This window comes from Pseudophryne corroboree, unplaced genomic scaffold, assembly GCF_028390025.1.
Source record: "Pseudophryne corroboree isolate aPseCor3 unplaced genomic scaffold, aPseCor3.hap2 scaffold_947, whole genome shotgun sequence".
Classification (NCBI taxonomy): Eukaryota; Metazoa; Chordata; class Amphibia; order Anura; family Myobatrachidae; genus Pseudophryne; species Pseudophryne corroboree.
In genome coordinates this window covers 44,729-105,676 of record NW_026970527.1, presented here as the reverse complement: position 1 = coordinate 105,676, position 60,948 = coordinate 44,729, and the positions used below count along the sequence as shown (strand labels likewise).

The 60,948-nt window shown below is 39.7% G+C and overlaps 5 non-coding genes and 1 pseudogene across 5 annotated transcripts; 1 reads left to right on the top strand and 5 right to left on the bottom strand.

Moving 5' to 3' along the window:
- The first annotated feature begins 18,368 nt into the window (after positions 1-18,368).
- On the top strand, positions 18,369-18,531 carry LOC135048334 (U1 spliceosomal RNA). The gene has a single exon (XR_010240249.1). It is a non-coding gene; the product is annotated as a U1 spliceosomal RNA (small nuclear RNA).
- Positions 18,532-20,614: 2,083 nt separating this feature from the next.
- LOC135048290 (U1 spliceosomal RNA) lies at positions 20,615-20,793 on the bottom strand (annotated as a pseudogene).
- A 13,649-nt stretch (positions 20,794-34,442) lies between these two features.
- LOC135048300 (U5 spliceosomal RNA) lies at positions 34,443-34,558 on the bottom strand. Its single transcript, XR_010240215.1, has one exon. It is a non-coding gene; the product is annotated as a U5 spliceosomal RNA (small nuclear RNA).
- A 275-nt stretch (positions 34,559-34,833) lies between these two features.
- On the bottom strand, positions 34,834-34,949 carry LOC135048297 (U5 spliceosomal RNA). Its single transcript, XR_010240212.1, has one exon. It is a non-coding gene; the product is annotated as a U5 spliceosomal RNA (small nuclear RNA).
- Positions 34,950-35,223: 274 nt separating this feature from the next.
- LOC135048303 (U5 spliceosomal RNA) lies at positions 35,224-35,340 on the bottom strand. Its single transcript, XR_010240218.1, has one exon. It is a non-coding gene; the product is annotated as a U5 spliceosomal RNA (small nuclear RNA).
- Positions 35,341-35,399: 59 nt separating this feature from the next.
- Positions 35,400-35,563, bottom strand: LOC135048323 (U1 spliceosomal RNA). The gene has a single exon (XR_010240238.1). It is a non-coding gene; the product is annotated as a U1 spliceosomal RNA (small nuclear RNA).
- Between the last annotated feature and the right edge of the window lie 25,385 nt (positions 35,564-60,948).

Sequence of the window (60,948 nt, the reverse complement as noted above, 5' to 3'; positions counted from 1 at the left end):
TGTATTGTACCTTTGCATTTTTCTCCCAAACGAAAGACACTAGAATGAAAATTTTAAAGCCTCCTGTTAGTGCTTCATCTACACGTTATAGCCCTGAATTTTCCAATGCCTATCTCTTTGCAAAAGAGAGATATCGGCAAGGAAAAACTGTATTGTACCTTTGCATTTTTCTCCCAAACGAAAGACACTAAAATGAAAATTTTAAAGCCTCCTGTTAGTGCTTCATCTACACGTTATAGCCCTGAATTTTCCAATGCCTATCTCTTTGCAAAAGAGAGATATCGGCAAGGAAAAGCTGTATTGTACCTTTGCATTTTTCTCCCAAACGAAGGACACTAGAATGAAAATTTAAAAGCCTCCTGTTAGTGCTTCATCTACACGGTATAGCCCTGAATTTTCCAATGCCTATCTCTTTGCAAAAGAGAGATATCGGCAAGGAAAAGCTGTATTGTACCTTTGCATTTTTCTCCCAAACGAAAGACACTAGAATGAAAATTTTAAAGCCTCCTGTTAGTGCTTCATCTACACGTTATAGCCCTGAATTTTCCAATGCCTAGCTCTTTGCAAAAGAGAGATATTGGCAAGGAAAAGCTGTATTGTACCTTTGCATTTTTCTCCCAAACGAAAGACACTAGAATGAAAATTTTAAAGCCTCCTGTTAGTGCTTCATCTACACGTTATAGCCCTGAATTTTCCAATGCCTATCTCTTTGCAAAAGAGAGATATCGGCAAGGAAAAACTGTATTGTACCTTTGCATTTTTCTCCCAAACGAAAGACACTAAAATGAAAATGTTAAAGCCTCCTGTTAGTGCTTCATCTACACGTTATTGCCCTGAATTTTCCAATGCCTAGCTCTTTGCAAAAGAGAGATATTGGCAAGGAAAAGCTGTATTGTACCTTTGCATTTTTCTCCCAAACGAAAGACACTAGAATGAAAATTTTAAAGCCTCCTGTTAGTGCTTCATCTACACGTTATAGCCCTGAATTTTCCAATGCCTATCTCTTTGCAAAAGAGAGATATCGGCAAGGAAAAGCTGTATTGTACCTTTGCTTTTTTCTCCCAAACGAAAGACACTAGAATGAAAATTTTAAAGCCTTCTATTAGTGCTTCATCTACACGTTATAGCCCTGAATTTTCCAATGCCTATCTCTTTGCAAAAGAGAGATATCGGCAAGGAAAAGCTGCATTGTACTTTTGCATTTTTCTCCCAAACGAAAGACACTAGAATGAAAATTTTAAAGCCTCCTGTTAGTGCTTCATCTACACGTTATAGCCCTGAATTTTCCAATGCCTAGCTCTTTGCAAAAGAGAGATATTGGCAAGGAAAAGCTGTATTGTACCTTTGCATTTTTCTCCCAAACGAAAGACACTAGAATGAAAATTTAAAAGCCTCCTGTTAGTGCTTCATCTACACGGTATAGCCCTGAATTTTCCAATGCCTAGCTCTTTGCAAAAGAGAGATATCGGCAAGGAAAAGCTGTATTGTACCTTTGCATTTTTCTCCCAAACGAAAGACACTAGAATGAAAATTTTAAAGCCTCCTGTTAGTGCTTCATCTACACGTTATAGCCCTGAATTTTCCAATGCCTATCTCTTTGCAAAAGAGAGATATCGGCAAGGAAATGCTGTATTGTACCTTTGCATTTTTCTCCCAAACGAAAGACACTAGAATGAAAATTTTAAAGCCTCCTGTTAGTGCTTCATCTACACGTTATAGCCCTGCATTTTCCAATGCCTATCTCTTTGCAAAAGAGAGATATCGGCAAGGAAAAGCTGCATTGTACTTTTGCATTTTTCTCCCAAACGAAAGACACTAGAATGAAAATTTTAAAGCCTCCTGTTAGTGCTTCATCTACACGTTATTGCCCTGAATTTTCCAATGCCTAGCTCTTTGCAAAAGAGAGATATTGGCAAGGAAAAGCTGTATTGTACCTTTGCATTTTTCTCCCAAACGAAAGACACTAGAATGAAAATTTTAAAGCCTCCTGTTAGTGCTTCATCTACACGTTATAGCCCTGAATTTTCCAATGCCTATCTCTTTGCAAAAGAGAGATATCGGCAAGGAAAAACTGTATTGTACCTTTGCATTTTTCTCCCAAACGAAAGACACTAAAATGAAAATTTTAAAGCCTCCTGTTAGTGCTTCATCTACACGTTATAGCCCTGAATTTTCCAATGCCTATCTCTTTGCAAAAGAGAGATATCGGCAAGGAAAAGCTGTATTGTACCTTTGCATTTTTCTCCCAAACGAAGGACACTAGAATGAAAATTTAAAAGCCTCCTGTTAGTGCTTCATCTACACGGTATAGCCCTGAATTTTCCAATGCCTATCTCTTTGCAAAAGAGAGATATCGGCAAGGAAAAGCTGTATTGTACCTTTGCATTTTTCTCCCAAACGAAAGACACTAGAATGAAAATTTTAAAGCCTCCTGTTAGTGCTTCATCTACACGTTATAGCCCTGAATTTTCCAATGCCTAGCTCTTTGCAAAAGAGAGATATTGTGCTTCCTAGCTGTTTTTTATAAAATCACTTAATTAAATCTAACTCTGATTACGTCAGAGAAGGCCAGGTACCCTACACCATAAGAGGGGGTTTGAAATTTTGACTTGTCTACTTAAAGATCACCAAAATCTGATGACAAGGTCAATTACATCCCTGGGTGGGATTGAACCTCCAACCTTTTGGTTAATAGCCCATGTAAGTGCAAGAAATCCTGAAGCACTCACTCATCATGGGAAAGTACCAATGTGTATCTTGATTATTGACTTTTTAAAGTTTTTCTAGGAAACGTTCTAGATGAATGATTATTAGCCTTTGTCAGTATTGACTTTTGCAAGGTGTCTCTGTGGCGCAATCAGTTAGTGTGTAAGGCTATTAACCAAAAGGTTGGTGGTTCAATCCCACCCAGGGACTTAATTGACCTTGTTATCAGATTTTGGTGATCTTTAAGTAGACAAGTCAAAATTTCAAACCCACTGTTATGGTGTAGGGTACCTGGCCTTCTCTGATGTTTAGATTTGATTCAGTGATTTTATAAAAACAGCTAGGAAGCACAATTTAGCAGTGGGTTGCAGAGAAAAAGAAATATGCTGGCAGAAAAATCCAATTGAGTGATTAAACAGCTCTTCATTTTCTGGCTTTATTTTTATACTAACAAATTTGTTCTCTGAAAAGTGTCCACAAAGCCAAGTCTCTGATTAACACCTTTGTAGGGATGGTTTTTCACCTATTACTAAATTAAACTTGCTTCATTGGAAAGGCAGCAAGATGCATCCTCATTTCAATGTCTACTGAAATAATACAGGTTGACACCAGGAAACATTAACGCCACTGCATCCTTGCTGCTTTCGCATGTGGAAGTCTGTTTAATGTGAAAACAAGGTGATATCTAATTAGCACACAGGTAAGGAATTAAGAAAATCTTTATTTAAGGGTGAAGATGTTTCTCACAAAATCGTTGCCCCAATGCATCATTGAAATTCAAGCTGGAAAGATGATTTTAATATATCACTTGTACATTTTGCATTGCTCTTCTGGTGACAATGTAGTTTGTTTTGTCAATTACCATTTTAATAATCGGGTAAAGAAAATTAATTGGATTTTTGAAAGAAAACAATACTGTCAATATACTATTAAAACAAATTAAAATGGTAAAAGTTATTGTACTTTAAGTAAAAATAAAAGAGCAAAAATATCAATCCCAGTTTTTGATTACTTTAATTAACAAAAAAAAAAATGCACATAGCAGAGGATAGTTTCGATCAATCAACCTCTGGGTTATGGGCCCAGCATGCTTCCATTGCACTACTCTGCTGCTCATGGAAGTGTAAGAGATCCTGAAGACTAAATTGATTAAAGGCCTAAAAGTACTGGACTATAAGGAAAGACTTACTAGGCTGAATATTTATACACTAGAAAAGAGGTGCCTAAGAGGAGATATTATTAATATCTTCAAATATGTAAAGATACATAACAAAGAGTTATCAGAGGAATTATTTATTAAACGAACACGTGGTCACTCGCTGCGACTGGAGGAAAGTTCAGAACGCAATGGAGGAAAGGTTTCTTCACTGTTAGGGCAATCAGGATGTGGAATTCCCTGCCAGGGAAGGTGGTAATGGCGGACTCTGTAATTGGATTTAAAAAAGGAATGGATACATTTCTGAATGAAAAAGCTATCCAAGGTTATAATACTTAAAATATCAACATGGTTAATCCGGGGGTAACATGAGTTATAGTAGCTAACTAGTCATAAAACATTATTCAGCAAGTATGTAGAATCATCACAACTTAAAACAGGTTGAACACGATGGGCAATTTGCCTCTATTCAACCTCAAAAACTATGTTACTATATTACTATGTTATTGTAGTATACAGAACACCACAATGCAATGAGCAGTGATAGTGAGCACTGATGAGGATACTAGAACTGACACTGAGCAGCAAGATGCAGCACTGGACTATTAGTAATGTACTGAGTCTCGGCATTGCAACTTTGCCGAGCAGCTATTTAGTAAACACTTTTGCTAAGTTTTACAAGTTTGATACCTTGGCTGATGATAACCTCAAGTTGGGTCATTCGGTGCTGCAGAGTCGTACGCACTCTCCCACCCGTTCAAGAGCTTTGGTATAACCCCATGGTTCTTAATGTGACCCCAGCATCCTCTAGGTCGTATGAGAAAATAGGATTTTAATACCTACCGGTAAATCCTTTTCTCTTAGTACGTAGAGGATGCTGGGCACCCGTCCCAGTCCATACTGTGTCTGCAGTTATTACTTGTGGTTATACACATGTTGTGTTACGGTTCTGGTCAGCTTTTTGCTGCAATTGTTCATGCCGTTGGCTTGTGTTCTGTTGAATGCCACGTTCTGCGGCATGCTTAAGGTGTGAGCTGGTAAGATGCTCACCTTAGTTTAACAATAAATCCTTTCCTCGAAATGTCCGTCTCCCTGGGCACAGTTCCTATAACTGGAGTCTGGAGGAGGGGCATAGAGGGAGGAGCCAGTTCACACCCTTTGAAAGTCTTAAAGTGCCCATGTCTCTTGCGGATCCCGTCTATACCCCATGGTTCTTAATGTGACCCCAGCATCCTCTACGGACTAAGAGAAAAGGATGCCCTTGTGTACTATCCTGACTTCTCCTCCCGTCTGCTTACTTTGTGCCTTCCAACGCACAATGCGAACTACAGGTGGTGCTGCAGGGCCCACACCCTTTTACTTGCCTTACAGAGCAGCTCTGGAGCTGTTACAGTGCCCAGCTGCTGCAAGAAATCAGCATGAATGCTTCAGGGGATGGGGCATGGCCAACATGAGCCCCACACCAAAGGAGGGTGGGGGTGTTTAATGCGAACTAGGGGTCATCCAAGCACTGCAAAAGGCCGCCATGCCCTGCATGCCCCTTTTCTCTTTTTATATGCAGATGAGGGTTCCAGCCAACTTTGGCCCACTGCTTGGATGACATCACCGTATGCAAATCCGTCTGCTGCAGACCTTCCCCCAGGAATGCTGTTACTAGTTGTTGGATATGGTTTGATATTTGATGGTGCTTCAGTATTAGGCAGCCTTCCGCCATCCCATGTTCATCTGAAAAGATGTGGTCTCCCTGCAGTTGTTGTCCCCAGACGAGAGTTCCCTTGTGCTTCCTCAGTTGAATCTCCTTAACTTGACGGGGGAGGGGCTGCCCGAGCTGCCACCCTCCCCAGCCCTATCCCAACTCATACTTATTTTACATATTAGATCTCTTGATCATGAAGATTGTTCTCACAGGGTGAGGTTCATCCATTATATTTTAAAATAGGAAGGTACAAATTACATATTTGAATTGCATCTATGTGCTGGATTCAAATGTCCCCCCCCCTTCCTTTCTCAATTGTGCCCGTCAGCAGCTATTCTAAGGTTGCTGCCAATGGGTGTGACACATTAATTTCTTCTGTGGGGTACACTGGACTCCACAAGGATTCACATTGGGGTGTAGAGTAGGATCTTGATCTGAGGCACCAACCGGCTCAAAGCTTTTGACTGTTCCCAAGAAGCTCAGTGCATTCTCCTCTATAACCCCGCTTCCATGAACAGGGAGCTCAGTTTGTAGTTGGTGCCTTCAGTAGCAGGCCAATTAACAGGGGCCTGCCTCAGGCAGCCTATTCTTAGCTATTAATTTTGACAAGAAAAGAAGAACTTGTTTTATGAGAATCTACAAGGGCTGCAGCAGGCTAGGTCTAATAGACATCTTTACTGCAGCTTCATCACTCCCAGCGGCGCTATATACTCCCGTGCCCTGGTTGCTGGGTCACTGCAGCGGAGGCTCCGGTTTCATCCTAAGGTCAGTCACACACACACCACCCTTCCGGATCACGAGGCCGCTGATGAAGGGGAGCGAGGCCGTAGGGGGTGGGCCGTGTGCGCACTGCGGTGGACACTGATTACTGGGCAGCCGCTCCACTAGCCACCAGGTACAGTTAAGGAGCACAGGTCTGGGGGTTTTTCTCCTATATTAACCCAATTTTGTACTGCCCGCAGCGCATTGTGATAGGTAATAGGGCCTGATTCAGGTTGGATTGCAATCACAATAAGCGATCCAACTGCAAAAATTGCTAAGAGCATACGCATGTGCCTGCATTTTCTGCGGCACCCCGCAGAGAATGTGATCGCCTCTGCCTGTCAATCGGGGTGGGGAAGGGGGGGAGAGGTGGGTCAGCAACACTCCATTTCCAAGTCAGGGATGGAGCGGTGCGGGGGCAAGGCTTCAAAATGGGGTCTGCAACGGAGGAGACACAGGGGGCGTGGTCACAGCGGCTGTATGACATCACATTCAGCCGCTGTGATCACAAAAATGGTGGCGGCTTCCTGCGCGCACATACAGTCTGCACCAGCAGGAGCCTACACCATTTTTTATGATCACGCTGAACTGCAGTGCGACTGCAATTACAGCATGGTCAAGAAGGGAGGCGTCATGCTGGGTGGCCATGCCCTGTCACTGTGCAGGAGCCAGCACCGCTCACACACTAGTCCCCGGGTGCAGCCCCCAACCCCCGGGACACCCGGAGCAACAAAATGTAGATTCAGGCCACCAGGCCACGCCCCTACCTATGAAACCATGCCTCCTTTTTACCATTGCGCTGCTTATCTGCGCGCACTGCATTACAATCTCCCTCGCCACCTCTCTGTGTGTCACCAGTGATAGTGACACCTCTGCCATGCTTGTAGCAGCTGGTCCTAAGATCTACGCCTCAAACCCTGAGTGTTTGCCCTTGTGACTTGTTGATCATCATAGCGAAGCAGATGCTTACAGAAAACTGCAGGGGCTTAGATTGAAAATAAAAAAATTGATGGGTATAAGGTAGAGAGGAGCGGGTTCGGTTCTCCGAGAACCGAATTCCCCACGAACTCCACGTGGTTTACACTGGTCCGAGGCAGGCTCGGTTGTTCCCGCCTGACTCGGAAAACCTGAACAAGGGAAAATGTCATCATCCCGCTGTCGGATTCTCGCGAGATTCGGATTCCATATAAAGAGCTGCGCGTTGCTGCCATTTTTACTCGTGCATTGAAGAGAGAGCGGAGAGGACGTGGCTATGTTCTCTCAGTGGAAATCTCAATATCAGTGCTCAGTATCAGTGGTTACTTATTGCTGCTCAGTAATACTAGTAGTGTGTCTCTCCTGCTCAGTGTCAGTTCTCAGTAGTATCCTCATCAGTGCTCAGTATCACTGCTCATTGTCTTGTGCTGCATTGTGGTGCTCAGCATACTACAGTACATTACTAATAGTCCAGTGCTGCATCTTGCTGCTCAGTGTCAGTTCTAGTATCCTCATCAGTGCTCACTATCACTGCTCATTGCATTGTGGTGTTCTGTATACTACAATAACATAGTAATATAGTAACATAGTTTTTGAGGTTGAATAGAGGCAAATTGCCCATCGTGTTCAACCTGTTTTAAGTTGTGATGATTCTACATACTTGCTGAATAATGTTTTATGACTAGTTAGCTACTATAACTCATGTTACCCCCGGATTAACCATGTTGATATTTTAAGTATTATAACCTTGGATAGCTTTTTCATTCAGAAATGTATCCATTCCTTTTTTAAATCCAATTACAGAGTCCGCCATTACCACCTTCCCTGGCAGGGAATTCCACATCCTGATTGCCCTAACAGTGAAGAAACCTTTCCTCCATTGCGTTCTGAACTTTCCTCCAGTCGCAGCGAGTGACCACGTGTTCTTTTAATAAATAATTCCTCTGATAACTCTTTGTTATGTATCTTTACATATTTGAAGATATTAATAATATCTCCTCTTAGGCACCTCTTTTCTAGTGTATAAATATTCAGCCTAGTAAGTCTTTCCTTATAGTCCAGTACTTTTAGGCCTTTAATCAATTTAGTCTTCAGGATCTCTTACACTTCCATGAGCAGCAGAGTAGTGCAATGGAAGCATGCTGGGCCCATAACCCAGAGGTCGATTGATCGAAACTATCCTCTGCTATGTGCATTTTTTTTTTATAATTAAAGTAATCAAAAACTGGGATTGATATTTTGGCTCTTTTATTTTTACTTAAAGTACAATAACTTTTATCATTTTAATTTGTTTTAATAGTATATTGACAGCATTGTTTTCTTTAAAAAATCCACTTAATTTTCTTTACCCTATTACTGAAATGGTAATTGACAAAAACAAACTACATTGTCACCAGAAGAGCAATGCAAAATGTACAAGTGATATATGAAAATCATCTTCCATCTTGAATTTCAATGATGCATTGGGACAACAATTTGTGAGAAACATCTTCACCCACAAAGAAAGATTTTCTTAATTCCTTACCTGTGTGCTGATTAGATATCACCTTGTTTTCACATTAAACAGACTTCCCCGTGAGGAAGCAGCAAGGATGCAGTGACGTTTCCTGGTGTCAACCTGTATTATTTCAGTAGACATTGAAATGAGGATGCATCTTTGATGCCTTTCCAATGAAGCAAGTTTATTTCAGTAATAGGTGAAAAACCATTCCTACAAAGGTGTTAATCAGAGACTTGGCTTTGTGGACACTTTTCAGAGAGCAAATTTGTTAGCATAAACATAAAATCAGAAAATGAAGAGCTGTTTAATCACTCAATTGGACTTTTCTGCCAGCATATTTTTTTTCTCTGCAACCCACTGCTAAATTGTGCTTCCTAGCTGTTTTTTTATAAAATCACTTAATCAAATCTAACTCTGATTACATCAGAGAAGGCCAGGTACCCTACACCATAAGGGGGGTTTTTGAAATTTTGACTTGTCTACTTAAAGATCACCAAAATCTGATTACAAGGTCAATTACATCCCTGGGTGGGATTGAACCACCAACCTTTTGGTTAATAGCCAAACATGCTAACCGATTGCGCCACAGAGACACCTTGCAAAAGTCAATACTGACAAAGGCTAATAATCATTCATCTAGAACGTTTCCTAGAAAAACTTTAAAAAGTCAATAATCTGGAGAATTTTTGTAAGAAACACATTGGTACTTTCCCATGATGAGTGAGTGCTTCAGGATTTCTTGCACTTACATGGGCTATTAACCAAAAGGTTGGTGGTTCAATCCCACCCAGGGATGTAATTGACCTTGTCATCAGATTTTGGTGATCTTTAAGTAGACAAGTCAAAATTTCAAACCCCCTCTTATGGTGTAGGGTACCTGGCCTTCTCTGACGTAATCAGAGTTAGATTTAATTAAGTGATTTTATAAAAAACAGCTAGGAAGCACAATTTAGCAGTGGGTTGCAGAGAAAAAAATAACATTTTAAACCTACCGGTAATTTTTTTTTCTCGTAGTCCGTAGAGGATGATGGGGACTCCGTAAGGACCATGGGGGATAGACGGGCTCCGCAGCAGACATGGGCACTTTAAGAAAGACTTTAGATCTGGGTGTGCACTGGCTCCTCCCTCTATGCCCCTCCTCCATACCTCAGTTAGAGAAACTGTGCCCAGAGGAGACAGACAGTTCGAGGAAAGGATTTTTGTTAATCCAAGGTCAAGATTCATACCAGCCACACCAATCACACCGTATAACTTGTGATATACTACCCAGTTAACAGTATGAATCAAATCTAACTCTGATTACATCAGAGAAGGCCAGGTACCCTACACCATAACAGGGGTTTTCGAAATTTTGACTTGTCTACTTAAAGATCAACAAAATCTGATTACAAGTTCAATTACGTCCCTGGGTGGGATTGAACCACCAACCTTTTGGTTAATAGCCGTACACACTAACTGATTGCGCCACAGCGAAACTTTGCAAAAGTACATACTGACAAAGGCTAATAAGCATTCATCTAGAACGATTCCTAGAAAAACTTTAAAAAGTCAATAATCTGGAGAGTTTTTGTAAGATGTTTCTTCCAGCAACCAATGAAGAAACACATTGGTACTTTCGCATGATGAGTGAGTGCTTCAGGATCTCTTGCACTTACATGTGCAGCAGAGTACTGTAATGGAAGCATGCTGGGTCCATAACCCAGAGATAGGCAGATTGAAACTATCCTCTGCTATATGACTTGTCTACTTAAATATTACCAAAATTTGATGACAAGGTCAATTACGTCCCTGGATGGGATTGAACCACCAACCTTTTGATTAATAGCTGAACACACTAACCGATTGCGCCACAGAGACACTTTGCAAAAAGTACATACTGACAAAGACTAATAAGCATTCATCTAGAACGTTTCCTAGAAAAACTTTAAAAAGTCAATAATCTGGAGAGTTTTTGTAAGATGTTTCTTCCAGCAACCAATGAAGAAACACATTGGTACTTTCCCATGATGAGTGAGTGCTTCAGGATCTCTTGCACTTACATGTGCAGCAGAGTACTGCAATGGAAGCATGCTGGGCCCATAACCCAGAGGTAGGCAGATTGAAACTATCCTTTGCTATATGCATTTTTTTTTTGTTCATTAAAGTAATCCAAAACTGGGATTGATATTTTAGCTTTTATTTTTACTTAAAGTACAATAACTTTTACCATTTTAATTTGTTTTAATAGTATATTGACAGTGTTGTTTTCTTTCAAAAATCCAATTAATTTTCTTTACCCGATTATTAAAATGGTAATTGACAAAAACAAACTACATTGTCACCAGAAGAGCAATACAAAATGTACAAGTGATATATTAAAATCATCTTTCCAGCTTGAATTTCAATGATGCATTGGGGCAACGATTTTGTGAGAAACATCTTCACCCTTAAATAAAGATTTTCTTTATTCCTTACCTGTGTGCTAATTAGATATCACCTTGTTTTCACATTAAACAGACTTCCACATGAGAAAGCAGCAAGGATGCAGTGGCGTTAATGTTTCCTGGTGTCAACCTGTATTATTTCAGTAGATATTGAAATGAGGATGCATCTTGCTGCCTTTCCAATGAAGCAAGTTTAATTTAGTAATAGGTGAAAAACCATCCCTACAAATATGTTAATCAGATACTTGGCTTTGTGGACACTTTTCAGAGAACAAATTTGTAATCATAAAAATAAAGCCAGAAAATGAAGAGCTGTTTAATAACTCAATTGGATTTTTCTGCCAGCATTTTTCTTTTTCTCTGCAACCCACTGCTAAATTGTGCTTCCTAGCTGTTTTTTTATAAAATCACTTAAATCTAACTCTGATTACATCAGAGAAGGCCAGGTACCCTATACCATAAGAGGGGGTTTGCAATTTTGACTTGTCTACTTAAATATCACCAAAATCTGATAACAAGGTCAATTAAGTCCCTGGGTGGGATTGAACCACCAACCTTTTGGTTAACAGCCTTACACACTAACTGATTGCGCCACAGCGACACTTTGCAAAAAGCACATACTGACAAAGACTAATAAGCATTCATCTAGAACGTTTCCTAGAAAAACTTTAAAAAGTCAATAATCTGGAGAGTTTTTGTAAGATGTTTCTTCCAGCAACCAATGAAGAAACACATTGGTACTTTCGCATGATGAGTGAGTGCTTCAGGATCTCTTGCACTTACATGTGCAGCAGAGTACTGCAATGGAAGCATGCTGGGCCCATAACCCAGAGGTAGGCAGATTGAAACTATCCTTTGCTATATGAATTTTTTTTTTTGTTCATTAAAGTAATCCAAAACTGGGATTGATATTTTAGCTTTTATTTTTACTTAAAGTACAATAACTTTTACCATTTTAATTTGTTTTAATAGTATATTGACAGTATTGTTTTCTTTCAAAAATCCACTTAATTTTCTTTACCCGATTATTAAAATGGTAATTGACAAAAACAAACTACATTGTCACCATAAGAGCAATACAAAATGTACAAGTGATATATTAAAATCATCTTTCCAGCTTGAATTTCAATGATGCATTGGGGCAACGATTTTGTGAGAAACATCTTCACCCTTAAATAAAGATTTTCTTAATTCCTTACCTGTGTGCTAATTAGATATCACCTTGTTTTCACATTAAACAGACTTCCACATGAGAAAGCAGCAAGGATGCAGTGGCGTTAATGTTTCCTGGTATCAACCTGTATTATTTCAGTAGATATTGAAATGAGGATGCATCTTGCTGCCTTTCCAATGAAGCAAGTTTAATTTAGTAATAGGTGAAAAACCATCCCTACAAATATGTTAATCAGATACTTGGCTTTGTGGACACTTTTCAGAGAACAAATTAGTTAGTATAAAAATAAAGCCAGAAAATGAAGAGCTGTTTAATCACTCAATTGGATTTTTCTGCCAGCATATTTCTTTTTCTCTGCAACCCACTGCCAAATTGTGCTTCCTAGCTGTTTTTATAAAATCACTGAATCAAATCTAACTCTGATTACATCAGAGAAGGCCAGGTACCCTACACCATAACAGGGGGTTTGAAATTTTGACTTGTCTACTTAAAGATCACCAAAATCTGATAACAAGGTCAATTAAGTCCCTGGGTGGGATTGAACAACCAACCTTTTGGTTAATAGCCTTACACACTAACTGATTGCGCCACAGCTACACTTTGCAAAAGTACATACTGACAAAGGCTAATAAGCATTCATCTAGAACGATTCCTAGAAACATTTTAAAAAGTCAATAATGTGGAGAGTTTTTGTAAGATGTTTCTTCCATCAACCAATGAAGAAACACATTGGTACTTTCCCATGATAAGTGAGTGCTTCAGGACCTCTTGCACTTACATGTGCAGCAGAGTACTGTAATGGAAGCATGCTGGGTCCATAACCCAGAGGTAGGCAGATTGAAACTATCCTCTGCTATATGCATTTTTTTTTGTTAATTAAAGTAATCCAAAACTGGGATTGATATTTTTGCTCTTTTATTTTTACTTAAAGTACAATAACTTTTACCATTTTAATTTGTTTTAAGAGTATATTGACAGTATTGTTTTCTTTCAAAAATCCACTTAATTTTCTTTACCCGATTATTAAAATGGTAATTGACAAAAACAAACTACATTGTCACCAGAAGAGCAATACAAAATGTACAAGTGATATATTAAAATCATCTTTCCAGCTTGAATTTCAATGATGCATTGGGGCAACGATTTTGTGAGAAACATCTTCACCCTTAAATAAAGATTTTCTTAATTCCTTACCTGTGTGCTAATTAGATATCACCTTGTTTTCACATTAAACAGACTTCCACATGAGAAAACAGCAAAGATGCAGTGGCGTTAATGTTTCCTGGTGTCAACCTGTATTATTTCCGTAGATATTGAAATGAGGATGCATCTTGCTGCCTTTCCAATGAAGCAAGTTTAATTTAGTAATAGGTGAAAAACCATCCCTACAAAGATGTTAATCAGATACTTGGCTTTGTGGACACTTTTCAGAGAACAAATTTGTAATCATAAAAATAAAGCCAGAAAATGAAGAGCTGTTTAATCACTTAATTGGATTTTTCTGCCAGCATTTTTCTTTTTCTCTGCAACCCACTGCTAAATTGTGCTTCCTAGCTGTTTTTTTATAAAATCACTTAATCAAATCTAACTCTGATTACATCAGAGAAGGCCAGGTACCCTACACCATAAGAGGGGGTTTGCAATTTTGACTTGTCTACTTAAATATTACCAAAATCTGATCACAAGGTCAATTACGTCCCTGGATGGGATTGAACCACCAACCTTTTGATTAATAGCTGAACACACTAACCGATTGCGCCACAGAGACACTTTGCGAAAAGTACATACTGACAAAGACTAATAAGCATTCATCTAGAACGTTTCCTAGAAAAACTTTAAAAAGTCAATAATCTGGAGAGTTTTTGTAAGATGTTTCTTCCAGCAACCAATGAAGAAACACATTGGTACTTTCGCATGATGAGTGAGTGCTTCAGGATCTCTTGCACTTACATGTGCAGCAGAGTACTGCAATGGAAGCATGCTGGGCCCATAACCCAGAGGTAGGCAGATTGAAACTATCCTTTGCTATATGCATTTTTTTTTTGTTCATTAAAGTAATCCAAAACTGGGATTGATATTTTAGCTTTTATTTTTACTTAAAGTACAATAACTTTTACCATTTTAATTTGTTTTAATAGTATATTGACAGTATTGTTTTCTTTCAAAAATCCTATTAATTTTCTTTACCCGATTATTAAAATGGTAATTGACAAAAACAAACTACATTGTCACCAGAAGAGCAATACAAAATGTACAAGTGATATATTAAAATCATCTTTCCAGCTTGAATTTCAATGATGCATTGGGGCAACGATTTTGTTAGAAACATCTTCACCCTTAAATAAAGATTTTCTTAATTCCTTACCTGTGTGCTAATTAGATATCACCTTGTTTTCAAATTAAACAGACTTCCACATGAGAAAGCAGCAAGGATGCAGTGGCGTTAATGTTTCCTGGTGTCAACCTGTATTATTTCAGTAGATATTGAAATGAGGATGCATCTTGCTGCCTTTCCAATGAAGCAAGTTTAATTTAGTAATAGGTGAAAAACCATCCCTACAAATATGTTAATCAGATACTTGGCTTTGTGGACACTTTTCAGAGAACAAATTCGTTAGCATAAAAATAAAGCCAGAAAATGAAGAGCTGTTTAATCACTCAATTGGATTTTTCTGCCAGCATATTTCTTTTTCTCTGCAACCCACTGCTAAATTGTGCTTCCTAGCTGTTTTTTTTATAAAATCACTGATTCAAATCTAACTCTGATTACATCAGAGTAGGCCAGGTACCCTACACCATAAGAAGGGGGTTTGAAATTTTGACTTGTCTACTTAAAGATCACCAAAATCTGATAACAAGGTCAATTACATCCCTGCGTGGGATTGAACCACCAACCCTGTGATTAATAACCAAACACACCAACAGATTGCGCCACAGAGACACTTTACAAACGTACATACTGACAAAGGCTAATAAGCATTCATCTAGAACGTTTCCTAGAAAAACTTTAAAAAGTCAATAATCTGGAGAGTTTTTGTAAGATGTTTCTTCCATCAACCAACGAAGAAACACATTGGTACTTTCCCATGATGAGTGAGTGCTTCAGGATCTCTTGCACTTACATGTGCAGCAGAGTACTGCAATGGAAAAATGCTGGGCCCATAACCCAGAGGTAGGCAGATTGAAACTATCCTCTGCTATATGCATTTTTTTTTGTTAATTAAAGTAATCCAAAACTGGGATTGATATTTTTGCTCTTTTATTTTTACTTAAAGTGCAATAACTTTTACCTTTTTAATTTGTTTTAATAGTATATTGACAGTATTGTTTTCTTTCAAAAATCCACTTAATTTTCTTTACCCTATTATTAAAATGGTAATTGACAAAAACAAACTACATTGTCACCAGAAGAGCAATACAAAATGTACAAGTGATATATTAAAATCATCTTTCCAGCTTGAATTTCAATGATGCATTGGGGTAACGATTTTGTGAGAAACACCTTCACCCTTGAATAAAGATTTTCTTAATTCCTTACCTGTGTGCTAATTAGATATCACCTTGTTTTCACATTAAACAGACTTCAACATGCGAAAGCAGCAAGGATGCAGTGGCGTTAATGTTTCCTGGTGTCAACCTGTATTATTTCAGTAGACATTGAAATGAGGATGCATCTTGCTGCCTTTCCAATGAAGCAAGTTTAATTTAGTAATAGGTGAAAAACCATCCCTACAAAGGTGTTAATCAGAGACTTGGCTTTGTGGACACTTTTCAGAGAACAAATTTGTTAGCATAAAAATAAAGCCAGAAAATGAAGAGCTGTTTAATCACTCAATTGGATTTTTTTGCCAGCATATTTCTTTTTCTCTGCAACCCACTGCTAAATTGTGCTTCCTAGCTGTTTTTATAAAATCACTGAATCAAATCTAACTCTGATTACATCAGAGAAGGCCAGGTACCCTACACCATAACAGGGGGTTTGAAATTTTGACTTGTCTACTTAAAGATCACCAAAATCTGATAACAAGGTCAATTACGTCCCTGGGTGGGATTGAACCACCAACCTTTTGGTTAATAACCATACACACTAACTGATTGCGCCACAGCGACACTTTGCAAAAGTACATACTGACAAAGGCTAATAAGCATTCATCTAGAACGCTTCCTAGAAACATTTTAAAAAGTCAATAATGTGGAGAGTTTTTGTAAGATGTTTCTTCCATCAACCAATGAAGAAACACATTGGTACTTTCCCATGATAAGTGAGTGCTTCAGGACCTCTTGCACTTACATGTGCAGCAGAGTACTGTAATGGAAGCATGCTGGGTCCATAACCCAGGGGTAGGCAGATTGAAACTATCCTCTGCTATATGCATTTTTTTTTGTTAATTAAAGTAATCCAAAACTGGGATTGATATTTTTGCTCTTTTATTTTTACTTAAAGTACAATAACTTTTACCATTTTAATTTGTTTTAATAGTATATTGACAGTATTGTTTTCTTTCAAAAATCCAATTAATTTTCTTTACCCGATTATTAAAATGGTAATTGACAAAAACAAACTACATTGTCACCAGAAGAGCAATACAAAATGTACAAGTGATATATTAAAATCATCTTTCCAGCTTGAATTTCAATGATGCATTGGGGCAACGATTTTGTGAGAAACATCTTCACCCTTAAATAAAGATTTTCTTAATTCCTTACCTGTGTGCTAATTAGATATCACCTTGTTTTCACATTAAACAGACTTCCACATGAGAAAGCAGCAAGTTTGCAGTGGCGTTAATGTTTCCTGGTGTCAACCTGTATTATTTCTGTAGATATTGAAATGAGGATGCATCTTGCTGCCTTTCCAATGAAGCAAGTTTAATTTAGTAATAGGTGAAAAACCATCCCTACAAAGGTGTTAATCAGAGACTTGGCTTTGTGGACACTTTTCACAGAACAAATTTGTTAGCATAAAAATAAAGCCAGAAAATGAAGAGCTGTTTAATCACTCAATTGGATTTTTTTGCCAGCATATTTCTTTTTCTCTGCAACCCACTGCTAAATTGTGCTTCCTAGCTGTTTTTTATAAAATCACTGAATCAAATCTAACTCTGATTACATCAGAGAAGGCCAGGTACCCTACACCATAAGAGGGGGTTTGAAATTTTTACTTGTCTACATAAAGATCACCAAAATCTGATAACAAGGTCAATTACGTCCCTGGGTGGGATTGAACCACCAACTTTTTGGTTAATAGCCTTACACACTAACTGATTGCGCCACAGCGACACTTTGCAAAAGCATATACTGAAAAAGGCTAATAAGCATTCATCTAGAACGTTTCCTAGAAACATTTTAAAAAGTCAATAATGTGGAGAGTTTTTGTAAGATGTTTCTTCCATCAACCAATGAAGAAACACATTGGTACTTTCCCATGATGAGTGAGTGCTTCAGGATCTCTTGCACTTACATGTGCAGCAGAGTACTGTAATGGAAGCATGCTGGGTCCATAACCCAGAGGTAGGCAGATTGAAACTATCCTCTGCTATATGCATTTTTTTTGTTAATTAAAGTAATCCAAAACTGGGATTGACATTTTTGCTCTTTTATTTTTACTTAAAGTACAATAACTTTTACCATTTTAATTTGTTTTAATAGTATATTGACAGTATTGTTTTCTTTCAAAAATTCACTTAATTTTCTTTTCTGTGTGCTAATTAGATAGCACCTTGTTTTCACATTAAATAGACTTCCACATGAGAAAGCAGCAAGGATGCAGTGGCGTTAATGTTTCCTGGTGGTAGTGGGGGACTGTGTTTGTGCTTTCCTCTGGTCAGCTCTGGTAAAAGTCAGATTTCTTTGTCTCAGATCTTCCTCTAGCCTTGTTGTTCTTTCGAGAGTTCCCTTGTGCTGCCTCAGTTGGATCTCCTTCACTTGACAGGGGCGTACCCGAGCAGCGACCCTCCCCAGCACTAGCCCAACTCCTACTTACCTGCCAGGTGAGATACTATGATCATGAAGGTGCTTCTCCCAGGGCAAGGCTCACCCATTGCACTCTGGGTGTGCTGCTCCTGCGATTTCCCCAAATGTGGGAAACTTGACTGCATAATTTGTGTTTCCCCTGGTCGGCTCTCGTATAATTCAGATCTCTTTGTCTCAGGTCTCTCTCCAGCCTAGTTTGCTGTCTGTTTCCACTTCTCTTTTCTTAAACCGCTCCCTTCTATGTCCTTGCGCACCTTAATTAAATCTAACTCTGATTACGTCAGAGAAGGCCAGGTACCCTACACCATAAGAGGGGGTTTGAAATTTTGACTTGTCTACTTAAAGATCACCAAAATCTGATCACAAGGTCAATTACATCACTGGGTGGGAACCTTTTGGTTAATAGCCCATGTAAGTGCAAGAGATCCTGAAGCACTCACTCATCATGGGAAAGTACCAATGTGTTTCTTACAAAAATTCTCCAGATTATTGACTTTTTAAAGTTTTTCTAGGAAACGTTCTAGATGAATGCTTATTAGCCTTTGTCAGTATGTACTTTTGCAAAGTGTCGCTGTGGCGCAATCAGTCAGTGTGTATGGCTATTAACCTAAAGGTTGGTGATTCAATCCCACCCAGGGACGTAATTGACCTTGTTATCAGATTTTGGTGATCTTTAAGTAGACAAGTCAAAATTTCAAACCCCCTCTTATGGTGTAGGGTACCCGGCCTTCTCTGATGTAATCAGAGTTAGATTTGATTAAGTGATTTTATAAAAAACAGCTAGGAAGCACAATTTAGCAGTGGGTTGCAGAGAAAAAAAATTATGCTGGCAGAAAAGTCCAATTGAGTGATTAAACAGCTCTTCATTTTCTGATTTTATGTTTATGCTAACAAATTTGCTCTCTGAAAAGTGTCCACAAAGCCAAGTCTCTGATTAACACCTTTGTAGGAATGATTATCCACCTATTACTGAATTAAACTTGCTTCATTGGAAAGGAAGCAAGATGCATCCTCATTTCAATGTCTACTGAAATAATACAGGTTGACACCAGGAAACATAAACGTCACTGCATCCTTGCTGCTTCCTCATGGGGAAGTCTGTTTAATGTGAAAACAAGGTGATATCTAATCAGCACACAGGTAAGGAATTAAGAAAATCTTTCTTTATGGGTGAAGATGTTTCTCACAAAATTGTTGCACCAAGGCATCATTGAAATTAAAGCTGGAAAGATGATTTTAATATATCACTTGTATATTTTGTACTGCTCTTCTGGTGACAATGTAGTTTGTTTTTGTCAATTACCATTTTAATAATAGGGTAAAGAAAATTAAGTGGATTTTTGAAAGAAAACAATACTGTCAATATACTATTAAAACAAATTAAAATGGTAAAAGTTATTGTACTTTAAGTAAAAATAAAAGAGCAAAAATATCAATCCCAGTTTTGGATTACTTTAATTAACAAAAAACAATGCATATAGCAGAGGATAGTTTCAATCTGCCTACCTCTGGGTTATGGACCCAGCATGCTTCCATTACAGTACTCTGCTGCACATGTAAGTGCAAGAGATCCTGAAGCACTCACTCATCATGGGAAAGTACCAATGTGTTTCTTCATTGGTTGATGGAAGAAACATCTTACAAAAACTCTCCAGATTATTGACTTTTTAAAGTTTTTCTAGGAAACGTTCTAGATGAATGCTTATTAGCCTTTGTCAGTATGTACTTTCGCAAAGTGTCTCTGAGGCACAAACAGTTAGCGTGTTCAGTTGTTAACCAAAAGGTTGGTGGTTCAATCCCACCTAGGGACGTAATTGACCTTGTTATCAGATTTTGGTGATCTTTAAGTAGACAAGTCAAAATTTCGAAAACCCCTGTTATGGTGTAGGGTACCTGGCCTTCTCTGATGTAATCAGAGTTAGATTTGATTAAGTGATTTTATAAAAAAAACAGCCACGAAGCACAATTTAGCAGTGGGTTGCAGAGAAAAAGAAATATGCTGGCAGAAAAATCCAATTGAGTGATTAAACAGCTCTTCATTTTCTGGCTTTATTTTTATGCTAACAAATTTGTGCTCTGAAAAGTGTCCACAAAGCCAAGTATCTTATTAACACCTTTGTAGGGATGGTTTTTCACCTATTATTAAATTAAACTTGCTTCATTGGAAAGGCAGCAAGTGATGTCATCCAAGCAGTGGGTCAAGGTTGGCTTCAAACCTCGTCTGCTTATGAAAAGAGAAAAGGGGTATGCAGGGCATGGCGGCCTTTTGCGGTGCTTGGATGACCCCTAGTTCGCATTAAATAATGCAGTCGAGTTTCCCACATTTGGGGAAATCACAGGGGTCAGCATACCCAGAATGCAATGAATGAACCGCACCCTGGGAGAACAGTCTTCATGACCATGGTATCTCCTATGCAAAATAAGTATGATTTGGGATAGGGCTGGGGAGGGCCGCTGCTCAGGCACATCTCTGTCAAGTAAAGGAGATTCAACTGAGGCAGCACAAGGGAACTCTCATCTGGGGACAACAACTGCAGGGAGAACACATATTTTCAGATGAACATGGGAGGGCAGAAGGCTGCCTAATACTGAAGCACCCCCAAACAACAAACCAAATGCAACAACTAGTGCAAGCATTCCTGGGGGAAGGCCTGCAGCAGATGGATTTGCATATGGCGATGTCATCCAAGCAGTGGGTCAAAGTTGGCTTCAACCCTCGTCTGCATATGAAAAGAGAAAAGGGGCGTGCAGGGCATGGCGGCCTTTTGCGGCACTTGGATGACCCCTAGTTCGCATTAAACACCTCCACCCTCTGTCGGTGTGGGGCTCATGTTGGCTATGCCCCAGCCCCTGAAGGATTCAAGCTGATTTCTTGCAGCAGCTGGGCACTGTAACAGCTCCAGAGCTGCTCTGTAAGGCAAGTAAAAGGGTGTGGGCCCTGCAGCACTACCTGTAGTTCGCATTGTGCAAGACCCCTAGTTCGCATTAAACACCCCCACCCTCCTTCGGTGTGGGGCTCATGTTGGCCATGCCCCAGCCCCTGAAGCATTCACGCTGATTTCTTGCAGCAGCTGGGCACTGTAACAGCTCAAGAGCTGCTCTGTAAGGCAAGTAAAAGGGTGTGGGCCCTGCAGCACTACCTGTAGTTTGCATTGTGCATTGGAAGGCACAAAGTAAGCAGACGGGAGGAGAAGTCAGGATAGTGCACAAGGGTATAGACGGGAGGGGATCAAGAAAAAAGAAGTGGAAACAGACAGCAAACTAGGCTTCCAATGCACAATGCAAACTACAGGTAGTGCTGCAGGGCCCACACCCTTTTACTTGCCTTACAGAGCAGCTCTGGAGCTGTTTAATCACTCAATTGGATTTTTCTGCCAGCATAATTTTTATCTTACGTCCTAGAGGATGCTGGGGACTCCGTAAGGACCATGGGGGATAGACGGGCTCCGCAGGAGACATGGGCACTTTAAGAAAGACTTTAGATCTGGGTGTGCACTGGCTCCTCCCTCTATGCCCCTCCTCCAGACCTCAGTTTACTACTGTGCCCAGAGGAGACTGGGTGCTTTTCAGGGAGCTCTCCTGAGTTTCCTGACAGAAAGTATATTTGTTAGATTTTTTTATTTTCAGGGAGCCTGCTGGCAACAGACTCCCTGCATCGAGGGGCGGAGGGGAGAGATGCACACCTACTTCTGTGAGTTGATAGGCTCTGCTTCTTAGGCTACTGTACAGCATTAGCTCCAGAGGGATCGGTACGCAGGTCTCACCCTCGCCGTCCGTCCCAGAGCCGCGCCGCCGTCCCCCTCGCAGAGCCGGAAGATAGAAGCCGGGTGAGTATGAGAAGAAAAGAAGACTTCAGAGGCGGCGGAAGACTTCATGATCTTCACTGAGGTAACGCACAGCAGTAAAGCTGTGCTCCATTGCTCCCATACACCTCACACACGGCAGTCAGTGTAAGGGTGAAGGGCGCAGGGGGGACGCCCTGGGCAGCAATATAGACCTCTCTTTGGCAAAATAAATATATATGCAGCTAGGCACTGTATATATATATAAGAGCCCCCGCCATTTTTTTATGGGGGGGGCTATTTGAGCGGGACAGAAGCCCGTCGCTGAGGGGGTGGGGCTTCTCCCTCAGCACTCCCCAGCGCCATTTTCTCCACAGCACCGCTGAGGGGAAGCTCCATGGACTCTCCCCTGCTTATACCACGGTAGAAAGAGGGTCTTAAAGAAGAGGGGGCACATAATTAGGCGCATATATATATGGAAATACAGCGCTACTGGGTAAACATAAAATGATTGTGTTTTTTTCCTGGGTCATATAGCGCTGGGGTGTGTGCTGGCATACTTTCTCTCTCTGTCTCTCCAAAGGGCCTTGTTGGGGAACTGTCCTCAGATAAGAGGATTCCCTGAGTGTATGGTGTGTCGGTACACGTGTGTCGACATGTCTGAGGTAGAAGGCTCTCCTAGAGAGGAGCAGGAGCAAATTAATGTGGTGTCTCCGTCGACAACGCCGACACCTGACTGGATGGATATGTGGAATGTTTTAAGTGCTAATGTAAACTTATTACACAAGAGATTAGACAAAGCTGAAGCTAGGGAACAGTCAGGGAGTCAACCCATGCCTGTCCCTATGTCGCAGGGACCTTCGGGGTCTCAAAAGCGCCCACTATCCCAAATAGTTGACACAGATACCGACACAGATTCTGACTCCAGTGTCGACTACGATGATGCAAAGTTACAACCAAAATTGGCTAAATGTATTCGATATATGATTATTGCAATAAAAGATGTTTTGCACATCACAGAGTCCCCTGTCCCTGACACGAGGGTACACATGTATAAGGGAAAGAAACCTGAGATAACCTTTCCCCCCTCACATGAGTTGAACGAATTATGTGAAAAAGCTTGGGAATCTCCAGACAAAAAGCTGCAGATTCCCAAAAGGATTCTTATGGCGTATCCTTTCCCGCCAATGGACAGGATACGGTGGGAATCCTCCCCTAGGGTGGATAAAGCATTGACACGCTTATCCAAAAAGGTAGCGCTGCCATCCCAGGATACGGCTACCATCAGGGACCCTGCTGACCGCAAGCAGGAGGTTACCCTAAAGTCCATTTACACACATTCTGGTACCTTACTCAGACCGGCAATTGCGTCGGCCGAGGTTGTAGCGCGGTGGCAGCATGGACAGATACCTTATCAGCAGAGATTGAGACCCTAGATAAGGATGCTATGTTATTGACCATAGGGCATATAAAAGATGCTGTCCTATATATGAGAGATGCTCAAAGTGACATTAGTCTACTGGGTTCTAGAATAAACGCTATGTCGATTTCTGCTAGACGAGTCCTATGGACCCGGCAATGGACAGGTGATGCCGACTCAAAAAGGCATATGGAGGTTTTACCTTACAGGTGTGAGGAATTGTTTGGGGAAGGTCTCTCGGACCTTGTCTCCACAGCTACAGCTGGTAAATCAAATTTTTTGCCTTATATTCCCTCACAGCCTAAGAAAGCACCACATTATCAAATGCAGTCCTTTCGATCACAGAGAAACAAGAAAGTACGAGGTGCGTCCTTTCTTGCCAGAGGTAAGGGCAGAGGGAAGAAGCTGCACAACACAGCTAGTTCCCAGGAACAGAAGTCCTCCCCGGCCTCTACAAAATCCACCGCATGACGCTGGGGCTCCGCTAAAGGAGTCCGCCCAGTTGGGGGCACGTCTTCGTGTTTTCAGCCACATCTGGGTTCATTCGCAGGTGGATCCCTAGGCAATAGAAATTGTTTCTCAGGGTTACAAGCTGAAATTCGAAGAGGTGCCTCCTCGCCGGTTTTTCAAATCGGCCCTACCATCTTCTCCCCAGGAAAGGGAGATAGTGTTAAATGCAATTCACAAATTGTATCTTCAACAGGTGGTGGTCAAGGTTCCCCTGCTTCAACAAGGAAAGGGAAATTATTCGACCCTGTTTGTAGTCCCAAAACCGGACGGTTTGGTCAGACCCATATTAAATTTAAAATCCCTGAACCTATACTTGAAAAGGTTCAAGTTCAAGATGGAATCGCTAAGAGCGGTCATCGCCAGCCTAGAAGGGGGGGATTTTATGATATCTCTGGACATAAAGGATGCATACCTTCATGTACTCATTTATCCACCTCATCAGGCGTACCTAAGATTTGCGGTACAGTATTGTCATTACCAATTTCAGACGTTGCCGTTTGGTCTCTCCAGAATTTTCTCCGAGAATTTTCACCAAGGTAATGACGGAAATTATGGTGCTCCTGCGAAAGCAAGGTGTCACAATTATCCCGTACTTGAACGATCTCCTCATAAAAGCGAGATCAAGAGAGCAGTTGCTGAACAGCGTATAACTTTCATTGAAGGTGTTACAGCAAAACGGCTGGATTCTCAATATCCCGAAGTCGCAGTTGGTTCCTACGACTCGTCTGACTTTGCTTGGGCATTATTCTGGATACGGACCAGAAAAGGGTTTATCTTCCGATAGAAAAGGCCCAGGAACTCATGACTCTGGTCAGGAACCTATTGAAACCAAAACAGGTGTCAGTGCATCACTGCACTCGAGTCCTGGGAATGATGGTGGCATCATACGAGGCCATTCCCTTCGGCAGGTTCCATGCGAGGATCTTGCAATGGGACCTACTGGACAAGTGGTCCGGGTCACATCTACAGATTCATCAGTTGATCACCCTGTCCCCTAGGGCCAGGGTATCTCTCCTGTGGTGGCTGCAGAGTGCTCACCTTCTAGAGGGCCGCAGGTTCGGCATTCAGGACTGGATCCTGGTGACCACGAACGCGAGCCTCCGAGGTTGGGGAGCAGCCACACAGGGAAGAAATTTCCAAGGTCTTTGGTCAAGTCAGGAGACTTGTCTTCACATCAACATCCTGGAGCTAAGGGCCATATACAACGCCCTATGTCAAGCGGAGACCTTACTTCGCGACCAACCAGTTCTGATCCAGTCAGACAACGTCACCGCAGTAGTTCATGTAAACCGCCAAGGCGGCACAAGGAGCAGAGTGGCGATGGCGGAAGCCACCAGAATTCTTCGCTGGGCGGAGAATCATGTAAGCGCACTGTCAGCAGTGTTCATTCCGGGAGTGGACAACTGGGAAGCAGACTTCCTCAGCAGACACGACCTACATCCAGGAGAGTGGGGACTCCATCAGGAAGTCTTCGCACAGATTGCAAGTCGGTGGGGACTGTTCCAGATAGACATGATGGCGTCCCGCCTCAACAAAAAGCTACAGAGGTATTGCACCAGGTCAAGAGACCCTCAGGCAGTAGCTGTTTAAACAGCTCTTCATTTTCTGATTTTATGTTTATGCTAACAAATTTGCTCTCTGAAAAGTGTCCACAAAGCCAAGTCTCTGATTAACACCTTTGTAGGAATGGTTTTTCACCTATTACTGAATTAAACTTGCTTCATTGGAAAGGCAGCAAGATGCATCCTCATTTCAATGTCTACTGAAATAATACAGGTTGACACCAGGAAACATAAACGCCACTGCATCCTTGCTGCTTTCGCATGTGGAAGTCTGTTTAATGTGAAAACAAGGTGATATCTAATTAGCACACAGGTAAGGAATTAAGAAAATCTTTATTTAAGGGTGAAGGTGTTTCTCACAAAATCGTTGCCCCAATGCATCATTGAAATTCAAGCTGGAAAGATGATTTTAATATATCACTTGTACATTTTGTATTGCTCTTCTGGTGACAATGTAGTTTGTTTTTGTCAATTACCATTTTAATAATAGGGTAAAGAAAATTAAGTGGATTTTTGAAAGAAAACAATACTGTCAATATACTATTAAAACAAATTAAAATGGTAAAAGTTATTGTACTTTAAGTAAAAATAAAAGAGCAAAAATATCAATCCCAGTTTTGGATTACTTTAATTAACAAAAAAAAATGCATATAGCAGAGGATAGTTTCAATCTGCCTACCTCTGGGTTATGGGCCCAGCATGTTTCCATTGCAGTACTCTGCTGCACATGTAAGTGCAAGAGATCCTGAAGCACTCACTCATCATGGGAAAGTACCAATGTGTTTCTTCGTTGGTTGATGGAAGAAACATCTTACAAAAACTCTCCAGATTATTGACTTTTTAAAGTTTTTCTAGGAAACGTTCTAGATGAATGCTTATTAGCCTTTGTCAGTATGTATGTTTGTAAAGTGTCTCTGTGGCGCAATCGGTTAGTGTGTTTGGTTATTAATCAAAGGGTTGGTGGTTCAATCCCACCCAACGATGTAATTGACCTTGTTATCAGATTTTGGTGATCTTTAAGTAGACAAGTCAAAATTTCAAACCCCCTTCTTATGGTGTAGGGTACCTGGCCTACTCTGATGTAATCAGAGTTAGATTTGAATCAGTGATTTTATAAAAAAACAGCTAGGAAGCACAATTTAGCAGTGGGTTGCAGAGAAAAAGAAATATGCTGGCAGAAAAATCCAATTGAGTGATTAAACAGCTCTTCATTTTCTGGCTTTATTTTTATGCTAACTAATTTGTTCTCTGAAAAGTGTCCACAAAGCCAAGTATCTGATTAACATATTTGTAGGGATGGTTTTTCACCTATTACTAAATTAAACTTGCTTCATTGGAAAGGCAGCAAGATGCATCCTCATTTCAATATCTACTGAAATAATACAGGTTGACACCAGGAAACATTAACGCCACTGCATCCTTGCTGCTTTCTCATGTGGAAGTCTGTTTAATGTGAAAACAAGGTGATATCTAATTAGCACACAGGTAAGGAATAAAGAAAATCTTTATTTAAGGGTGAAGATGTTTCTCACAAAATCGTTGCCCCAATGCATCATTGAAATTCAAGCTGGAAAGATGATTTTAATATATCACTTGTACATTTTGTATTGCTCTTCTGGTGACAATGTAGTTTGTTTTTGTCAATTACCATTTTAATAATCGGGTAAAGAAAATTAATTGGATTTTTGAAAGAAAACAACACTGTCAATATACTATTAAAACAAATTAAAATGGTAAAAGTTATTGTACTTTAAGTAAAAATAAAAGCTAAAATATCAATCCCAGTTTTGGATTACTTTAATGAACAAAAAAAAAATGCATATAGCAAAGGATAGTTTCAATCTGCCTACCTCTGGGTTATGGGCCCAGCATGCTTCCATTGCAGTACTCTGCTGCACATGTAAGTGCAAGAGATCCTGAAGCACTCACTCATCATGGGAAAGTACCAATGTGTTTCTTCATTGGTTGCTGGAAGAAACATCTTACAAAAACTCTCCAGATTATTGACTTTTTAAAGTTTTTCTAGGAAACGTTCTAGATGAATGCTTATTAGTCTTTGTCAGTATGTACTTTTTGCAAAGTGTCTCTGTGGCGCAATCGGTTAGTGTGTTCAGCTATTAATCAAAAGGTTGGTGGTTCAATCCCATCCAGGGACGTAATTGACCTTGTCATCAAATTTTGGTAATATTTAAGTAGACAAGTCATATAGCAGAGGATAGTTTCAATCTGCCTACCTCTGGGTTATGGACCCAGCATGCTTCCATTACAGTACTCTGCTGCACATGTAAGTGCAAGAGATCCTGAAGCACTCACTCATCATGCGAAAGTACCAATGTGTTTCTTCATTGGTTGCTGGAAGAAACATCTTACAAAAACTCTCCTTATTATTGACTTTTTAAAGTTTTTCTAGGAATCGTTCTAGATGAATGCTTATTAGCCTTTGTCAGTATGTACTTTTGCAAAGTTTCGCTGTGGCGCAATCAGTTAGTGTGTACGGCTATTAACCAAAAGGTTGGTGGTTCAATCCCACCCAGGGATGTAATTGAACTTGTAATCAGATTTTGTTGATCTTTAAGTAGACAAGTCAAAATTTCGAAAACCCCTGTTATGGTGTAGGGTACCTGGCCTTCTCTGATGTAATCAGAGTTAGATTTGATTCATACTGTTAACTGGGTAGTATATCACAAGTTATACGGTGTGATTGGTGTGGCTGGTATGAATCTTGACCTTGGATTAACAAAAATCCTTTCCTCGAACTGTCTGTCTCCTCTGGGCACAGTTTCTCTAACTGAGGTATGGAGGAGGGGCATAGAGGGAGGAGCCAGTGCACACCCAGATCTAAAGTCTTTCTTAAAGTGCCCATGTCTGCTGCGGAGCCCGTCTATCCCCCATGGTCCTTACGGAGTCCCCATCATCCTCTACGGACTACGAGAAAAAAAAATTACCGGTAGGTTTAAAATGTTATTTTTTTCTCTGCAACCCACTGCTAAATTGTGCTTCCTAGCTGTTTTTTATAAAATCACTTAATTAAATCTAACTCTGATTACGTCAGAGAAGGCCAGGTACCCTACACCATAAGAGGGGGTTTGAAATTTTGACTTGTCTACTTAAAGATCACCAAAATCTGATGACAAGGTCAATTACATCCCTGGGTGGGATTGAACCACCAACCTTTTGGTTAATAGCCCATGTAAGTGCAAGAAATCCTGAAGCACTCACTCATCATGGGAAAGTACCAATGTGTTTCTTACAAAAATTCTCCAGATTATTGACTTTTTAAAGTTTTTCTAGGAAACGTTCTAGATGAATGATTATTAGCCTTTGTCAGTATTGACTTTTGCAAGGTGTCTCTGTGGCGCAATCGGTTAGCATGTTTGGCTATTAACCAAAAGGTTGGTGGTTCAATCCCACCCAGGGATGTAATTGACCTTGTAATCAGATTTTGGTGATCTTTAAGTAGACAAGTCAAAATTTCAAAAACCCCCCTTATGGTGTAGGGTACCTGGCCTTCTCTGATGTAATCAGAGTTAGATTTGATTAAGTGATTTTATAAAAAAACAGCTAGGAAGCACAATTTAGCAGTGGGTTGCAGAGAAAAAAAATATGCTGGCAGAAAAGTCCAATTGAGTGATTAAACAGCTCTTCATTTTCTGATTTTATGTTTATGCTAACAAATTTGCTCTCTGAAAAGTGTCCACAAAGCCAAGTCTCTGATTAACACCTTTGTAGGAATGGTTTTTCACCTATTACTGAAATAAACTTGCTTCATTGGAAAGGCATCAAAGATGCATCCTCATTTCAATGTCTACTGAAATAATACAGGTTGACACCAGGAAACGTCACTGCATCCTTGCTGCTTCCTCACGGGGAAGTCTGTTTAATGTGAAAACAAGGTGATATCTAATCAGCACACAGGTAAGGAATTAAGAAAATCTTTCTTTGTGGGTGAAGATGTTTCTCACAAATTGTTGTCCCAATGCATCATTGAAATTCAAGATGGAAGATGATTTTCATATATCACTTGTACATTTTGCATTGCTCTTCTGGTGACAATGTAGTTTGTTTTTGTCAATTACCATTTCAGTAATAGGGTAAAGAAAATTAAGTGGATTTTTTAAAGAAAACAATGCTGTCAATATACTATTAAAACAAATTAAAATGATAAAAGTTATTGTACTTTAAGTAAAAATAAAAGAGCCAAAATATCAATCCCAGTTTTTGATTACTTTAATTATAAAAAAAAAAATGCACATAGCAGAGGATAGTTTCGATCAATCGACCTCTGGGTTATGGGCCCAGCATGCTTCCATTGCACTACTCTGCTGCTCATGGAAGTGTAAGAGATCCTGAAGACTAAATTGATTAAAGGCCTAAAAGTACTGGACTATAAGGAAAGACTTACTAGGCTGAATATTTATACACTAGAAAAGAGGTGCCTAAGAGGAGATATTATTAATATCTTCAAATATGTAAAGATACATAACAAAGAGTTATCAGAGGAATTATTTATTAAAAGAACACGTGGTCACTCGCTGCGACTGGAGGAAAGTTCAGAACGCAATGGAGGAAAGGTTTCTTCACTGTTAGGGCAATCAGGATGTGGAATTCCCTGCCAGGGAAGGTGGTAATGGCGGACTCTGTAATTGGATTTAAAAAAGGAATGGATACATTTCTGAATGAAAAAGCTATCCAAGGTTATAATACTTAAAATATCAACATGGTTAATCCGGGGGTAACATGAGTTATAGTAGCTAACTAGTCATAAAACATTATTCAGCAAGTATGTAGAATCATCACAACTTAAAACAGGTTGAACACGATGGGCAATTTGCCTCTATTCAACCTCAAAAACTATGTTACTATATTACTATGTTATTGTAGTATACAGAACACCACAATGCAATGAGCAGTGATAGTGAGCACTGATGAGGATACTAGAACTGACACTGAGCAGCAAGATGCAGCACTGGACTATTAGTAATGTACTGTAGTATGCTGAGCACCACAATGCAGCACAAGACAATGAGCAGTGATACTGAGCACTGATGAGGATACTACTGAGAACTGACACTGAGCAGGAGAGACACACTACTAGTATTACTGAGCAGCAATAAGTAACCACTGATACTGAGCACTGATATTGAGATTTCCACTGAGAGAACATAGCCACGTCCTCTCCGCTCTCTCTTCAATGCACGAGTAAAAATGGCAGCAACGCGCAGCTCTTTATATGGAATCCGAATCTCGCGAGAATCCGACAGCGGGATGATGACATTTTCCCTTGTTCAGGTTTTCCGAGTCAGGCGGGAACAACCGAGCCTGCCTCGGACCAGTGTAAACCACGTGGAGTTCGTGGGGAATTCGGTTCTCGGAGAACCGAACCCGCTCCTCTCTACCTTATACCCATCAATTTTTTTATTTTCAATCTAAGCCCCTGCAGTTTTCTGTAAGCATCTGCTTCGCTATGATGATTAACAAGTCACAAGGGCAAACACTCAGGGTTTGAGGCGTAGATCTTAGGACCAGCTGCTACAAGCATGGCAGAGGTGTCACTATCACTGGTGACACACAGAGAGGTGGCGAGGGAGATTGTAATGCAGTGCGCGCAGATAAGCAGCGCAATGGTAAAAAGGAGGCATGGTTTCATAGGTAGGGGCGTGGCCTGGTGGCCTGAATCTACATTTTGTTGCTCCGGGTGTCCCGGGGGTTGGGGGCTGCACCCGGGGACTAGTGTGTGAGCGGTGCTGGCTCCTGCACAGTGACAGGGCATGGCCACCCAGCATGACGCCTCCCTTCTTGACCATGCTGTAATTGCAGTCGCACTGCAGTTCAGCGTGATCATAAAAAATGGTGTAGGCTCCTGCTGGTGCAGACTGTATGTGCGCGCAGGAAGCCGCCACCATTTTTGTGATCACAGCGGCTGAATGTGATGTCATACAGCCGCTGTGACCACGCCCCCTGTGTCTCCTCCGTTGCAGACCCCATTTTGAAGCCTTGCCCCCGCACCGCTCCATCCCTGACTTGGAAATGGAGTGTTGCTGACCCACCTCTCCCCCCCTTCCCCACCCCGATTGACAGGCAGAGGCGATCACATTCTCTGCGGGGTGCCGCAGAAAATGCAGGCACATGCGTATGCTCTTAGCAATTTTTGCAGTTGGATCGCTTATTGTGATTGCAATCCAACCTGAATCAGGCCCTATTACCTATCACAATGCGCTGCGGGCAGTACAAAATTGGGTTAATATAGGAGAAAAACCCCCAGACCTGTGCTCCTTAACTGTACCTGGTGGCTAGTGGAGCGGCTGCCCAGTAATCAGTGTCCACCGCAGTGCGCACACGGCCCACCCCCTACGGCCTCGCTCCCCTTCATCAGCGGCCTCGTGATCCGGAAGGGTGGTGTGTGTGTGACTGACCTTAGGATGAAACCGGAGCCTCCGCTGCAGTGACCCAGCAACCAGGGCACGGGAGTATATAGCGCCGCTGGGAGTGATGAAGCTGCAGTAAAGATGTCTATTAGACCTAGCCTGCTGCAGCCCTTGTAGATTCTCATAAAACAAGTTCTTCTTTTCTTGTCAAAATTAATAGCTAAGAATAGGCTGCCTGAGGCAGGCCCCTGTTAATTGGCCTGCTACTGAAGGCACCAACTACAAACTGAGCTCCCTGTTCATGGAAGCGGGGTTATAGAGGAGAATGCACTGAGCTTCTTGGGAACAGTCAAAAGCTTTGAGCCGGTTGGTGCCTCAGATCAAGATCCTACTCTACACCCCAATGTGAATCCTTGTGGAGTCCAGTGTACCCCACAGAAGAAATTAATGTGTCACACCCATTGGCAGCAACCTTAGAATAGCTGCTGACGGGCACAATTGAGAAAGGAAGGGGGGGGGACATTTGAATCCAGCACATAGATGCAATTCAAATATGTAATTTGTACCTTCCTATTTTAAAATATAATGGATGAACCTCACCCTGTGAGAACAATCTTCATGATCAAGAGATCTAATATGTAAAATAAGTATGAGTTGGGATAGGGCTGGGGAGGGTGGCAGCTCGGGCAGCCCCTCCCCCGTCAAGTTAAGGAGATTCAACTGAGGAAGCACAAGGGAACTCTCGTCTGGGGACAACAACTGCAGGGAGACCACATCTTTTCAGATGAACATGGGATGGCGGAAGGCTGCCTAATACTGAAGCACCATCAAATATCAAACCATATCCAACAACTAGTAACAGCATTCCTGGGGGAAGGTCTGCAGCAGACGGATTTGCATACGGTGATGTCATCCAAGCAGTGGGCCAAAGTTGGCTGGAACCCTCATCTGCATATAAAAAGAGAAAAGGGGCATGCAGGGCATGGCGGCCTTTTGCAGTGCTTGGATGACCCCTAGTTCGCATTAAACACCCCCACCCTCCTTTGGTGTGGGGCTCATGTTGGCCATGCCCCATCCCCTGAAGCATTCATGCTGATTTCTTGCAGCAGCTGGGCACTGTAACAGCTCCAGAGCTGCTCTGTAAGGCAAGTAAAAGGGTGTGGGCCCTGCAGCACCACCTGTAGTTCGCATTGTGCGTTGGAAGGCACAAAGTAAGCAGACGGGAGGAGAAGTCAGGATAGTACACAAGGGCATCCTTTTCTCTTAGTCCGTAGAGGATGCTGGGGTCACATTAAGAACCATGGGGTATAGACGGGATCCGCAAGAGACATGGGCACTTTAAGACTTTCAAAGGGTGTGAACTGGCTCCTCCCTCTATGCCCCTCCTCCAGACTCCAGTTATAGGAACTGTGCCCAGGGAGACGGACATTTCGAGGAAAGGATTTATTGTTAAACTAAGGTGAGCATCTTACCAGCTCACACCTTAAGCATGCCGCAGAACGTGGCATTCAACAGAACACAAGCCAACGGCATGAACAATTGCAGCAAAAAGCTGACCAGAACCGTAACACAACATGTGTATAACCACAAGTAATAACTGCAGACACAGTATGGACTGGGACGGGTGCCCAGCATCCTCTACGTACTAAGAGAAAAGGATTTACCGGTAGGTATTAAAATCCTATTTTCTCATACGACCTAGAGGATGCTGGGGTCACATTAAGAACCATGGGGTTATACCAAAGCTCTTGAACGGGTGGGAGAGTGCGTACGACTCTGCAGCACCGAATGACCCAACTTGAGGTTATCATCAGCCAAGGTATCAAACTTGTAAAACTTAGCAAAAGTGTTTACTAAATAGCTGCTCGGCAAAGTTGCAATGCCGAGACTCCCCGACCAGCTGCCCAGGATGAACCCACCTTTCTAGTAGAATGGGTCTTCACCTAATTCAGTAACGGCAATCCTGCCGTGGAATGAGCATGCTGAATTTTACCACAGATCCAGCGCATAATGGTCTGCATGGAAGCAGGACACCCAATCATGTTGGGAGCATACAGGACAAACAGAGCCTCTGTTTTCCTAATCTGAACCGTTCTGGTGACATAAATTTTCAAAGTTCTGACCACAGCCAGAGACTTTGACTCAACGAAGGTGTCAGTGGCCAAAGGCACCATGTGGAAAGATGAACCACCTTCGGCAGAAATTGTTGACGTGTCCTCAATTCTGCTCTATCTTCATGAAAGATCAAATAAAGGCTCTTGTGATACTGCATGGTTTGTACTGTTTTCCATGTGCTCCCAGATCTTTCAAGCAAGTAGCATGGTCAAGAAAGTTCTGTTTGAAAAGAAACAAACATTTACTGTCATTGTTATGCAAATAAACTTACATTAAAGCTAACAAGAAAGCACACTCGTTCTGTCTTTAAACTGATAAAAGAAACCCCAATAATATGGGGCATGCAAAAATTGAGATAAAACTCAGTTTTGCTCCTCTCCACGGAAATCTTTAATAAAAGGCGAAATATTTGTTAGTTCTGAAGAGAAACCAGAGCATGACCAAGATTCCACCTGTCGCCTGAGTGCCATGCCAGCAGTTCTCATTCAGCTCAAAGTGAGCACCCAATTTGAATGAAAGAAAGCAGATTTCTCACCAGGCTTCCCCTTGCTATAAACATGGTTTGTACTCTTTTCCATGTGCTCCCAGATCTTTCAAACAATTAGTGTGGTCAAGAAAGTTCTGTTTGAAAAGAAACAAACATTTACTGTCATTTCTATGCAAATGAGCTTACATTAAAGCACACTCGTTCTATCTTTAAACCAATAAAATAAAACCCCAATAAGATGGGGCATGCAAAAATTGAGATAAAACTCAGTTTTGCTCCTCTCCACGGAAATCTTTAGTAAAAGGCGAAAGATTTGTTCGTTCTGAAGAGAAACCACAGCATGACCAAGATTCTACCTGTCGCCTGAGTGCCATGCCAGCAGTCCTCATTCAGCTCAAAGTGAGCACCCAATTTGAAAGAAAGAAAGCAGATTTCTCACCAGGCTTCCCCTTGCTATAAACATGGTTTGTACTCTTTTCCATGTGCTCCCAGATCTTTCAAGCAATTAGTATAGTCAAGAAAGTTCTGTTTGAAAAGAAACAAACATTTACTGTCATTTCTACGCAAATGAGCTTACATTAAAGCACACTCGTTCTATCTTTAAACTGATAAAAGAAACCCCAATAAGACGGGGCATGCAAAAATTGAGATAAAACTCAGTTTTGCTCCTCTCCACGGAAATCTTTAGTAAAAGGCAAAAGATTTGTTCGTTCTGAAGAACTAGCACAAGGGAACTCTCAAAAGAAGAACAAGGCTCTGAAACAAAGAAATCTGACTTTTACCAGAGCTGACCAGAGGAAAACACAAACACAGTCCCCCACTACCACAAATAAAGCAGTCGAGTTTCCCACATTTGGGGAAATCACAGGGGTCAGCATACCCAGAATGCAATGAATGAACCTCACCCTGGGAGAATAATCCTTATGACCATGGTATCTCCTATGCAAAATAAGTATGATTTGGGATAGAGCTGGGGAGGGCCGCTGCTCAGGCACATCTCTGTCAAGTTAAGGAGATTCAACTGAGGCAGCACAAGGGAACTCTCATCTGGGGACAACAACTGCAGGGAGAACACATATTTTCAGATGAACATGGGAGGGCAGAAGGCTGCCTAATACTGAAGCACCCCCAAACAACAAACCAAATGCAACAACTAGTGCAAGCATTCCTGGGGGAAGGCCTGCCGCAGATGGATTTGCATATGGTGATGTCATCCAAGCAGTGGGTCAAAGTTGGCTTCAACCCTCGTCTGCATATGAAAACAGAAAAGGGGCGTGCAGGGCATGGTGGCCTTTTGCGGCGCTTGTCTGACCCCTAGTTTGCATTAAACACCTCCACCCTCCTTCGGTGTGGGGCTCATGTTGGCTATGCCCCAGCCCCTGAAGCATTCAAGCTGATTTTTCTCCCAAACGAAAGACACTAGAATGAAAATTTTAAAGCCTCCTGTTAGTGCTTCATCTACACGTTATAGCCCTGAATTTTCCAATGCCTATCTCTTTGCAAAAGAGAGATATCGGCAAGGAAAAGCTGTATTGTACCTTTGCATTTTTCTCCCAAACGAAAGACACTAGAATGAAAATTTTAAAGCCTCCTGTTAGTGCTTCATCTACACGTTATAGCCCTGAATTTTCCAATGCCTAGCTCTTTGCAAAAGAGAGATATTGGCAAGGAAAAGCTGTATTGTACCTTTGCATTTTTCTCCCAAACGAAAGACACTAGAATGAAAATTTTAAAGTCTACTGTTAGTGCTTCATCTACACGTTATAGCCCTGAATTTTCCAATGCCTAGCTCTTTGCAAAAGAGAGATATCGGCAAGGAAAAGCTGTATTGTACCTTTGCATTTTTCTCCCAAACGAAAGACACTAGAATGAAAATTTTAAAGCCTCCTGTTAGTGCTTCATATACACGTTATAGCCCTGAATTTTCCAATGCCTATCTCTTTGCAAAAGAGAGATATCGACAAGGAAAAGCTGTATTGTACCTTTGCATTTTTCTCCCAAACGAAGGACATTAGAATGAAAATTTTAAAGCCTCCTATTAGTGCTTCATCTACACGTTATAGCCCTGAATTTTCCAATGCCTAGCTCTTTGCAAAAGAGAGATATCGGCAAGGAAAAGCTGTATTGTACCTTTGCATTTTTCTCCCAAACGAAAGACACTAGAATGAAAATTTTAAAGCCTCCTGTTAGTGCTTCATCTACACGTTATAGCCCTGAATTTTCCAATGCCTATCTCTTTGCAAAAGAGAGATATCGGCAAGGAAAAGCTGTATTGTACCTTTGCATTTTTCTCCCAAACGAAGGACACTAGAATGAAAATTTTAAAGCCTCCTATTAGTGCTTCATCTACACGTTATAGCCCTGAATTTTCCAATGCCTATCTCTTTGCAAAAGAGAGATATCGGCAAGGAAAAGCTGTATTGTACCTTTGCATTTTTCTCCCAAACGAAGGACACTAGAATGAAAATTTTAAAGCCTCCTGTTAGTGCTTCATCTATACGTTATAGCCCTGAATTTTCAAATGCCTATCTCTTTGCAAAAGAGAGATATCGGCAAGGAAAAGCTGTATTGTACCTTTGCATTTTTCTCCCAAACGAAAGACACTAGAATGAAAATTTTAAAGCCTCCTGTTAGTGCTTCATCTACACGTTATAGCCCTGAATTTTCCAATGCCTATCTCTTTGCAAAAGAGAGATATCGGCAAGGAAAAGCTGTATTGTACCTTTGCATTTTTCTCCCAAACGAAGGACACTAGAATGAAAATGTAAAAGCCTCCTGTTAGTGCTTCATCTACACGGTATAGCCCTGAATTTTCCAATGCCTAGCTCTTTGCAAAAGAGAGATATTGGCAAGGAAAAGCTGTATTGTACCTTTGCATTTTTCTCCCAAACGAAGGACACTAGAATGAAAATTTTAAAGCCTCCTGTTAGTGCTTCATCTACACGTTATAGCCCTGAATTTTCCAATGCCTATCTCTTTGCAAAAGAGAGATATCGGCAAGGAAAAACTGTATTGTACCTTTGCATTTTTCTCCCAAACGAAAGACACTAGAATGAAAATTTTAAAGCCTCCTGTTAGTGCTTCATCTACACGTTATAGCCCTGAATTTTCCAATGCCTAGCTCTTTGCAAAAGAGAGATATCGGCAAGGAAAAGCTGTATTGTACCTTTGCATTTTTCTCCCAAACGAAGGACACTAGAATGAAAATGTAAAAGCCTCCTGTTAGTGCTTCATCTACACGGTATAGCCCTGAATTTTCCAATGCCTATCTCTTTGCGAAAGAGAGATATCGGCAAGGAAAAGCTGCATTGTACTTTTGCATTTTTCTCCCAAACGAAAGACACTAGAATGAAAATTTTAAAGCCTCCTGTTAGTGCTTCATCTACATGTTATAGCCCTGAATTTTCCAATGCCTATCTCTTTGCAAAAGAGAGATATCGGCAAGGAAAAGCTGTATTGTACCTTTGCATTTTTCTCCCAAACGAAGGACATTAGAATGAAAATTTTAAAGCCTCCTATTAGTGCTTCATCTACACGTTATAGCCCTGAATTTTCCAATGCCTATCTCTTTGCAAAAGAGAGATATCGGCAAGGAAAAGCTGCATTGTACTTTTGCATTTTTCTCCCAAACGAAAGACACTAGAATGAAATTTTTAAAGCCTACTGTTAGTGCTTCATCTACACGTTATAGCCCTGCATTTTCCAATGCCTATCTCTTTGCAAAAGAGAGATATCGGCAAGGAAAAGCTGCATTGTACTTTTGCATTTTTCTCCCAAACGAAAGACACTAGAATGAAAATTTTAAAGCCTCCTGTTAGTGCTTCATCTACACGTTATAGCCCTGAATTTTCCAATGCCTAGCTCTTTGCAAAAGAGAGATATTGGCAAGGAAAAGCTGTATTGTACCTTTGCATTTTTCTCCCAAACGAAAGACACTAGAATGAAAATTTTAAAGCCTCCTGTTAGTGCTTCATCTACACGTTATAGCCCTGCATTTTCCAATGCCTATCTCTTTGCAAAAGAGAGATATCGGCAAGGAAAAGCAGCATTGTACCTTTGCATTTTTCTCCCAAACGAAAGACACTAGAATGAAAATTGTAAAGCCTCCTGTTAGTGCTTCATCTACACGTTATAGCCCTGCATTTTCCAATGCCTAGCTCTTTGCAAAAGAGAGATATTGGCAAGGAAAAGCTGTATTGTACCTTTGCATTTTTCTCCCAAACGAAAGACACTAGAATGAAAATTTTAAAGCCTCCTGTTAGTGCTTCATCTACACGTTATAGCCCTGAATTTTCCAATGCCTATCTCTTTGCAAAAGAGAGATATCGGCAAGGAAAAGCTGCATTGTACTTTTACATTTTTCTCCCAAACGAAAGACACTAGAATGAAAATTTTAAAGCCTCCTTTTAGTGCTTCATCTACACGTAATAGCCCTGAATTTTCCAATGCCTATCTCTTTGCAAAAGAGAGATATCGGCAAGGAAATGCTGTATTGTACCTTTGCATTTTTCTCCCAAACGAAAGACACTAGAATGAAAATTTTAAAGCCTCCTGTTAGTGCTTCATCTACACGTTATAGCCCTGAATTTTCCAATGCCTAGCTCTTTGCAAAAGAGAGATATTGGCAAGGAAAAGCTGTATTGTACCTTTGCATTTTTCTCCCAAACGAAGGACACTAGAATGAAAATTTTAAAGCCTCCTGTTAGTGCTTCATCTACACGTTATAGCCCTGAATTTTCCAATGCCTATCTCTTTGCAAAAGAGAGATATCGGCAAGGAAAAGCAGCATTGTACTTTTGCATTTTTCTCCCAAACGAAAGACACTAGAATGAAAATTTTAAAGCCTCCTGTTAGTGCTTTATCTACACGTTATAGCCCTGAATTTTCCAATGCCTAGCTCTTTGCAAAAGAGAGATATTGGCAAGGAAAAGCTGTATTGTACCTTTGCATTTTTCTCCCAAACGAAAGACACTAGAATGAAAATTTTAAAGTCTACTGTTAGTGCTTCATCTACACGTTATAGCCCTGAATTTTCCAATGCCTAGCTCTTTGCAAAAGAGAGATATCGGCAAGGAAAAGCTGTATTGTACCTTTGCATTTTTCTCCCAAACGAAAGACACTAGAATGAAAATTTTAAAGCCTCCTGTTAGTGCTTCATCTACACGTTATAGCCCTGAATTTTCCAATGCCTATTTCTTTGCAAAAGAGAGATATCGGCAAGGAAAAGCTGTATTGTACCTTTGCATTTTTCTCCCAAACGAAGGACACTAGAATGAAAATTTTAAAGCCTCCTATTAGTGCTTCATCTACACGTTATAGCCCTGAATTTTCCAATGCCTATCTCTTTGCAAAAGAGAGATATCGGCAAGGAAAAGCTGTATTGTACCTTTGCATTTTTCTCCCAAACGAAGGACACTAGAATGAAAATTTTAAAGCCTCCTTTTAGTGCTTCATCTACACGTTATAGCCCTGAATTTTCCAATGCCTATCTCTTAGCAAAAGAGAGATATCGGCAAGGAAAAGCTGTATTGTACCTTTGCATTTTTCTCCCAAACGAAAGACACTAGAATGAAAATTTTAAAGCCTCCTGTTAGTGCTTCATATACACGTTATAGCCCTGAATTTTCCAATGCCTATCTCTTTGCAAAAGAGAGATATCGGCAAGGAAAAGCAGCATTGTACCTTTGCATTTTTCTCCCAAACGAAAGACACTAGAATGAAAATTGTAAAGCCTCCTGTTAGTGCTTCATCTACACGTTATAGCCCTGCATTTTCCAATGCCTAGCTCTTTGCAAAAGAGAGACATTGGCAAGGAAAAGCTGTATTGTACCTTTGCATTTTTCTCCCAAACGAAAGACACTAGAATGAAAATTTTAAAGCCTCCTGTTAGTGCTTCATCTACACGTTATAGCCCTGAATTTTCCAATGCCTATCTCTTTGCAAAAGAGAGATATCGGCAAGGAAAAGCTGCATTGTACTTTTACATTTTTCTCCCAAACGAAAGACACTAGAATGAAAATTTTAAAGCCTCCTTTTAGTGCTTCATCTACACGTAATAGCCCTGAATTTTCCAATGCCTATCTCTTTGCAAAAGAGAGATATCGGCAAGGAAATGCTGTATTGTACCTTTGCATTTTTCTCCCAAACGAAAGACACTAGAATGAAAATTTTAAAGCCTCCTGTTAGTGCTTCATCTACACGTTATAGCCCTGAATTTTCCAATGCCTAGCTCTTTGCAAAAGAGAGATATTGGCAAGGAAAAGCTGTATTGTACCTTTGCATTTTTCTCCCAAACGAAGGACACTAGAATGAAAATTTTAAAGCCTCCTGTTAGTGCTTCATCTACACGTTATAGCCCTGAATTTTCCAATGCCTATCTCTTTGCAAAAGAGAGATATCGGCAAGGAAAAGCAGCATTGTACTTTTGCATTTTTCTCCCAAACGAAAGACACTAGAATGAAAATTTTAAAGCCTCCTGTTAGTGCTTTATCTACACGTTATAGCCCTGAATTTTCCAATGCCTAGCTCTTTGCAAAAGAGAGATATTGGCAAGGAAAAGCTGTATTGTACCTTTGCATTTTTCTCCCAAACGAAAGACACTAGAATGAAAATTTTAAAGTCTACTGTTAGTGCTTCATCTACACGTTATAGCCCTGAATTTTCCAATGCCTAGCTCTTTGCAAAAGAGAGATATCGGCAAGGAAAAGCTGTATTGTACCTTTGCATTTTTCTCCCAAACGAAAGACACTAGAATGAAAATTTTAAAGCCTCCTGTTAGTGCTTCATCTACACGTTATAGCCCTGAATTTTCCAATGCCTATTTCTTTGCAAAAGAGAGATATCGGCAAGGAAAAGCTGTATTGTACCTTTGCATTTTTCTCCCAAACGAAGGACACTAGAATGAAAATTTTAAAGCCTCCTATTAGTGCTTCATCTACACGTTATAGCCCTGAATTTTCCAATGCCTATCTCTTTGCAAAAGAGAGATATCGGCAAGGAAAAGCTGTATTGTACCTTTGCATTTTTCTCCCAAACGAAGGACACTAGAATGAAAATTTTAAAGCCTCCTTTTAGTGCTTCATCTACACGTTATAGCCCTGAATTTTCCAATGCCTATCTCTTAGCAAAAGAGAGATATCGGCAAGGAAAAGCTGTATTGTACCTTTGCATTTTTCTCCCAAACGAAAGACACTAGAATGAAAATTTTAAAGCCTCCTGTTAGTGCTTCATCTACACGTTATAGCCCTGAATTTTCCAATGCCTATCTCTTTGCAAAAGAGAGATATCGGCAAGGAAAAGCTGCATTGTACTTTTACATTTTTCTCCCAAACGAAAGACACTAGAATGAAAATTTTAAAGCCTCCTGTTAGTGCTTCATCTACACGTTATAGCCCTGAATTTTCCAATGCCTATCTCTTTGCAAAAGAGAGATATCGGCAAGGAAAAGCTGCATTGTACTTTTACATTTTTCTCCCAAACGAAAGACACTAGAATGAAAATTTTAAAGCCTCCTTTTAGTGCTTCATCTACACGTAATAGCCCTGAATTTTCCAATGCCTATCTCTTTGCAAAAGAGAGATATCGGCAAGGAAATGCTGTATTGTACCTTTGCATTTTTCTCCCAAACGAAAGACACTAGAATGAACATTTTAAAGCCTCCTGTTAGTGCTTCATCTACACGTTATAGCCCTGAATTTTCCAATGCCTAGCTCTTTGCAAAAGAGAGATATTGGCAAGGAAAAGCTGTATTGTACCTTTGCATTTTTCTCCCAAACGAAAGACACTAGAATGAAAATTTTAAAGCCTCCTGTTAGTGCTTCATCTACACGTTATAGCCCTGAATTTTCCAATGCCTATCTCTTTGCAAAAGAGAGATATCGGCAAGGAAAAGCTGCATTGTACTTTTACATTTTTCTCCCAAACGAAAGACACTAGAATGAAAATTTTAAAGCCTCCTTTTAGTGCTTCATCTACACGTAATAGCCCTGAATTTTCCAATGCCTATCTCTTTGCAAAAGAGAGATATCGGCAAGGAAATGCTGTATTGTACCTTTGCATTTTTCTCCCAAACGAAAGACACTAGAATGAAAATTTTAAAGCCTCCTGTTAGTGCTTCATCTACACGTTATAGCCCTGAATTTTCCAATGCCTAGCTCTTTGCAAAAGAGAGATATTGGCAAGGAAAAGCTGTATTGTACCTTTGCATTTTTCTCCCAAACGAAAGACACTAGAATGAAAATTTTAAAGCCTCCTGTTAGTGCTTCATATACAAGTTATAGCCCTGAATTTTCCAATGCCTATCTCTTTGCAAAAGAGAGATATCGGCAAGGAAAAGCTGCATTGTACTTTTACATTTTTCTCCCAAACGAAAGACACTAGAATGAAAATTTTAAAGCCTCCTGTTAGTGCTTCATCTACACGTTATAGCCCTGAATTTTCCAATGCATATCTCTTTGCAAAAGAGAGATATCGGCAAGGAAAAGCTGCATTGTACTTTTACATTTTTCTCCCAAACGAAAGAAACTAGAATGAAAATTTTAAAGCCTCCTTTTAGTGCTTCATCTACACGTAATACCCCTGAATTTTCCAATGCCTATCTCTTTGCAAAAGAGAGATATCGGCAAGGAAATGCTGTATTGTACCTTTGCATTTTTCTCCCAAACGAAAGAAACTAGAATGAAAATTTTAAAGCCTCCTGTTAGTGCTTCATCTACACGTTATAGCCCTGAATTTTCCAATGCCTATCTCTTTGCAAAAGAGAGATATCGGCAAGGAAAAGATGTATTGTACCATTGCATTTTTCTCCCAAACGAAGGACACTAGAATGAAAATTTTAAAGCCTCCTTTTAGTGCTTCATCTACACGTTATAGCCCTGAATTTTCCAATGCCTATCTCTTAGCAAAAGAGAGATATCGGCAAGGAAAAGCTGTATTGTACCTTTGCATTTTTCTCCCAAACGAAAGACACTAGAATGAAAATTTTAAAGCCTCCTGTTAGTGCTTCATATACACGTTATAGCCCTGAATTTTCCAATGCCTATCTCTTTGCAAAAGAGAGATATCGGCAAGGAAAAGCTGCATTGTACTTTTGCATTTTTCTCCCAAACGAAAGACACTAGAATGAAAATTTTAAAGCCTCCTGTTTGTGCTTCATCTACACGTTATAGCCCTGAATTTTCCAATGCCTATCTCTTTGCAAAAGAGAGATATCGGCAAGGAAAAGCTGCATTGTACTTTTACATTTTTCTCCCAAACGAAAGACACTAGAATGAAAATTTTAAAGCCTCCTTTTAGTGCTTCATCTACACGTAATAGCCCTGAATTTTCCAATGCCTATCTCTTTGCAAAAGAGAGATATCGGCAAGGAAATGCTGTATTGTACCTTTGCATTTTTCTCCCAAACGAAAGACACTAGAATGAAAATTTTAAAGCCTCCTGTTAGTGCTTCATCTACACGTTATAGCCCTGAATTTTCCAATGCCTATCTCTTTGCAAAAGAGAGATATCGGCAAGGAAAAACTGTATTGTACCTTTGCATTTTTCTCCCAAACGAAAGACACTAGAATGAAAAATTTAAAGCCTCCTGTTAGTGCTTCATCTACACGTTATAGCCCTGAATTTTCCAATGCCTATCTCTTTGCAAAAGAGAGATATCGGCAAGGAAAAGCTGTATTGTACCTTTGCATTTTTCTCCCAAACGAAAGACACTAGAATGAAATTTTTAAAGCCTACTGTTAGTGCTTCATCTACACGTTATAGCCCTGCATTTTCCAATGCCTATCTCTTTGCAAAAGAGAGATATCTTCAAGGAAAAGCTGTATTGTACCTTTGCATTTTTCTCCCAAACGAAAGACACTAGAATGAAATTTTTAAAGCCTACTGTTAGTGCTTCATCTACACGTTATAGCCCTGCATTTTCCAATGCCTATCTATTTGCAAAAGAGAGATATCGGCAAGGAAAAGCAGCATTGTACTTTTGCATTTTTCTCCCAAACGAAAGACACTAGAATGAAAATTTTAAAGCCTCCTGTTAGTGCTTCATCTACACGTTATAGCCCTGAATTTTCCAATGCCTAGCTCTTTGCAAAAGAGAGATATTGGTAAGGAAAAGCTGTATTGTACCTTTGCATTTTTCTCCCAAACGAAAGACACTAGAATGAAAATTTTAAAGCCTCCTGTTAGTGCTTCATCTACACGTTATAGCCCTGAATTTTCCAATGCCTATCTCTTTTCAAAAGAGAGATATCGGCAAGGAAAAACTGTATTGTACCTTTGCATTTTTCTCCCAAACGAAGGACACTAGAATGAAAATTTAAAAGCCTCCTGTTAGTGCTTCATCTACACGTTATAGCCCTGCATTTTCCAATGCCTATCTCTTTGCAAAAGAGAGATAACGGCAAGGAAAAGCAGCATTGTACCTTTGCATTTTTCTCCCAAACGAAAGACACTAGAATGAAAATTGTAAAGCCTCCTGTTAGTGCTTCATCTACACGTTATAGCCCTGCATTTTCCAATGCCTAGCTCTTTGCAAAAGAGAGATATTGGCAAGGAAAAGCTGTATTGTACCTTTGCATTTTTCTCCCAAACGAAAGACACTAGAATGAAAATGTTAAAGCCTCCTGTTAGTGCTTCATCTGCACGTTATAGCCCTGCATTTTCCAATGCCTATCTCTTTGCAAAAGAGAGATATCGGCAAGGAAAAGCAGCATTGTACTTTTGCATTTTTCTCCCAAACGAAAGACACTAGAATGAAAATTTTTAAAGCCTCCTGTTAGTGCTTCATCTACATGTTATAGCCCTGCATTTTCCAATGCCTATCTCTTTGCAAAAGAGAGATATCGGCAAGGAAAAGCAGCATTGTACTTTTGCATTTTTCTCCCAAACGAAAGACACTAGAATGAAAATTTTAAAGCCTCCTGTTAGTGCTTCATCTACACGTTATAGCCCTGAATTTTCCAATGCCTATCTGTTTGCAAAAGAGAGATATCGGCAAGGAAAAGCAGCATTGTACTTTTGCATTTTTCTCCCAAACGAAAGACACTAGAATGAAAATTTTAAAGCCTCCTGTTAGTGCTTCATCTACACGTTATAGCCCTGAATTTTCCAATGCCTAGCTCTTTGCAAAAGAGAGATATTGGCAAGGAAAAGCTGTATTGTACCTTTGCATTTTTCTCCCAAACGAAAGACACTAGAATGAAAATTTTAAAGCCTCCTGTTAGTGCTTCATCTACACGTTATAGCCCTGAATTTTCCAATGCCTATCTCTTTGCAAAAGAGAGATATCGGCAAGGAAAAGCTGTAATGTACCTTTGCATTTTTCTCCCAAACGAAGGACACTAGAATGAAAATTTTAAAGCCTCCTGTTAGTGCTTCATCTACACGTTATAGCCCTGAATTTTCAAATGCCTATCTCTTTGCAAAAGAGAGATATCGGCAAGGAAAAGCTGTATTGTACCTTTGCATTTTTCTCCCAAACGAAAGACACTTGAATGAAAATTTTAAAGCCTCCTGTTAGTGCTTCATCTACACGTTATAGCCCTGAATTTTCCAATGCCTAGCTCTTTGCAAAAGAGAGATATTGGCAAGGAAAAGCTGTATTGTACCTTTGCATTTTTCTCCCAAACGAAAGACACTAGAATTAAAATTTTAAAGCCTCCTGTTAGTGCTTCATCTACACGTTATAGCCCTGAATTTTCCAATGCCTATCTCTTTGCAAAAGAGAGATATCGGCAAGGAAAAGCTGCATTGTACTTTTACATTTTTCTCCCAAACGAAAGACACTAGAATGAAAATTTTAAAGCCTCCTTTTAGTGCTTCATCTACACGTAATAGCCCTGAATTTTCCAATGCCTATCTCTTTGCAAAAGAGAGATATCGGCAAGGAAATGCTGTATTGTACCTTTGCATTTTTCTCCCAAACGAAAGACACTAGAATGAAAATTTTAAAGCCTCCTGTTAGTGCTTCATCTACACGTTATAGCCCTGAATTTTCCAATGCCTAGCTCTTTGCAAAAGAGAGATATTGGCAAGGAAAAGCTGTATTGTACCTTTGCATTTTTCTCCCAAACGAAAGACACTAGAATGAAAATTTTAAAGCCTCCTGTTAGTGCTTCATATACACGTTATAGCCCTGAATTTTCCAATGCCTATCTCTTTGCAAAAGAGAGATATCGGCAAGGAAAAGCTGCATTGTACTTTTACATTTTTCTCCCAAACGAAAGACACTAGAATGAAAATTTTAAAGCCTCCTGTTAGTGCTTCATCTACACGTTATAGCCCTGAATTTTCCAATGCATATCTCTTTGCAAAAGAGAGATATCGGCAAGGAAAAGCTGCATTGTACTTTTACATTTTTCTCCCAAACGAAAGAAACTAGAATGAAAATTTTAAAGCCTCCTTTTAGTGCTTCATCTACACGTAATACCCCTGAATTTTCCAATGCCTATCTCTTTGCAAAAGAGAGATATCGGCAAGGAAATGCTGTATTGTACCTTTGCATTTTTCTCCCAAACGAAAGAAACTAGAATGAAAATTTTAAAGCCTCCTGTTAGTGCTTCATCTACACGTTATAGCCCTGAATTTTCCAATGCCTATCTCTTTGCAAAAGAGAGATATCGGCAAGGAAAAGATGTATTGTACCATTGCATTTTTCTCCCAAACGAAGGACACTAGAATGAAAATTTTAAAGCCTCCTTTTAGTGCTTCATCTACACGTTATAGCCCTGAATTTTCCAATGCCTATCTCTTAGCAAAAGAGAGATATCGGCAAGGAAAAGCTGTATTGTACCTTTGCATTTTTCTCCCAAACGAAAGACACTAGAATGAAAATTTTAAAGCCTCCTGTTAGTGCTTCATATACACGTTATAGCCCTGAATTTTCCAATGCCTATCTCTTTGCAAAAGAGAGATATCGGCAAGGAAAAGCTGCATTGTACTTTTGCATTTTTCTCCCAAACGAAAGACACTAGAATGAAAATTTTAAAGCCTCCTGTTTGTGCTTCATCTACACGTTATAGCCCTGAATTTTCCAATGCCTATCTCTTTGCAAAAGAGAGATATCGGCAAGGAAAAGCTGCATTGTACTTTTACATTTTTCTCCCAAACGAAAGACACTAGAATGAAAATTTTAAAGCCTCCTTTTAGTGCTTCATCTACACGTAATAGCCCTGAATTTTCCAATGCCTATCTCTTTGCAAAAGAGAGATATCGGCAAGGAAATGCTGTATTGTACCTTTGCATTTTTCTCCCAAACGAAAGACACTAGAATGAAAATTTTAAAGCCTCCTGTTAGTGCTTCATCTACACGTTATAGCCCTGAATTTTCCAATGCCTATCTCTTTGCAAAAGAGAGATATCGGCAAGGAAAAACTGTATTGTACCTTTGCATTTTTCTCCCAAACGAAAGACACTAGAATGAAAAATTTAAAGCCTCCTGTTAGTGCTTCATCTACACGTTATAGCCCTGAATTTTCCAATGCCTATCTCTTTGCAAAAGAGAGATATCGGCAAGGAAAAGCTGTATTGTACCTTTGCATTTTTCTCCCAAACGAAAGACACTAGAATGAAATTTTTAAAGCCTACTGTTAGTGCTTCATCTACACGTTATAGCCCTGCATTTTCCAATGCCTATCTCTTTGCAAAAGAGAGATATCTTCAAGGAAAAGCTGTATTGTACCTTTGCATTTTTCTCCCAAACGAAAGACACTAGAATGAAATTTTTAAAGCCTACTGTTAGTGCTTCATCTACACGTTATAGCCCTGCATTTTCCAATGCCTATCTCTTTGCAAAAGAGAGATATCGGCAAGGAAAAGCAGCATTGTACTTTTGCATTTTTCTCCCAAACGAAAGACACTAGAATGAAAATTTTAAAGCCTCCTGTTAGTGCTTCATCTACACGTTATAGCCCTGAATTTTCCAATGCCTAGCTCTTTGCAAAAGAGAGATATTGGTAAGGAAAAGCTGTATTGTACCTTTGCATTTTTCTCCCAAACGAAAGACACTAGAATGAAAATTTTAAAGCCTCCTGTTAGTGCTTCATCTACACGTTATAGCCCTGAATTTTCCAATGCCTATCTCTTTTCAAAAGAGAGATATCGGCAAGGAAAAACTGTATTGTACCTTTGCATTTTTCTCCCAAACGAAGGACACTAGAATGAAAATTTAAAAGCCTCCTGTTAGTGCTTCATCTACACGTTATAGCCCTGCATTTTCCAATGCCTATCTCTTTGCAAAAGAGAGATAACGGCAAGGAAAAGCAGCATTGTACCTTTGCATTTTTCTCCCAAACGAAAGACACTAGAATGAAAATTGTAAAGCCTCCTGTTAGTGCTTCATCTACACGTTATAGCCCTGCATTTTCCAATGCCTAGCTCTTTGCAAAAGAGAGATATTGGCAAGGAAAAGCTGTATTGTACCTTTGCATTTTTCTCCCAAACGAAAGACACTAGAATGAAAATGTTAAAGCCTCCTGTTAGTGCTTCATCTGCACGTTATAGCCCTGCATTTTCCAATGCCTATCTCTTTGCAAAAGAGAGATATCGGCAAGGAAAAGCAGCATTGTACTTTTGCATTTTTCTCCCAAACGAAAGACACTAGAATGAAAATTTTTAAAGCCTCCTGTTAGTGCTTCATCTACATGTTATAGCCCTGCATTTTCCAATGCCTATCTCTTTGCAAAAGAGAGATATCGGCAAGGAAAAGCAGCATTGTACTTTTGCATTTTTCTCCCAAACGAAAGACACTAGAATGAAAATTTTAAAGCCTCCTGTTAGTGCTTCATCTACACGTTATAGCCCTGAATTTTCCAATGCCTATCTGTTTGCAAAAGAGAGATATCGGCAAGGAAAAGCAGCATTGTACTTTTGCATTTTTCTCCCAAACGAAAGACACTAGAATGAAAATTTTAAAGCCTCCTGTTAGTGCTTCATCTACACGTTATAGCCCTGAATTTTCCAATGCCTAGCTCTTTGCAAAAGAGAGATATTGGCAAGGAAAAGCTGTATTGTACCTTTGCATTTTTCTCCCAAACGAAAGACACTAGAATGAAAATTTTAAAGCCTCCTGTTAGTGCTTCATCTACACGTTATAGCCCTGAATTTTCCAATGCCTATCTCTTTGCAAAAGAGAGATATCGGCAAGGAAAAGCTGTAATGTACCTTTGCATTTTTCTCCCAAACGAAGGACACTAGAATGAAAATTTTAAAGCCTCCTGTTAGTGCTTCATCTACACGTTATAGCCCTGAATTTTCAAATGCCTATCTCTTTGCAAAAGAGAGATATCGGCAAGGAAAAGCTGTATTGTACCTTTGCATTTTTCTCCCAAACGAAAGACACTTGAATGAAAATTTTAAAGCCTCCTGTTAGTGCTTCATCTAAACGTTATAGCCCTGAATTTTCCAATGCCTATCTCTTTGCAAAAGAGAGATATCGGCAAGGAAAAACTGTATTGTACCTTTGCATTTTTCTCCCAAACGAAAGACACTAGAATGAAAATTTTAAAGCCTCCTGTTAGTGCTTCATCTACACGTTATAGCCCTGAATTTTCCAATGCCTAGCTCTTTGCAAAAGAGAGATATTGGCAAGGAAAAGCTGTATTGTACCTTTGCAGTTTTCTCCCAAACGAAAGACACTAGAATGAAAATTTTAAAGTCTGCTGTTAGTGCTTCATCTACACGTTATAGCCCTGAATTTTCCAATGCCTAGCTCTTTGCAAAAGAGAGATATCGGCAAGGAAAAGCTGTATTGTACCTTTGCATTTTTCTCCCAAACGAAAGACACTAGAATGAAAATTTTAAAGCCTCCTGTTAGTGCTTCATCTACACGTTATAGCCCTGAATTTTCCAATGCCTATCTCTTTGCAAAAGAGAGATATCGGCAAGGAAAAGCTGTATTGTACCTTTGCATTTTTCTCCCAAACGAAGGACACTAGAATGAACATTTTAAAGCCTCCTATTAGTGCTTCATCTACACGTTATAGCCCTGAATTTTCCAATGCCTATCTCTTTGCAAAAGAGAGATATCGGCAAGGAAAAGCTGTATTGTACCTTTGCATTTTTCTCCCAAACGAAGGACACTAGAATGAAAATTTTAAAGCCTCCTGTTAGTGCTTCATCTACACGTTATAGCCCTGAATTTTCCAATGCCTATCTCTTAGCAAAAGAGAGATATCGGCAAGGAAAAGCTGTATTGTACCTTTGCATTTTTCTCCCAAACGAAAGACACTAGAATGAAAATTTTAAAGCCTCCTGTTAGTGCTTCATATACACGTTATAGCCCTGAATTTTCTCATGCCTATCTCTTTGCAAAAGAGAGATATCGGCAAGGAAAAGCTGCATTGTACTTTTACATTTTTCTCCCAAACGAAAGACACTAGAATGAAAATTTTAAAGCCTCCTTTTAGTGCTTCATCTACACGTAATAGCCCTGAATTTTCCAAAGCCTATCTCTTTGCAAAAGAGAGATATCGGCAAGGAAATGCTGTATTGTACCTTTGCATTTTTCTCCCAAACGAAATACACTAGAATGAAAATTTTAAAGCCTCCTGTTAGTGCTTCATCTACACGTTATAGCCCTGAATTTTCCAATGCCTAGCTCTTTGCAAAAGAGAGATATTGGCAAGGAAAAGCTGTATTGTACCTTTGCATTTTTCTCCCAAACGAAAGACACTAGAATGAAAATTTTAAAGCCTCCTGTTAGTGCTTCATCTACACGTTATAGCCCTGAATTTTCCAATGCCTATCTCTTTGCAAAAGAGAGATATCGGCAAGGAAAAGCTGTATTGTACCTTTGCATGTTTCTCCCAAACGAAGGACACTAGAATGAAAATTTTAAAGCCTCCTATTAGTGCTTCATCTACACGTTATAGCCCTGAATTTTCCAATGCCTATCTCTTTGCAAAAGAGAGATATCGGCAAGGAAAAGCTGTATTGTACCTTTGCATTTTTCTCCCAAACGAAGGACACTAGAATGAAAATTTTAAAGCCTTCTGTTAATGCTTCATCTACACGTTATAGCCCTGAATTTTCAAATGCCTATCTCTTTGCAAAAGAGAGATATCGGCAAGGAAAAGCTGTATTGTACCTTTGCATTTTTCTCCCAAACGAAAGACACTAGAATGAAAATTTTAAAGCCTCCTGTTAGTGCTTCATCTACACGTTATAGCCCTGAATTTTCCAATGCCTAGCTCTTTGCAAAAGAGAGATATTGGCAAGGAAAAGCTGTATTGTACCTTTGCATTTTTCTCCCAAACGAAGGACACTAGAATGAAAATTTTAAAGCCTCCTGTTAGTGCTTCATCTACACGTTATAGCCCTGAATTTTCCAATGCCTATCTCTTTGCAAAAGAGAGATATCGGCAAGGAAAAGCAGCATTGTACTTTTGCATTTTTCTCCCAAACGAAAGACACTAGAATGAAAATTTTAAAGCCTCCTATTAGTGCTTCATCTACACGTTATAGCACTGAATTTTCCAATGCCTAGCTCTTTGCAAAAGAGAGATATCGGCAAGGAAAAGCTGTATTGTACCTTTGCATGTTTCTCCCAAACGAAGGACACTAGAATGAAAATTTTAAAGCCTCCTATTAGTGCTTCATCTACACGTTATAGCCCTGAATTTTCCAATGCCTATCTCTTTGCAAAAGAGAGATATCGGCAAGGAAAAGCTGTATTGTACCTTTGCATTTTTCTCCCAAACGAAGGACACTAGAATGAAAATTTTAAAGCCTTCTGTTAGTGCTTCATCTACACGTTATAGCCCTGAATTTTCAAATGCCTATCTCTTTGCAAAAGAGAGATATCGGCAAGGAAAAGCTGTATTGTACCTTTGCATTTTTCTCCCAAACGAAAGACACTAGAATGAAAATTTTAAAGCCTCCTGTTAGTGCTTCATCTACACGTTATAGCCCTGAATTTTCCAATGCCTATCTCTTTGCAAAAGAGAGATATCGGCAAGGAAAAGCTGTATTGTACCTTTGCATTTTTCTCCCAAACGAAGGACACTAGAATGAAAATTTTAAAGCCTTCTGTTAGTGCTTCATCTACACGTTATAGCCCTGAATTTTCAAATGCCTATCTCTTTGCAAAAGAGAGATATCGGCAAGGAAAAGCTGTATTGTACCTTTGCATTTTTCTCCCAAACGAAAGACACTAGAATGAAAATTTTAAAGCCTCCTGTTAGTGCTTCATCTACACGTTATAGCCCTGAATTTTCCAATGCCTATCTCTTTGCAAAAGAGAGATATCGGCAAGGAAAAACTGTATTGTACCTTTGCATTTTTCTCCCAAACGAAAGACACTAGAATGAAAATTTTAAAGCCTCCTGTTAGTGCTTCATCTACACGTTATAGCCCTGAATTTTCCAATGCCTAGCTCTTTGCAAAAGAGAGATATCGGCAAGGAAAAACTGTATTGTACCTTTGCATTTTTCTCCCAAACGAAAGACACTAGAATGAAAATTTTAAAGCCTCCTGTTAGTGCTTCATCTACACGTTATAGCCCTGAATTTTCCAATGCCTATCTCTTTGCAAAAGAGAGATATCGGCAAGGAAAAGCTGTATTGTACCTTTGCATTTTTCTCCCAAACGAAGGACACTAGAATGAAAATTTTAAAGCCTCCTATTAGTGCTTCATCTACACGTTATAGCCCTGAATTTTCCAATGCCTATCTCTTTGCAAAAGAGAGATATCGGCAAGGAAAAGCTGTATTGTACCTTTGCATTTTTCTCCCAAACGAAGGACACTAGAATGAAAATTTTAAAGCCTCCTTTTAGTGCTTCATCTACACGTTATAGCCCTGAATTTTCCAATGCCTATCTCTTAGCAAAAGAGAGATATCGGCAAGGAAAAGCTGTATTGTACCTTTGCATTTTTCTCCCAAACGAAAGACACTAGAATGAAAATTTTAAAGCCTCCTGTTAGTGCTTCATATACACGTTATAGCCCTGAATTTTCCAATGCCTATCTCTTTGCAAAAGAGAGATATCGGCAAGGAAAAGCTGCATTGTACTTTTACATTTTTCTCCCAAACGAAAGACACTAGAATGAAAATTTTAAAGCCTCCTGTTAGTGCTTCATCTACACGTTATAGCCCTGAATTTTCCAATGCCTATCTCTTTGCAAAAGAGAGATATCGGCAAGGAAAAGCTGCATTGTACTTTTACATTTTTCTCCCAAACGAAAGACACTAGAATGAAAATTTTAAAGCCTCCTTTTAGTGCTTCATCTACACGTAATAGCCCTGAATTTTCCAATGCCTATCTCTTTGCAAAAGAGAGATATCGGCAAGGAAATGCTGTATTGTACCTTTGCATTTTTCTCCCAAACGAAAGACACTAGAATGAAAATTTTAAAGCCTCCTGTTAGTGATTCATCTACACGTTATAGCCCTGAATTTTCCAATGCCTAGCTCTTTGCAACAGAGAGATATTGGCAAGGAAAAGCTGTATTGTACCTTTGCATTTTTCTCCCAAACGAAGGACACTAGAATGAAAATTTTAAAGCCTCCTGTTAGTGCTTCATCTACACGTTATAGCCCTGAATTTTCCAATGCCTATCTCTTTGCAAGAGAGAGATATCGGCAAGGAAAAGCTGTATTGTACCTTTGCATTTTTCTCCCAAACGAAGGACACTAGAATGAAAATTTTAAAGCCTCCTTTTAGTGCTTCATCTACACGTTATAGCCCTGAATTTTCCAATGCCTATCTCTTAGCAAAAGAGAGATATCGGCAAGGAAAAGCTGTATTGTACCTTTGCATTTTTCTCCCAAACGAAAGACACTAGAATGAAAATTTTAAAGTCTACTGTTAGTGCTTCATCTACACGTTATAGCCCTGAATTTTCAAATGCCTAGCTCTTTGCAAAAGAGAGATATCGGCAAGGAAAAGCTGTATTGTACCTTTGCATTTTTCTCCCAAACGAAAGACACTAGAATGAAAATTTTAAAGCCTCCTGTTAGTGCTTCATCTACACGTTATAGCCCTGAATTTTCCAATGCCTATCTCTTTGCAAAAGAGAGATATCGGCAAGGAAAAGCTGTATTGTACCTTTGCATTTTTCTCCCAAACGAAAGACACTAGAATGAAAAATTTTAAAGCCTCCTGTTAGTGCTTCATATACACGTTATAGCCCTGAATTTTCCAATGCCTATCTCTTTGCAAAAGAGAGATATCGGCAAGGAAAAACTGTATTGTACTTTTACATTTTTCTCCCAAACGAAAGACACTAGAATGAAAATTTTAAAGCCTCCTGTTAGTGCTTCATCTACACGTTATAGCCCTGAATTTTCCAATGCCTATCTCTTTGCAAAAGAGAGATATCGGCAAGGAAAAGCTGCATTGTACTTTTACATTTTTCTCCCAAACGAAAGACACTAGAATGAAAATTTTAAAGCCTCCTTTTAGTGCTTCATCTACACGTAATACCCCTGAATTTTCCAATGCCTATCTCTTTGCAAAAGAGAGATATCGGCAAGGAAATGCTGTATTGTACCTTTGCATTTTTCTCCCAAACGAAAGACACTAGAATGAAAATTTTAAAGCCTCCTGTTAGTGCTTCATCTACACGTTATAGCCCTGAATTTTCCAATGCCTATCTCTTTGCAAAAGAGAGATATCGGCAAGGAAAAGCTGTATTGTACCTTTGCATTTTTCTCCCAAACGAAGGACACTAGAATGAAAATTTTAAAGCCTCCTTTTAGTGCTTCATCTACACGTTATAGCCCTGAATTTTCCAATGCCTATCTCTTTGCAAAAGAGAGATATCGGCAAGGAAATGCTGTGTTGTACCTTTGCATTTTTCTCCCAAACGAAAGACACTAGAATGAAAATTTTAAAGCCTCCTGTTAGTGCTTCATCTACACGTTATAGCCCTGAATTTTCCAATGCCTAGCTCTTTGCAAAAGAGAGATATTGGCAAGGAAAAGCTGTATTGTACCTTTGCAGTTTTCTCCCAAACGAAAGACACTAGAATGAAAATTTTAAAGTCTGCTGTTAGTGCTTCATCTACACGTTATAGCCCTGAATTTTCCAATGCCTAGCTCTTTGCAAAAGAGAGATATCGGCAAGGAAAAGCTGTATTGTACCTTTGCATTTTTCTCCCAAACGAAAGACACTAGAATGAAAATTTTAAAGCCTCCTGTTAGTGCTTCATCTACACGTTATAGCCCTGAATTTTCCAATGCCTATCTCTTTGCAAAAGAGAGATATCGGCAAGGAAAAGCTGTATTGTACCTTTGCATTTTTCTCCCAAACGAAGGACACTAGAATGAAAATTTTAAAGCCTCCTATTAGTGCTTCATCTACACGTTATAGCCCTGAATTTTCCAATGCCTATCTCTTTGCAAAAGAGGGATATCGGCAAGGAAAAGCTGTATTGTACCTTTGCATTTTTCTCCCAAACGAAGGACACTAGAATGAAAATTTTAAAGCCTCCTGTTAGTGCTTCATCTACACGTTATAGCCCTGAATTTTCCAATGCCTATCTCTTAGCAAAAGAGAGATATCGGCAAGGAAAAGCTGTATTGTACCTTTGCATTTTTCTCCCAAACGAAAGACACTAGAATGAAAATTTTAAAGCCTCCTGTTAGTGCTTCATATACACGTTATAGCCCTGAATTTTCTCATGCCTATCTCTTTGCAAAAGAGAGATATCGGCAAGGAAATGCTGCATTGTACTTTTACATTTTTCTCCCAAACGAAAGACACTAGAATGAAAATTTTAAAGCCTCCTGTTAGTGCTTCATCTACACGTTATAGCCCTGAATTTTCCAATGCCTATCTCTTTGCAAAAGAGAGATATCGGCAAGGAAAAGCTGCATTGTACTTTTACATTTTTCTCCCAAACGAAAGACACTAGAATGAAAATTTTAAAGCCTCCTTTTAGTGCTTCATCTACACGTAATAGCCCTGAATTTTCCAAAGCCTATCTCTTTGCAAAAGAGAGATATCGGCAAGGAAATGCTGTATTGTACCTTTGCATTTTTCTCCCAAACGAAATACACTAGAATGAAAATTTTAAAGCCTCCTGTTAGTGCTTCATCTACACGTTATAGCCCTGAATTTTCCAATGCCTAGCTCTTTGCAAAAGAGAGATATTGGCAAGGAAAAGCTGTATTGTACCTTTGCATTTTTCTCCCAAACGAAAGACACTAGAATGAAAATTTTAAAGCCTCCTGTTAGTGCTTCATCTACACGTTATAGCCCTGAATTTTCCAATGCCTATCTCTTTGCAAAAGAGAGATATCGGCAAGGAAAAGCTGTATTGTACCTTTGCATGTTTCTCCCAAACGAAGGACACTAGAATGAAAATTTTAAAGCCTCCTATTAGTGCTTCATCTACACGTTATAGCCCTGAATTTTCCAATGCCTATCTCTTTGCAAAAGAGAGATATCGGCAAGGAAAAGCTGTATTGTACCTTTGCATTTTTCTCCCAAACGAAGGACACTAGAATGAAAATTTTAAAGCCTTCTGTTAATGCTTCATCTACACGTTATAGCCCTGAATTTTCAAATGCCTATCTCTTTGCAAAAGAGAGATATCGGCAAGGAAAAGCTGTATTGTACCTTTGCATTTTTCTCCCAAACGAAAGACACTAGAATGAAAATTTTAAAGCCTCCTGTTAGTGCTTCATCTACACGTTATAGCCCTGAATTTTCCAATGCCTAGCTCTTTGCAAAAGAGAGATATTGGCAAGGAAAAGCTGTATTGTACCTTTGCATTTTTCTCCCAAACGAAGGACACTAGAATGAAAATTTTAAAGCCTCCTGTTAGTGCTTCATCTACACGTTATAGCCCTGAATTTTCCAATGCCTATCTCTTTGCAAAAGAGAGATATCGGCAAGGAAAAGCAGCATTGTACTTTTGCATTTTTCTCCCAAACGAAAGACACTAGAATGAAAATTTTAAAGCCTCCTATTAGTGCTTCATCTACACGTTATAGCCCTGAATTTTCCAATGCCTAGCTCTTTGCAAAAGAGAGATATCGGCAAGGAAAAGCTGTATTGTACCTTTGCATGTTTCTCCCAAACGAAGGACACTAGAATGAAAATTTTAAAGCCTCCTATTAGTGCTTCATCTACACGTTATAGCCCTGAATTTTCCAATGCCTATCTCTTTGCAAAAGAGAGATATCGGCAAGGAAAAGCTGTATTGTACCTTTGCATTTTTCTCCCAAACGAAGGACACTAGAATGAAAATTTTAAAGCCTTCTGTTAGTGCTTCATCTACACGTTATAGCCCTGAATTTTCAAATGCCTATCTCTTTGCAAAAGAGAGATATCGGCAAGGAAAAGCTGTATTGTACCTTTGCATTTTTCTCCCAAACGAAAGACACTAGAATGAAAATTTTAAAGCCTCCTGTTAGTGCTTCATCTACACGTTATAGCCCTGAATTTTCCAATGCCTATCTCTTTGCAAAAGAGAGATATCGGCAAGGAAAAGCTGTATTGTACCTTTGCATTTTTCTCCCAAACGAAGGACACTAGAATGAAAATTTTAAAGCCTTCTGTTAGTGCTTCATCTACACGTTATAGCCCTGAATTTTCAAATGCCTATCTCTTTGCAAAAGAGAGATATCGGCAAGGAAAAGCTGTATTGTACCTTTGCATTTTTCTCCCAAACGAAAGACACTAGAATGAAAATTTTAAAGCCTCCTTTTAGTGCTTCATCTACACGTTATAGCCCTGAATTTTCCAATGCCTATCTCTTTGCAAAAGAGAGATATCGGCAAGGAAAAACTGTATTGTACCTTTGCATTTTTCTCCCAAACGAAAGACGCTAGAATGAAAATTTTAAAGCCTCCTGTTAGTGCTTCATCTACACGTTATAGCCCTGAATTTTCCAATGCCTAGCTCTTTGCAAAAGAGAGATATCGGAAAGGAAAAACTGTATTGTACCTTTGCATTTTTCTCCCAAACGAAAGACACTAGAATGAAAATTTTAAAGCCTCCTGTTAGTGCTTCATCTACACGTTATAGCCCTGAATTTTCCAATGCCTATCTCTTTGCAAAAGAGAGATATCGGCAAGGAAAAGCTGTATTGTACCTTTGCATTTTTCTCCCAAACGAAGGACACTAGAATGAAAATTTTAAAGCCTCCTATTAGTGCTTCATCTACACGTTATAGCCCTGAATTTTCCAATGCCTATCTCTTTGCAAAAGAGAGATATCGGCAAGGAAAAGCTGTATTGTACCTTTGCATTTTTCTCCCAAACGAAGGACACTAGAATGAAAATTTTAAAGCCTCCTTTTAGTGCTTCATCTACACGTTATAGCCCTGAATTTTCCAATGCCTATCTCTTAGCAAAAGAGAGATATCGGCAAGGAAAAGCTGTATTGTACCTTTGCATTTTTCTCCCAAACGAAAGACACTAGAATGAAAATTTTAAAGCCTCCTGTTAGTGCTTCATCTACACGTTATAGCCCTGAATTTTCCAATGCCTATCTCTTTGCAAAAGAGAGATATCGGCAAGGAAAAGCTGCATTGTACTTTTACATTTTTCTCCCAAACGAAAGACACTAGAATGAAAATTTTAAAGCCTCCTTTTAGTGCTTCATCTACACGTAATAGCCCTGAATTTTCCAATGCCTATCTCTTTGCAAAAGAGAGATATCGGCAAGGAAATGCTGTATTGTACCTTTGCATTTTTCTCCCAAACGAAAGACACTAGAATGAAAATTTTAAAGCCTCCTGTTAGTGCTTCATCTACACGTTATAGCCCTGAATTTTCCAATGCCTAGCTCTTTGCAACAGAGAGATATTGGCAAGGAAAAGCTGTATTGTACCTTTGCATTTTTCTCCCAAACGAAGGACACTAGAATGAAAATTTTAAAGCCTCCTGTTAGTGCTTCATCTACACGTTATAGCCCTGAATTTTCCAATGCCTATCTCTTTGCAAAAGAGAGATATCGGCAAGGAAAAGCTGTATTGTACCTTTGCATTTTTCTCCCAAACGAAGGACACTAGAATGAAAATTTTAAAGCCTCCTTTTAGTGCTTCATCTACACGTTATAGCCCTGAATTTTCCAATGCCTATCTCTTAGCAAAAGAGAGATATCGGCAAGGAAAAGCTGTATTGTACCTTTGCATTTTTCTCCCAAACGAAAGACACTAGAATGAAAATTTTAAAGTCTACTGTTAGTGCTTCATCTACACGTTATAGCCCTGAATTTTCAAATGCCTAGCTCTTTGCAAAAGAGAGATATCGGCAAGGAAAAGCTGTATTGTACCTTTGCATTTTTCTCCCAAACGAAAGACACTAGAATGAAAATTTTAAAGCCTCCTGTTAGTGCTTCATCTACACGTTATAGCCCTGAATTTTCCAATGCCTATCTCTTTGCAAAAGAGAGATATCGGCAAGGAAAAGCTGTATTGTACCTTTGCATTTTTCTCCCAAACGAAAGACACTAGAATGAAAAATTTTAAAGCCTCCTGTTAGTGCTTCATATACACGTTATAGCCCTGAATTTTCCAATGCCTATCTCTTTGCAAAAGAGAGATATCGGCAAGGAAAAGCTGCATTGTACTTTTACATTTTTCTCCCAAACGAAAGACACTAGAATGAAAATTTTAAAGCCTCCTGTTAGTGCTTCATCTACACGTTATAGCCCTGAATTTTCCAATGCCTATCTCTTTGCAAAAGAGAGATATCGGCAAGGAAAAGCTGCATTGTACTTTTACATTTTTCTCCCAAACGAAAGACACTAGAATGAAAATTTTAAAGCCTCCTTTTAGTGCTTCATCTACACGTAATACCCCTGAATTTTCCAATGCCTATCTCTTTGCAAAAGAGAGATATCGGCAAGGAAATGCTGTATTGTACCTTTGCATTTTTCTCCCAAACGAAAGACACTAGAATGAAAATTTTAAAGCCTCCTGTTAGTGCTTCATCTACACGTTATAGCCCTGAATTTTCCAATGCCTATCTCTTTGCAAAAGAGAGATATCGGCAAGGAAAAGCTGTATTGTACCTTTGCATTTTTCTCCCAAACGAAGGACACTAGAATGAAAATTTTAAAGCCTCCTTTTAGTGCTTCATCTACACGTTATAGCCCTGAATTTTCCAATGCCTATCTCTTAGCAAAAGAGAGATATCGGCAAGGAAAAGCTGTATTGTACCTTTGCATTTTTCTCCCAAACGAAAGACACTAGAATGAAAATTTTAAATCCTCCTGTTAGTGCTTCATATACACGTTATAGCCCTGCATTTTCCAATGCCTATCTCTTTGCAAAAGAGAGATATCGGCAAGGAAAAGCTGTATTGTACCTTTGCATTTTTCTCCCAAACGAAGGACACTAGAATGAAAATTTTAAAGCCTCCTTTTAGTGCTTCATCTACACGTTATAGCC